The sequence below is a fragment of the Rhea americana genome, unplaced genomic scaffold, assembly GCF_003343005.1.
Source record: "Rhea americana isolate MKP2758 unplaced genomic scaffold, rheAme1 scaffold_7, whole genome shotgun sequence".
Lineage (NCBI taxonomy): Eukaryota > Metazoa > Chordata > Aves > Rheiformes > Rheidae > Rhea > Rhea americana.
Window position 1 is genome coordinate 9126993 of NW_028186867.1, and position 72089 is coordinate 9199081.

At 38.0% G+C, this 72089-nt stretch overlaps 1 protein-coding gene across 1 annotated transcript; it reads left to right on the top strand.

The window, feature by feature from the left end:
• Window positions 1-20714: 20714 nt before the first annotated feature.
• On the top strand, window positions 20715-51531 carry GABRB3 (gamma-aminobutyric acid type A receptor subunit beta3). The gene is made up of 7 exons (XM_085321603.1): window positions 20715-20729; window positions 20914-21134; window positions 26654-26736; window positions 27842-27979; window positions 34437-34589; window positions 39093-39337; window positions 51157-51531. Exons 1-7 carry the CDS (start codon window positions 20715-20717, stop codon window positions 51505-51507), a joined length of 1206 nt encoding a protein of 401 aa, XP_085177729.1. The 3' UTR covers window positions 51508-51531.
• The last annotated feature ends 20558 nt before the right edge of the window (window positions 51532-72089 follow it).

Consider the following 72089-nt stretch of genomic DNA (forward strand, 5'->3'; position numbering starts at 1 on the left):
CCATCTGACAGGAGAAGTCTGCAGCACTGATGCCTGCCACCTCGCTAGGAAACCTAAGCTCCCTTTGTAGACAGAGGAAAGGAGGCGACACTTTTTTCAGGCCGAGGTTTGGTTGTCTACTTCAGGAAGAYGTAGACAAAGAGGTATCGCAGCAAAATGTCCAGCTCTAGGTCTGTGTGTTATTAAAAGGTTCTCCTGGATTATCAAAATCAGACTGTTCCACTTATACATCTAAAAAAAAAGRTTTGGAAAGATTTCCGTTCTTTCACTGGAACTCTGAGCTCTTTGGTGCTCAAATATTGTATCTCCTTTTTATCAAAATACTTGCCAGGCTTCTTAAGGATAGTACTTTATTTTTTTTTTTTCTATTTTTTATTTTTTTAATGTCTGGCGTCAGTGAAGGCAACTGACAGATAAATATTTTCAGTGTCAATCTGTATTTCGTATATGTGTCACTCTGTGTTCCTTTTATTTATACTGGTTTAAAACTTGTCAGCTACTGCCACTGTATCATGTGATGGTGATAGATAATCAAAACAAAGTATTTCTTTCTTTTAATGCCAAACAAGGGAGAGCACAACCCCTAAAGCCACTCTGTCTGACTTCATCACAACAGAACTTTTTCCTAAATAATTTTAATCTCTGCTGTAGGGATTCTTTCTGTAGTTTAGCTGGATCGTGCACATACTTACAAAAAGTTAAAACTCATTTGTAGTATTTTGTGAAAAGCAATTTTCTCTCATGAATTGATAGCTGGAAAAAATGCRTGTGATTTCATTATTGATTAGAGTAACAGCTTAGTAACAACTGCACAGTAATTTGTGAAGGTTTAAATGTTAGGGCTGAAGTTGTATGGGACTAAGGTAGTGTTGCTCTAGTTTGCTTCTGAGGTGGAAAACAACATGGGATTTGGGAAGTTACTCAGTAAAGTGTAAAAATTTTTTTTCAAAAAGACCAGTATTTTAGTTATGCAGGACCAGCATTGCCGAGAATTTTCTGGTAACTGGAGACAATTCAAGTGTTCAGTAAAGGAAAGTTTATACAACCCGGAATGTTCTTAAGTATTGTGGCTAAAGACTGTGCTTTGAGTTAAGAGTATGAATATTTTTTATTATTTACTGTGTACGTAGAGTAAAATGTTCAGCAAAGATGCAATATGCAATATTCTGAGTAAGAATTTCTAAGAACGATTTTTAGACATAAATATTTGGAATTATTTAGAAAGATATAATTGGCTAATCCATCTGTAATGGAGTTTGAACATTCTGAGAAAGTTATGATTTGTACTGTGTATGAGAGAAATAAATAAGAAAGTATAAGGACTATATCAGATTAGTTTGGCTGAAATCTGCCATGATTTGCCCCTTGCTAATGAATATTCCAGTTACTCTCAGCAGTTATTCTGAGGTGATTTTGAGAAACGGATTTGAAACCTATTTAATTTGAAGGAAACTCTCTGAATAACTAAATACCATTTCCTTATATGGTGGGGTGTGGGGTGTGTGTGTGTGTGTGTGTGTGTGTGTGTGTGTATACAGTTATATAGTTATATAGTGTGTGTGTGTATTTATATATGTGTATATATATTCCTTATATAGTATATATAGATATAACTATTCAGGTAGTTACACCTAAATGAGCTGACTCACTCTTGTATGAATATCTTCTTTTCTGTAAATATCTTCTTTTCATTAAAACACACAATATCAGTGGAATTTGACAGAAGGAGGGGAATCTGTGGCTTATAGTCACCTACTTTTTATCTGCRTGTAAATCTTAGGATAAAATATGGAATGCTTTTACCTGAACTGTGTAAGTCTTTTAACTTCTGTCTTTTATTTCTGTGTATTGAATTCATGGCCTGGTAAATTTGAACCTGAGTAGTTCAAACTGTATTTAAAAACCTGTTGATATTGACAAACTAGTCAGTGATTAGGTGGCTTCAGTGACCTACTGTATTYTTTACCAAGGTATTAAGGTACATTTATTACCTATGTGGTTGGGAGAGATTTATATTAATGAGGTTGAAACAGTGAATTATCAAAGCTGGTACACAAAAATATGGCAAAAAACATCAGCAAGGTTCTCCGGATTAGCCCTGCGGAACTGCATAGTTTTGTTGTTCCTCACACTTTGGTAAGGAGRAGAAATGTTTATTAAAACATATTCATGTAAATAAAAATGCTAACCTGCACAAAAATACTAGTTCAAAACCTTAAAATGTTCTGATTCAGTTTCTGCACTGTTACATCTGTGCAAACTTAAACAAACTCCTCAGCAGAGAAAATATGATGAATCCATTGCTCTGGACTGATAATACTGTWACTGTAAGCATGATCTGAAAAGTGGATAGGGACACACATAAGTATGAGGGAATTAATTAAGTGGAGAAATATGATTTCTGAAGATGGAATGAATTTAAAAACACAGATCAAATAAGATAAACTAAGGAACAAAAACACAGAAAAGGGGATAAAGCTCCATGGGATAACCTATGTAACAGCTGACTATGGACGGAATACTAAAAAAGCAAAAATATACTYAGTATACACAATAGATTTTTTCTGAGCACTAACTTGATTTATGGAAGTAGAAAGTAACATCTAGTAGGCAAAAAACAGCAAAAGAACAATGTTTGCTGTGAAAGYGGGGGAGTTTACGTGTTTAATTTTGGGTTGTATACAGTGCTGCATCGTAGTGTTCTACGCATTATTTTATTGTTTACTGGGAGAAAAATACATCTGCTTTACATGAGTGCAACCTCATAAAAATCAGTAGAATTCTAAGAGTAAGCTGAGTCTGACACATTACTGTAAATTATATCTATGAGCTTAGTCCAGAATCTGAAATACATAATAGAAATATTTTAAAATGTGCAATCCCTTTGCTGTGACCTGTTGTAGAGAGTGCTTATCCAGGCATGGATATATCACAGGTCTGGTATATTAAAACCATGAATATGCTGTCATCCTATATAACTGCAGTAGTTACAGCTAAACAGCATGCTATCATTTTTGAAGACATTAATCAACAATATCTTGTCTTTTTAGTGCTTCCTTTCTGACAAAAATAAAGTTGAGATGGAAGCAGTCTGAAAGCAGCAACTGCTTATATYTGGGCTATTGTTTATAATTATGTATTATAAGACCTGGTTTTACCAAGTGTCAGAGATGCCAAAGCAAACTTCTCGAGCAGAGCTTTAGCTCTGCTTTGTGTCTTCTTTCTTCACCAGCCTTTCTCATGATTTTTTCTCGTGCATCAGACTTGTATCTTGATACTGTGAGGCAAAGTAAAACTCTGAGCTCCAGATTCACAAAGGCACAGAAGTCTCAAAATCCTATTTATGAGCCCATCAAGCCATTCACACTGCACTTTCATAGTGGGTTCTTGTCTCACCCTCCTGCACTGCAGGACATTTATGTCACTTTTTGTAGACRCAGCCCATCAGCAGATGGTATCTTGGGAGCACCTCTAGAAGACACATTCCAGAGTTTCAGCTTGGCACCATCATCCCTCTGATACCTTTTGACTCGGTGAATGTGGTTTCACACACTCCAGAAGTCTTGTTTTTCAGCTTCCACGTTCATACTGATGCATATGTGCAATGTGAAGTGTGCACCTAAATAGGAATGAGACATAAGAATAGCTTTGAGGCTTTAGCCTGAAGTGCACTCAGATAACCTAGTAGGACAAATTTATTGTGCTTAGTTCCAATTTTCTCTTTCAATACTAAATCATCTAAAATAAACACTTTGAATCTTACTTGGCTTATGAAACATTGGCTTATTTAGCTCGGTGAAATGAGAAATAAACATAATGTAACTTGAATCTTACTTTAGTAATAATCAATGACAGTGACTAATGAATCAAATCAACATTAAAACTCTTACTTTTAAATAAATTAATACATTTTATTTCCTAAAAGTTTAGAAAAATTCTGATGAATTTATTCTGACTAATTCCCATTAAAACTTGAAAAGCATGTTTGATGAGATCTTGGGTAAGGAGTTCAAGATCCTAATTGGCTTAGGAGCCCACATCCTAACAGCATCTTTGAAAAGAAAAGACCTGTTGCCTGCTTCTTGTATAAATAGGAGTTGATTTCAGGTCTACCTGAGAAAGATTATTGCTAAATGATGGTACAGTGTGGTTAGTGGTTCCTGAGGCAACCACTTCTAAACTCACTTAGATTACTTCTAAACAGAGGGTCTCAGGAATATTTCCTTCCCTAGAATCTGAGTAAACAATTCACACACATCCTGACAGCATGTTATGTGATATGTGATAAGACATAGGTATGCACATTCCCTCCATCTTCTCTTACTCGGTTTGAAAGACATCAGAGTGCGTGTGCAGGGCAGGAGTTGGGATATATTTATTTCTCATTTCACTGAGCTAAACAAGCCAGTGTTTCAAAAGCCAGGCTGTCTCTTCCCTTAGTCTTTTAAGTAGGTCTTCTCTACATGTTTTCCAGTTTTTTTTAAGCAAAGGTGGTCAGAACTTCACAGTGCATTTTCGATGAAATCTTARCTGATATCTCGTGAAGTGGCACTGAAACTTTCATTACCTGATGCCTGCTGGGATTGCAATAGTATCTTTCACATAAGTATATCACTGATAACTCATAGTTCTCTTGCAGCCAACGAAAATACCCAGCTCCATCTTCCACACTTCTTTTCAACTGATTAGCTAATGCTCTCATATTTAGTCACGTGGGGCGTGACTTTCCGCTTTCACGTTACTTAATTTCAACCCACTTCATCCTCAGGAAGTTTATATTTGCTGAAAACAGAGCTTAACTGAATAGAAGTAAGCGGAATATGCCCTGAGCATAAGAGACCTTATGAAAACCTGGCCTTATGAAAGGCAGTGGCTAATTTCCTACTGTTTTCAATATAATAATTATTTGTCATTATGGGAAACACGTAAGTGACATTACATTCCATAGTCATTTGAGAAGTATTCCTGCAAATGAAGGTCAACCAATTCTGAAAACACAAAGTGTATAAATAAACCGTTGTACTCCAAAAAAGCAATATTATCTACTGATATTTTTAAATTAACTCAAGTTAACCTAGAATTCATGGCCCTAGGTAAATATTTTAAAATACCAGCTTCAAACAGTCACACTTCATGTATTTCAGATGGCTTATGAATGACCAGAAGTTACTTTTTTAAATGGTAAAACTAAAACAATAGCTTTGTGATGTCTAGGTAGGTTAGCTATGTTACTGGAAGTGCAAGCTGGTGTAACTTGAAGCCATTGGATATTTTGTTCTTGCACATTAACACAGAACCCTGCTTRCCTGCATATATAAATGCATGTATAATCAGTATTCCTGGTAAGAAAGATAAATTGTTTGTATTTTTATCTAATTATTATGTTATCAGGCATCCACTTTATAAATCCATTTGGAATATTTATACCGTGTCAGGTCATTCTAATAACAACAAATACATCAATAATCCTAGCAAAGGCCTTTTCCAAGCATAAAGTAAATCAGTCTAGCATCTGATTCCAAAGAAAGTCAATTATTTTAAAAGGATAAACACATTCATTACAGTTAGTTGTAAAAGATAACCAAAAAAACAAGTTTTTTGAATGTATCTGATTTCCATCAGTAGGATAAGATTTCCAAGAGCTTTTCTCCTAGTATAGCATGAGATGTTTTACTGTGCTTAACGTCTAGCAGCTTCTATTCTGAAGGCGAGCTGTAGGATTTGGGACAATGCAGAAAAGTTATGTATGAAGGAATTCTTTATAAGATGAACGTGGACAAATGTGAAAGAGATGATGTAAAACTAGTTTATATCCTATATTACAAATCACACATACATTTAGTTTCAGAGTGCAAAATATGTCCTGCTTTTTATTGTTGTTTTATATAATCAAGTGATTTGGTAATTGTGTTTCAGCTAATAGTTGATAATTGTAATTCTAATTAACAAAAATTGCAAACTAATCTTGATCATCACACAAGCAAGTTAATTATGTTCAGAAACTGTTTGCTTGCAAAAAACAGAACAGAATTAAAGTTCACTGTAACACAGTAAACTGCATGAACAATTATTTTCAGCTTGTCCACTGATTTAYACTGGTATGTAATCTGATTTCTGGTACGTCTTTCTCATCTAGCAGAATTTAAACTTATTTATGAATATCATACCATGTAGCAGATTTGATATTTATTTTGGTAATGAACAGAGCCATTTGGTCCACCCGATGTGTAACATCAGATGATGTAATGGTGAAACAAATGTTCTTAAAATTTAAACAATAATAGAATGTATCTGCAGATTGGAATATATACTTTAAAGTGAAATGTTCCCTTTTTCATTGCCATAATCAGTGCTCTTTGTATGAGAGCTGATACCCTAACCAGCTTTGCTCTTGATGTGAGTAACGCAGCTTCTTGATTTGCTTGACATGATGTTGTGGTTCTTGCTAATGAAATAGTCTACAGAGTTCAGTTTTTCCTAATAAAATTGCCCTGGAAACTTGTTTCACCTTCTTCTTACAATGCATTTGATAATCAGGAGGAATCTAGAAACTCTCCAGACTGCTGCAGTCCAGAGCCACAGCATTGCCTGGAACGGAGTGGGCAGTGATCTGCCACAAAGATGGAGCTGAAGCCGGGAGCTTCTCCCTTGCCCAGAAGGAAGACCCTGCAGGTCACGCTAACAGCAGTGACTGCCTGCAGGCCCGTGTGGCAGTCGCATGGCAGCAGCAGCCAGCTGACTGGCAGCAGTTCTTCCCTGTGCAAGGCAACGAGTTCACCAGCTGCTCTGTAGTGCTGCCAAGAACTGACCCCAAATCAGGGGGGATGCACATAGGTGAGAACGGTGGAGTGTGGAAGATGCAAAAGGATGCGAGTTTGCAGAGAGAGAGAGAGAAAACGTTAGGGGCTGTAAGACTGGCACAATTTGAGGAGACGGGTATTTGAGTATAGTATCACAGGGGATTTAAGTTAAACTTTTTCTCCTAAAGCGAGATCAGAAATCTGTTTCTTTGTTGTGTTGTGTTAAAAAAGGGTAACTGCACCATTAACTGGGATTTTTACTGATTTAAAAATATTTTAAAATTTTAAAAGAACATGGTGTTATAGTAGGAAAATAAGTTCAAGAATATTTCCCCTAATGATCAACATAAATTGAGATGGACGGACCTCAAGTTCCAAACTAATTTAAATTCCATATAGAATAAATGTATCTATCATCTTTAARTAATATTTTCACTTTGAATAATATATCTCCTATGTTTATTTGGTAACTTCCGAGCTATAAAGTAGATGTTTTAGTTACCTGATTCATTGCCATGTCATTTGCTTCAACGGCATTTTAACTCTTCTTCATAGAAATCTAATTTTTTCATGTTCTTATTCATGCTATGCATATACAAATATTGAAAGGTAAAAATTAGATGCATCTGTGTTCATTTGCCAGTAGCAGATGTTAGACAAATTAAAATGAACGTAACTATCACTCAACATCATTAAAGAAGCAACTCTATAATAATTTCTAAATTTCGACAAGCAGTTAAATATTCTACATTGGCATATTTATGCTATTTGCAAAAATCTCATGTACAAAATTATCTTCATATGCATTCAAATCAAAAATTAATTGTAAAGTGTTCCAGGTCACAATTTCTACTTCCTTTCCCCTTGGAATAGTAAGTTGTCAGCCATGGCAGCAATGCTTATTAACACCACAGGACAATCCCATCAGCTCATGAGCAACGCAGCAGAGTTGTAAGTGATTCAATAGCACGCTCCAAGAAAATAAGGACGTAAAAATGGCCTTATTAAGTTAAACTAAAAGCCCATCTTTCTCAGCAGCAGGTTTTCAAGTGTGGCTAATGGTGCAGGCTGAGGAGGAATATAAGAATAAGACTGGTTTTTCCCTGGTATTCTCCCAGTGTTAAATCATGAGTCAGCATAGGGACTTTCAGAAACAGAGAAGGTGTCTGATTTTCATCTTTTATTTTGAACCTCTGCAAATTTTTGGTGTTAAACATATTCTGTGGGTAAGAATTGCACAGTTGAAACATGAACATCCATCTACATACGGATGAAAACAAAATATCTTTTCATTTGCTTTGTGCCTGACATCTGATAATTTCTTTGGCTGCTGTTTCTTACAAATGACAAACAGTGAATAATTGTTGGCCTCCTCCACAATATTTTTTTTTATAGATATACTTCTTACTTGCTTAGCCTTTTTCATGCAGAAGAGTCCTTATTTGTTTAGTCTCTCTTTATGTTGGAGATATTCTGTGTCTTCTATAACTCTTACTGCGGTTCTTGGTACTTTTTGTAGTTATACTTGGCCCTGTTAGAGATGGAGACCAGAACTGCATACAATATTTAAGATGGCAGTACACTAAAATGTGTGGTATAATGATTTTTCTTCTGTCTATTTCTTTTCCTAATAATATTAACGTTCTGATTTTTTTTTATTTTGACCTTTACAGAATATTTAACTGATCTCTTCATAAAACTATTGATTAATATCACAATGTTTTTTTTCCCGGACTGATCATAGTTAGATCAGAACCGACCATTATGTGCATAGTAAAGATTGCTTTTTCCTGATGTGCATCACTTTGCACTTACCAACAATGAATTTCATTTCCTATTTTATCATGAGTTATGTAGTATACTGCTGTCCTTCTGCACCTCTCCACAATCACATCTTTCATTTTTAGTATTCTGAGAAACAGTGTAGCAAATATAATCATCTTAGTGTTCATCCCTTTTCTATGGCATTTATGAGTATGATGAACAGAATGGAGTCCTGCTCAGATCCCTGTACAGCTCTGCTAGGGAGCTCCTGCAGCTGTGAAAATTATTCTGCTATTAGTTTCTTGTCTTTTACCTGTCATTAATCCACAACAGGAACTGCTCATTCTATGAGAGTTTCTAGAAGACCATTTWATGATTTATAACAGGTGTTTATGTCTTTAGCAAGTTTTCAATTAAGTGTTTTTGGCTTGTTTTTCTGTGTTTCTCTTCTTATCTTCTTTTCTTCAGATATGACTTCATATTTTTGAAGCAGGTCTTTTTACATGTAATAAATARTTTACCCTAAATTATAAGCATTCAAGGTTTTCTGTTTGTTTTTAACTCTACAGTTATCTTTGGTAAGATACTGATGATAGATAGAAACTGATGATAACTACAAACAATCTTTTTTACCACTTGGGAACAAGCTTCTTCATTTGTGTAGTTTACTTTTTGAAATTAAACACTATTGCAATGGAATTTTAGTCTTTTTTGGTTTTAAAGGTGTTTACATAATTCCATTAGGGTCACAGTTACAACTGCATTTTGAACCATGGCTTATGCATTGCTCAAGTCAAGAATGTCTTGTCTTGTTTCAGGTTTCACCACAGGCTCTTCCATGAGTCAGTCATTTGTGGTGTCATTTAATCTCTGCATTACACCTCAACCTGACGTTTATCTGTCAAGTGGGGGTGATTGGTYTGTGTGGGGGTGATTGAAGTTTCTGATTACTGTATGTTTTTTTGCTGTCTCTTAGATCTTTTTTGGCACCTCCCTGGCACCATTGTCATCCTGATTAGACAGCGATAATTTATTTCGAATGCCTATGTACGCCTGGAGTTTTAATCCTTAGAGATTTTGTGTTACATTCAATACAGTTCATTCTGTGGTGCAAAGCTTTCTTTAATATACAGTACAGCCTTCTCTTTCTTGTCTRTGTAGTCTGTTTTGTATATTAAGGTTTCCCACTGACTGCTTTCTTCCATCAAGTGTCTGATACTCCTATTAGGTCAATATTCTTGCTTAAAACTAGATAGTCTAGTTCCTCCATCTTTTTTTTAGACTTCTGATGTTTGAGTAGTAGCATGTATACATTTGATCTGGTTGCTTATTTTTCTATGCTTCTATGCTTTCTATGTTTAAATGGTGTTTTTGAATGCAGAATGAGCTTAACTTGTGTCCTAAATGAGTTTCACCAGCTTCTCACTTACCTTTTTCTCAAAGACGCAGAGCTTTTATGATTTCACTCCTCTGTGATTCTTCACCCCGGGTCAGATTTTCGTCTGTACCTATTGGCTTTCCTATATTCTCAAATTTAGACCCTTTCTGTGGTAACTTTTGTATGCTTGAGTCCCAGCAACTTTTGCTGAATCCTATTTTTGCTGTACAGGCTTTGTCTATTCCACAAGTTTGTCCAGTTCATGATGAATCCAAACTCTCCATCACTACATTGTTTTTTAAAACATCCATTCTACAGATAGCTTGAAAAAGCACTGCTGAAACAAGTGCTGAGAAAGGTGGAGGATAACATTTTTGTGTTTGAGGAGGCCATATGGTTATTGTAATTGTAATGATCTGTAGAATACTAATCTCTGACTGAAATCACTGTTATATAATGTACCTTTTTAACACTCCTTTACTCAGCCACATTTTGTTGAAGCAAAGGCTTAGTAGAGAATGAGGGAAAATGATTTTGTACTTCCTAARTAGGCTTTACTGTATCTGAGGTATATGACAATAGTAGCTGAATTGGTAATTTAACAGTGGTTATAAGACTGTACCTGTGTTAGGGAAGAATTCTGTCCTTAAATACGTAGTCTGTGTGTTTTGAACTTGAGTAGCCCCACTGAAGTTGGTGAGTCCAGCTAACATGGATGTATGTGAGTAATTTTGCTGTAGAAGMAGCATTCAGATACAACAGAGTAAGCATTAAATAAAGGGAAAACACTTCACAGAATCACAGAACAGCTGAGATTGGAAGGAACCTCTGGAGATCATCTACTCCACTCCCCCAACYCCCCCCCCCCGCCCCCGCTCAGAGTTACCTGAAGCAGGTTGCCCAGGACCCTATCCAGGTGGCTTTTGAATATCTCCAAGGTTGTGAGAAATAAATCACAACCTTTTAGGGCAACCTTTTCCAGTGCTCAGCCACTGTCACAGTAAGGAAGTTTTTCCTGATATTCAAACAGAACTTCCCATGTTTCAGTTTGTGCCTGTTGCCTCTCATCCTGTCACTGGGCACCACTGAACATCGTCTTTGCACCCTCCCTTCAGATATTTATACACATTGATGAGATCCTCCTGCAGCCTTCTCTCCAGGCTGAAGAGTCCCAGCTCTTTCAGCCTTTCCTCATGTAAGAGCTGCTCTAATCCCTTAATCATTTTAGTGGCCTTTCACTGGTCTCACTCCCAGAGCTCCGTGTCTCTTGTATTTGGAGCCCAGAGCTAGATACATCACTCCAGATGCGGCTTAACCAGGTCTGAGTAGAAGGGACCACCATCAGCAAGGTGGTGAAAGTCCTGAAAATGCTCCAGACCTACTGCAAGAAGAGCGGCAAGCACCAGTCTCACAAGGTGACCCTGTACAAGAAGGGCAAAGACTTGCTCTACGCCCAAGGGAAAAGACACTACGATAGGAAGCAAAGTGGCTGTGGAGGCCAGATGAAGAAGGCTAAGATCACAGAGAAGATGATAGTTTGTATAAGGGAGATGGATACACCTAGTGTTAAGCTCTTATTGTTTTAGCCAGCTTACTGAAGAAATAGAAGAATTTTCCTCTGTTCTTTTAATCAGTACTAAATTAGGAGGAATGTCACAGTACACAATTAGCTCTTTCTACATTCAGTTATTTGAAGTGAACATACTGCAGAATATATTCACAACAACTTTTCCTTGTTACATGTGTCCTGTGTTGGACAGTTGTGCTGATGTTGCAGAATAGAATTAATATTAAAAAATAATATTGCACATAGAGAAAAGGAGGGAGAATAGCCAACACATTATCCACTACAGAACCAGTTATATTCTAAATATGCAGCATAGATACAAGTCCATGAGAGTGTCAGCTATCAYCAGTGAATTCTGTTTAAAAAAAATTCAGCTATTAAAACTGTAAGTTTTGAAAACTTGTAATTAAATATGTATTTCATATTGATCATTTAGACCATCCTGTTTGCTGCTTCAGAAGTCAGAGAACATAACAGTTTGAAACTGTCCCTATCTTTGTTTATATAGCGATACACTCTGATTCTGTAATTACTGAAGCTAGCAAGAAGTTTCTGCAGTGTTCAAATCACATGCAAAAGAAAAACATTCCCTTAGCAAGCCATGTTCCTTTAAACTCACTCATAGCTAAATTTATTGAAGGGCACTGGCAGGGTAAGATTCCACTTCTTGRCAAACTTTCGTGCATGAAGAAGGGGGTTTGAGTATATTGTATATTTGTAATACTTCTTTTTGGATGCAGTGTTTGGCTTTTTTACCCRTTTATTTATTCTGTTTTTTACTGAGCTTTATGAGCAAAACTGGCACCTGATCAGTTTATCCTATGTGAGGTAATGAGCTTGTACTGAATACATTGTTTTCTTTTTGACTTACCACAGGCCCAAATTTTGTTACTGCAAGATAGAAAATTGAATTTAACAGTACTGATAGGCAGAGTGAGAGAAAGAAATAAAGGAAGCTGGAAACAYAAGTAACTTGTTCAGAGGAAGGGAAATGGGCTGAAGTTACCTAATTAGCTTTGCAACTCTCTTCTATGTTAGCGAAACTAACCCGCAGCCCGCAGCGTTGCGGGGCGGTGGCTGACGGCCCCGGGCTGCGCTGCGATGGCGCCAGGGCTGGGAAGCCCGGGAGGGGGGCAAGGAGGGGAGCCAGGGCCGGGGAGGGCTGCTGGAGTCCCCTGGGAACACCCACACAGCAGTGCGTGCTGCAGCTCTGACACGTACATACGTAATGTTTTAGGTTRCGCATTTTAAAACTGTCTGATGCACAGAATGTTCTTACTCTTTCCTTCAAATAGAATTTGGTTCATACCGACCTTTTTTTGCACAGAATTTAGTTTAAGAATATTTGGGGGTTCAAATAACCACAGACAACAAGTAAAAATTTGGGCCTCAACCRTGATATTCTAATATCAACAAGAGTTTACGGTCCCAAAGTGAGCACAATGGACAAGTTTGGGTATGAAATTTAAAAAGTTCTTTCCACAGTGGAGTAGATATTCTTTTTTTTTTTTTTCAACCAAGAGTATGGCCATGAACAGACAAGTATTTCAGGTCTTTTTAAAGGGTGTATTTTCCTTAGCTCTCTATACTTAAATATAGTCTTATTTGTTAACTCTTAAGTAAGAAAAAAGTGTCATATGAGTTCTGAAGTRCCTTTTAAAAGGTCCTTGGAAATTACATAGTGACAAAAAGCCTTATGGACTTCTGAAGAAGAAAAATACTGTTTTTACTGAAAACTGTTCTGGGTGGTTTTCGCGTGCAGTGTTAGCAAATAATAGGTGTATGAAGTTGTGTGTTTATGGTCACAATATTTAAAACACATCTGTATCTCCACAGCYGTGTAGATTCTTAGTACCTCCAGCCACTGCTGTCCTGGAACATCTTGGAGACACTGAAGAAATTATATGTGCAATAGCCTATGAAATAGCTAAGTACTGAATGTATATGCCAAATAATATCAACTTACAAAGCTCTGAGTTTTATTTCTCCTTCCCAGTGTTTACTGATAATTCAAGTAATGCCAAAGAGAGATATAACATACATTTCTGAAAAGAACAAGTAAAAGTATGAGAAATCCTTCCTTTTCTGAAAMAGATACATAGTAGATCCCTAACTCATAACTAGCAAAAAATCCCTTAGCTTCACGAGTTTAGGGCACCACTCAGGTCTCTGACTAGCTGGTGGCACATCCCCCTGCTGTGTAGGAGGCACAGAAGCCATTAGCTGTCAGTTCCCGTTTCACTAAGGTCAGCTGCTTCAGTCGTGAGAACCAGCTGACAGCTGATAAAGGTTGATTTTTTTCCCCTGTAGGTTCTTAGCAGGATTTCAATTAGTGCYATTAAATATACCTGTTTCCTTGAGGATCTGACAGCTCTAAAATAAATAAATTTGTGTTGCATGAAACAAATTCCATGCCTCGCTGAGCCTAGGATTATTTTTCTTTTTGATGAGTAGTTTTGGGGATATTTGGTGGGTTTCTTTTTTTTTTGAACTTCTAGAGTTTTATTCTGAGCACGGTATCTAAATATTTGACATTTCTGTTTTCCTCTTTTTAATGTATTTTTTTTAAGGAGAGGCTCCATTAGAAGTGAATTTTTTGACATATCTGCCCATCATCTRGTGGATTTTCATTGCAACCTATCACACAATCTTTGGATAGATCTTTAGGGATGTAGCACAAGACCATACTTCTGTCTTCTAGCTAGTTTCCTGTCACCAGATCAATGAGGGTATTATGCCCCTGACATGTAAACATATATATTAGATTTTCTTTGATTGGTAACTGGGTTTAGAAACCCGTGATTACTGGGATGTCTATGGTGTTGTAATACYAATGACACTCTGAGTTAGAGAACGAATATTCAGTATTCTGCCCCCACTCCCATCTGTCAGGAATTAAATAGCCCAGATTGACTTATTTTGTCCCAAGTTATGTCCCAAAACTAAAGTATTTACAGGACTTTTTTCTCCCTCTTTGTGCATCCACCTACCATAGTACAGCCAAGCACCTCTCTCTTGCCACGTGTCCTGTGCCGTTTGGATGAGAGCGTACCCCGAGACAGGGGAGGCATTCCCATGACTTTAGGCAGAGGAGCACACGCAGAGAAAAGCCGCGATCCCGCTTCCAGAGGGCGAACGCTCTTGCGTGGGCTCCGGTGGCAGGAACAAGCCGCGCTGCCCAGCGCCCGCTGCAGCCGGCCCCGCTGCTCTCATCCTTTCCAGACAGCAGCTCCTTTCCTCGCTGGCCACCACCTTCCTTCCCCGGCAAGCTGGAGGGAAGGCTGCTTTGGCCCGTTGCTATGCCAACCGCGCTCCCSGTGCTGCAGAAAGCCCGGCGCTGGTTGGTATGGCAACCCTCCCTCCGCTCCAGGCAGGGGACCGGCACCTTGGAGAAGGCACTTCGGTTGGGCTTTCAGAAATGGAAACTCCCCTGCCACTAAAGGTGGACCCTCCCCGCCAGGAATCATATTTTTATTTGGGAAACTTTTCTTTTGTAGCATCAAGTGGGTTCTTGGTGGCTGAGTATTTTTTTATAGCTATTTATAACTCCACCTCTGTGTGCTTCAGTGGAAGATGAACAAAAATCATGGTAATTTGGTAGAAAAGATACCAAGACAACATAGATGTATGAAAGATCCCAGTGAAATCAGTGTAACTGAGATGCTTTAGCATTGCATTTTCTTAACAGAACAGTATTTTAACCACAGCCAAAACAGTACTTCTGCTAGGGAGGATGTGTGCCATGCTTGCAGCCTGTCACTGCGGAAGGGTTCTTGATTGGTGTCGAGGAGACGCCTGAGGCAAGATCTTAAAGGTAAAATGAATCTTTAAAATAAAAACAAGTAGATCAAGAAACATTAGAGGCTTTGGTGGGGCAGGGGKGATCTGTGTGCAAATGTCTCCTTCACTCAGGCTGCTCATGAACTACATCTCACAGAGGTCTCACAGTGGGAGATTCTAATCAGGCAATTTTCTTGTAAAAGGCTTTACTGAACAATAGGCTTTGCTGATTTTTTTTCCTTTCACTGACTATTAACAATACTGACTGATGTATATTTTAGACGTATTGGGCAAATTGAAATGTCAGCAGATAAACATAATGAATAATGTTTGTCTTTAATAGGAAAGATATTAAGCTTTTCCGAACATTTTGAACACTCAGAAAAATAGGTACTTGCTCATCTCAGACAACTGAATAGTGCTGCTGGTAAATTCTGACTTCTTAAGGTTGACCTCTTGARTAAGGCATATGTGTGTATGAATCTTATTTCTCACCTTTTTTCTGTGTATAGTAGGAGGAAAGACCTCCAGATACGTTGACAAAGCACAGGATTCATAAGTTTGGCTGTGCAACTCACTGTGTTGATGGGGATGAACATAACTCAGTCATAYCGGTGCTTCAAGAATAACTCCTCATTCTACAGCAGCCTTATGTAATTTTGATGTGGAAGRCAAGGGAAGGAACYTTGAAGTTATATGGAGACTAGGGGTTGGATTTTCAATATATCTTTTTATCCATTGATATCACATTGAAATAGTGGTTTGGTGATTTTTAATAGTTCATCAAAAATAAATCATCCCAAAGTTGATGGAAATACTTTTTCGGTAGGTCAAGAAAGGGTATGAATTTACATCCAAATAAAAAGCTAAGACAGTAGCCTGCATTCTAAGCAGCTTCCAAGACTGTCCTCCAAAGCACTGGAATAGCTATTTTTTTGCATAACTTATTTCCAGTAATTTCCAATATATTTATTTATTTTGCATTAACAATTGCTTATTATTATATTTAAATATAATATTATAATTAAATATTGCTTATGACCAGCTGTAATATCAACATTATTCCATCATAATTATTAATTATAATATTCTCTTTATCAGTCATTTTGAAGAAACATAATGTTTTTTGTAGCTAATAGATAATGTTAACATCCTTGATATATAACACACTAAGACTGTAAGCACTGATAGTCCATTTTAGAGGATTATTGCTCCTGTAATGCTGTTAATTTTATTTTGATGAGCAAACACTATTTTTAAAAATTTCTTTCCTTTTATTGAGTGCAGGAGAGAAAAGATAAAAATAGCTAACTCCATAAAAGAAAACAAATTATTGTTTGCTTCTAATATTACAGCRTATTAGTATTTGTAGATCATTAGTCCTATAGTTAGTGCATTAGGTACTGTGGAATACTGTAATATAATACATTATGATTGTCTGAAATGACTTTGTAGTTAATTTATAGTTATGTTTCTTACAGGTATGTTCAGTCTATGAAGAGAGAGTACCATGTAGAAAATGCTAATTTCTTCATACACAGTTGGCACACATAATGGTATTTTTGAGTCTGTATCATTCTTCCTTAATATTTGCTGAAATCACAGATAATACACATGAAGAGGACAGATGTACTGTGTTCTTTTGAAGTTGTGATACTTCTTTAGCATTGTATCTTGGTGATTTCCCAAATATTATTTGCTGTTTATCTTTTGGTTTCTTTTCTTCTTTTTTTTTTTCCCTAGGGAAAATTATGTTTAAGAAACAACATCAAAACTGCATGTGTGCATTTCCTTAAATTGGTAGCAGCACACTCAGAGATGCATCTCTTGCAGTGATAGAAAAAGTCAGTGACATTTGTCATGRTTCTTTATCTCTGTGGGATGAAGTTCTGTGGTCTTTGAACAGCCCATGGGAAAAAACTCTTGTTGCATGTGCAGTCAAGCTTTTCCGATTTCGAGGGTGTTTGTCCTGTACTCCAGAAGTGCTGTGTTCGTCCTTCTGTTGGGGCTTTGAGGTATTTTGTTAGCATTTTAGCCCCAAAGCACCTAATACTGTGAGGAACTGAGGAGAAGGGATGGGGAAAGTGGGATCTTGAATACGGTATGGTATTGTATTAAAAATAAATAYCATGATTTATGGAAGTCTTTGCTGCTGAGGAAATTGTCTGCTGCTCTATGCAGTAGTTAGAATTTCCTGAAGCTGGCAACTCTGTGTCCTCTTTGACAGCACCCTGATACGGTAGCTGCTGGGGGGATTAATTTCKCTCAGCTTTAGACATCTACCCTCTTGACCTCTATATCTGAGCTAGTCGTCTTAAGCTCCCCTGGAGGAAGGTGGTGCTTGATAAACTTCTAGGCTACTTACCTAGGAGTAGAAGTGCATTTTCTCATCTTACTCACCAAATACCTTGTGAATTTTTTCCAGTCCACACTGAAAGCCACTTTAGCATTTCCTCTGGCACGTAGAAAAGGAGAAGACTTCCTTTGTGGGTACAGAGCCTAGCGAATAAGCTAATCAGATAATTAATACTGACACTGTTTGGGGGGTTTAATAAGCTTTGTTGCCAGTGGTGACTTTGGTTGAACTACTCTAAGGAGCTGGCTTTTGCTGTTCCTTCCTTTATCAGTCCTTGCACAACCAAGCAGTTTTAAGCATGAGTCTATTAGGAGAGTTTGCCATTTCTTTTGATTTGAGCTGATCAGAAAAAGTGTGATAGTGAGCAAACATGGTTCGTGTTCATTCTTCCTATCGCATCGTTTTCAGAGCAGGTCAGACTGGCAGAGCACAAACATGCAATCACCCTTCAAGGTGTACGGGAGCACGCGTGCTTTYTGGGGCATAAGAGATCTGACAGATATTCTGCCTCTGCTGTGTCTGTTGTTCAAAGTCCAGGGAGTGGGGTTAGGCAGACATKTCAGTGCATCTGGATAGTATGTAGGCATTACAGAAGATATCACTTAAGCATTTAAGAACTGGGAAGGAGCTGATATTTCGCATGTGGTACTATACTATTACCAAGTAACTAGATGGAGTATCACTATTTACCTTACATAAAAATAGTCATATACATTAGTATGCATATAGAGAGATGTTTTTATTTAAGTTAAGATGAAATAAGAAGTGAAGGATATTTGAGAAACTGTTGATGAAATTTGTACCTTAGAAAGTATTTTGGAAGGGTTTTTTTCAGTCAAGATGCTGAAAATTCCTGATGTTTGTTGTATGTTGCTGTTTCTGCATGTGGTTTTTAAAGTCCTTTCTCTGTTGTTCCCTGACACAGTAAACTTTAGTTGAATAAACAAATATAATGACAGAGTATTACTGCTTGTATTGTTACATATGTTTCACTTAGCTAGTTAATTACTCCATTCATTAGCTGTTAGCATGTATTTTATTTCATGCCAAAGGAAAAAGGAACCTAGCCTAAAGCTCTTTTCTTTTCAGATGTACTGCCTCCATTGTATTTTAGCGCTAGCAGGTTCCACTTATTTCAGTGCAATACAGTGACACTCTACTACTTTATTTCAATTTTGATTATTTTAATATACATTGTGCATTTCTATGTAGTGAACTTTTGGTCTATTGCATTTGTGTCTGCTGCTTTTATAATCCCCAGTCTCTTGACATTGATGTGCAAAGCATTTAAAAAGCCAAGCACATAGCAAATTTTAAATGTTAATAGAAACAAGCTTTAATTAAGCCAAAACTGAACTGGTGAAAGATATTCATTCCAGTGCATCAATGTCAGAAAATTAGTTGCACAGATCATGTGGAGAGATGTGGTCTTCCTGATGTGCTAATGGGAGCGAGGGATGTGCTCTGAGTGTAACACATACCTTGTTCATGATGAGCGGTGATGATTAGTCCTACAGATGAAAGCTTTCAACAAAAAGATTGGAGCAAATTCTTCTGAGCAGTCGTGTCAGATCTGGGTTTTAAAGAAGGAGCTTACATTCAGCCAGTTCCACAAGACCTCCTTTTCTCCCGTTAGTGGGTCCTTCGTTTTCAAAGGTCTCTTAATAYTTTCTTAAAAAGGGAGCAGCTTGTCCTTGATACTTATAATGATTTATTTTCTAAGCAATTAAAATTGATTTTTTAAAGCTACAGCAGCTACCTCATTAAAGAAAATGAATCACTAAATAAAAACCCAGAAAGGCTCTGCATGTGAAAGGCATTCTGAAATTTCATTTGATTTCAAAGAAAGGCTTTAGGGGTTGAGAGGAGCGCAGGCAGGATCGATGCCTGAAATTGGGTTGTCTCCACGTGAAACCCATTACAGGAATGGACCATTCCCAACAGTCGTACTTAGAACCACTGAGCATCCTTTTCCCAAACAAGCAGCAAGCCTAAAGGGTTTTGTGTCGCCAGCTTGTAGAAGCAGATGCAAATGCAGGTATCCTGTGGCTTGCACACCTGCTGCTAAATATTTAAATGGGTTTGGAGATCACATAAATTTCTCAGTGTTTCATGAAGGGTTTTATTGTTTAAAGCACTTCTATAATTTGAAAATCAGGGTTTTAATGACCTGTACTTAACAGCCTCCTTTTTTTTCACTATAAAACATGGCATTATCAGACTAAAAGCAATGTTTTCTTTAATTTGGAACATTCATTTTCATATGTAAGAAAGTAATATTTTCAGATGTTAACCTGTTTTGTCTTATGCAAYATAAATAAGTTTTCTAAAAGTGAAAATGTCCTTCCACAAAGGAACATAAAGATTTCTCTATTCTGACAGGAAATTTTGCTATCAAATTCACATTTTTTTTTCAATTTGCTGATGCTTAACTTTGATATGTTCCAATACATTTTTATACTCTTTTTTAATACCATGCTGCTAACAAATGAGGCATATTGTCTTACGACTTTCCAGAGTGTTTCAATGTAGCTTTATTAACATATGACCAAGTCAAATTAGTAAATTCTGAAATTCAGGAAATATTTTTAAAATACACGAATAAAATTAAGCTTCTAGATCTATCTGTAGGCTCTTAAGTTAGTTATCAGAGCCCTTAGCAGACAACATAGACCTTTATTTACAAAATTATGAAAACCAAGCCTTTACTCTTGTAGGACCTGTGCTACAGTTTACTGCTTGTCTAACTCCTGGTGTAGCCAGATGAGAAAATCTTTATGCCACTGCAAGATGCAGTTTCAGAAAAGGCACACATATAAACAGCATCTATCCAGCTTATTTTCCAGGTGTGATTTTGAATACCGCTTTAAATTATTTGAAATGTTTTTCAGTTCATCTATCGGTTTTAAACATGGGAAAGATGACAACATTTACTGAATATCTAGTTTAGCATTCCAYAAACATATAATTTCAGGTAATCTTCAGGGATGTAGGTACATGGAAAAAAAGGACAAAAGATAACAATAGTAGCTGAATTTCTTAAGATCTTGAAATACTGCTTAGACCAGGATGGCTCTTGAAATGGTAAAATTATTTTAAAACTGTTAGAAATATTGAATATTTTGATTAATCATTATTTTTGCAAGAAAATATTAAAAATACATTAAACCAAACCAGCAAAATTGACTAGCAACAGAAAAAAATGATTATTTTTCAAGTTATGCAAAATATGATTGACTATTGTGATTCTTTCTTTTTCCCTCTCTAGGATTATACTTTGACTATGTATTTTCAACAGTACTGGAGAGATAAGAGACTGGCTTATGCTGGCATACCTCTCAACCTCACGCTTGATAATCGAGTGGCAGATCAACTCTGGGTGCCTGACACTTACTTCTTAAATGACAAGAAATCATTTGTGCATGGCGTTACTGTGAAAAATCGAATGATTCGCCTTCACCCAGATGGAACGGTGCTTTACGGCCTCAGGTCTGTACTTTTATGATGAAGATTTCATACCCATTGTTATGTATTGTTGATATTTGTTTCCTGGTACAAGGTTATTACAAACATTGTGTAGCATATTATGTAACCTTCCCTGCAACTCTGAAAGATGCCCGTAGAAAATAAATGACACACTCAATGTTTCTTAATTTTGCCAGGAGCGTCTTCAGTCAGGTTTTATCTGTTTATGTAGAGTCACCATATCTGGAAAGCCCAGTGGCAGTAGAAAGCAGAAAGGCAAGCATTCATTGCAAACCTGAAAATTTCATTCAAAACACAGGCGGTAAGACTGAATGTGAGTGCTTATGTCGTCTTTTGATGTGTCTGTAGTCTATGAAGAAAAAGAAAATCACAAATAACCCCGGTTAATTGAAAACAACTAGTTAAACATGGCTGGTTTTACTTCAACAGTTCCTTCAAACAAGGACCAGCATTGCAATGTTTTATATTTTAACACAGAGGTATAAAGTGACCTTGCACTATCCTTCTCTTTACCTATTTTAGCCTTGACCTATGCTTTTATTTATTCTTTTTTTTTCTCATAGCTTTTGTGGTTAGGAATGACACAAAATCATTCACTTAAACATTATTACACTAGCAAGAGACTCAATAGTATCAAAACGTCCTTCTGTTTGGACGGGTTATTCTGTTTGATTCAGTGGTTCGAAGTATACCAACAAAACAAGTCTCCATTTCCATCATAGGAAGTTTCTTGTATTTTTAAGCACAGATAATACTCAGGGCTGCTGCACATGGCAGTGTGGGGCAAAGAATGCCCAGTACAAAAGTGAATCAGATCTGAAAAGTGGGGCAGATGGGTTGTGTTTCTTGCATCATTATTTTATCTGCTTTTGTTTTTTATCAGTGGTTCAATCTTTTACCTGACTTGGGTTTTGACCCCTCACCTCTTTAACTCCTATTATATGCTATATATGGGTGATAGTTAGGTGAGACTCTCTAGAGAAAACATACTCAACCTACTATGAAGCCTTGAAGAAACCCAGCATGTTCAGGAAATGATGTTTTCAGAATTAACTGTTTTAGCAAATTTAAGCTTTCATCTTGTATACTTTGTACCCAGTATTGAATGCTGCAGATACTTAAACGTTAAAAAAAGAAGTAAGATCTTTTTGTTCCCTTTACTCTGTCTCAAGAACCATCCCCACAAGCAAAGAGATAAAGAAGTTACAGAGATTAGAGCTCTTGTGATCATAACATTGTACAAAAATCTTYCTGTCTCACTCTAAAAATATTTAAAGTCTTTCAGGTGAAGATTATTTGTCATAAAATAGTGTATTTGAATAAATTAGACTCTTCTTCTGCAAAATGTGAATGTCCATAAGCAGATTGCACTCACTTGATGCAGCAATCTTTTTCCCATTTTCTTTGTTCTGGACACAAGCAATATTCATGATCAGATTTTGCTGCATGTGAGAGCAAGCGGCTGCTTAATGAAGGACAACTGTCTGAAATTAAATCTTGGCAAAATACAAGATACTATTACAAGAAGGAAGAAAATATCTGTGAACATTAGCTCCCTTGATCTAAAGACTTTAAGACTTTGCATTGCTCTACTGCTAGACTAACTTCTTGTGGCTTATGAATAGCYAAATGACATTGGCCTCAAGCCACTGTCTGGAGACAATGATTCATACTATGGACTGGGAACCGGAACCTGGAGTTTTTCATATGTGCCACAAAACACAGGGTCAGTGAGAATAGAAAGGCAAATTTTAGGGGTAAAAAGGTATTATAAAATATCCACTGAGCAAAGCAGATCCTCAAAAAATATGTAATAAAAGTGATAGCTGGGCTACGCTGTTTCCGTGTTCTATTCTGAATAATTTAGATTTTTTCATAGTTTTGAAAGACTTAACCTTCAGTTATCTCAGGTTTCTCCCTACTTCAGAAAAAACAGTTTGCTGCAACAGCAAAAGGCTGTGAACATGGGGGAATGGATCTGTAGCTTTTTGAAGTTCAACCCATTACTGGGCAATTTTTTGCTTTGGGCATTATACTGATTTTATCCCACCTTGTTCATAGCAATATACAAAGCATATGACTATAGAACAGGTTTGTTCATAATAGAATAAAACACACATAATGACATTTATATGCTGGGATCAAAAATAGAGTCTTTCTGACTGCCTGCGAGCTTGCTGTGTATAGATCTGTTGTTCTCAGGCACTACAAAGTTGAATGTTATAAATAGAGAGAGTGGAGGAATATATTTTTTTTTGTCTGAAAGGATTATTCATGTAGTTGTCACCCATACATAAAACATGATGGATACTTGCAAAGTGAGGCAATTAGTTGTGTTTGGTCAGACAATGCAACTGGCCTTGGTTCTGTTCATTATTGGAAGAATGCATTTCTGCATCAAGATGAAAAGAGGGTCAAATAAGCAATCAGAACTGTGACCCTGTCACAAAATAGTATTTATGTTGCTTAAACTAATTTAAATTGTAAACATAGCTTTCTGTTATTGTTTATGTAACATCACCTAGCATTTCAGCGATGGGCGTCTCTATGCAATATATCAATATAAACTAAGTATAATCAGTCCAGCAATAAAGTAGCAGAAAAAAATAAGAGAAACCATATACAGAAAACAGATATCTGGACTGGGGAATTTTAAACAATCAAAAATGTTTCTTCTGTGTGTTGTTTTCACCCAAATGCATGCGTATCTGTGTACAGCTTTCTTTGTCTGGCTCATGTAGTTGTTTCCCTGTCAATGCTGTGATGATGAGTTCTTGAAACCTTATTGTCCTCCTGGGCCAGGGATCATCCCATCCCATAAGAAATAAACCTGTTCTTTTCAGGAGCATGCACAAATCTGAGCAATTAACATTTGCTTTCAGTGAGCATTTGTGCAAGTTAATTTTTTTTACTTGAAATTTCATTCAGAAGGGAACTGTAATAACTTTGAGTAAATATAGTAAATCTATTTCTACTCATATCTATCTGTATCTTCTTTTTTTAGTAGATCTCTGTGAAATTAAAAATACACATTTTGCAGTTGTGTAAGCCAGTCCTTGGAAAGAATGTGCAACTTATGGTACTGGAACTTGTCAAACAGAACCACTGTGGTACATGGACAAACTAAAATCAAAACACATTCCTTAAAAAGTCATAAGGCAATTAATATGTTGAATGAAAGTTTGCAAGCTGCATAATTTTTAATAAATTTGACATATTAATCATTTATAAATGCATATTTCTATATGGGTGGCATTTAAAACTAATTATACAACATAACAGTTGGAATTCCTTGTATCACCCTCACACTTGTATCCATTTAGCTCATTTATTTTCTATTGCAGGATCTTAAATGAGCCCTCGTTCAATATAGCTGAATGTACTAAAACATGGGATAGAAACCTCATAGTTACATTGCCCAAGTGTGCCTGATAGCTTTGCTTGCAGCACAATTATCAGTTGACTCAGAGGCAAGATCATTTGATTGCATAATCAGTATGGCTTTGTAAAGATAATAACTGCTAAGTTTGTTATTTAATATGTTCATCAGTGATTACAGATTTAAGGTTAACTTTTCTCCTCTAAGATCCTAGGCTTAGCTAGAGCTACTAATACTGGAGAGACATTCATCTCCATAACTAATAGCCCTGTCTCTAGCGCCATGCTTGAGGGTTCAGAAAGGCACTTGCAATCATTCAGTGTAGAGAAAACAACCTGCTAAACCACAGAGCAGCTGAGAAATTGCTGTTTGCAAACTATTCTAGCCCACAGGGACATGTGTCAACAGAGGAACCAGAGCATCTGCCAACAGGTAGCTGGAGGACCAGGTAGAAGGGCTGACCTAAAGTATCCTCCTATGATACAATACTTGGTACCTAAAAACTTTGGGGGGCTAACATAGAGGGCATGCAGAGGACAGCTCAGAGTGGACAGCAGTAATGAAGTCATGACCATGCCATAAGTATATCTAGGAAGGACAAAGACCGGGTATAGACCTTTCTCACTGACTACCAGTAGGAATGCAAATGAGAAGATATGCTGAATATATGCTCAGATCCTCGAGATTTTCTTTCTCCTGGCCCATCCATTGCTTTTGTGGCCCTGTGCAAAGAAATTAAAATATTTTATTGCAAAAGGACCTTCTAGTCTATCTTCTGTTGTCCTACAAATCAGTTCTAATGATCTCACTCCTTTCCTTTGGGTGTTAGGTGAACCTATCCACCTGAAATAACTTACATGCAAAATATAAGCATACTTTCATTTCTATTCCAGGAGAATTAGGTAAGGTATTCATAATAACAGCAGAGTTTTTTAGTGTGAAAGAAATGAAAAAACACACCTAAAAGATTTTCCTGCTCCTGAATTTCAATCTAGTCTACCAAATTACGAGCCTGTCAGTTAGGAAGTTAAAGGGATTAAATAGTAAGTTTCAAAATTGAGAAAACACATGGACAAAACCTTAACACTGATGGTTCCAGCTTTTAGAGGTATATTTAAAGGATTTCTCCCCTTGTGTTATTAGCATAAATTTTTGCTAATGGAATTTGTTTAGGAATTAACTGCGTACGGAGTCCATGCCTTGTTAAAGATCAGTGAGGAATGGGCCTAGTCAAACACAGAAGACAATTTAAATGTGAAATTAACCTGAAGGCATTATAAAGAAAATGATGCACAGTGATGTACATACTCTTGAGGAAGGCTATGATTCAGCAGAACACTGAAATATACTGAAGATGAATCATGAGCTAGTTTGCGTGGTTATAGCTGTCTAAAAGTTAGTACAAATATATAAAGCCATTAATTAAAAAAATGCAAATGCTATGTGCAGCTGTTAATGTACTTGTTTTCATTGTGTATGTGTATTGCTGGCTCTTACTTTGGACACAAAAGAGCTGGATAAAAAATGTAGATTCATCAATATTGAGATGTTTCACAAATTCATCTTGATTTTGCTATATTGCCTACACTGGAAATAAAAAAAGCAAAATTATATTCTGACTTTGGGGAAAAATATAAAATTCAGTATGACTCTTTATTGTAAAATCTCTTTCAATTAAATTTTGAAAAGAAGAGAAACATACTTGTCTTTGAAACAAAACATCTTGTTGGACTTAACAACATCTTTTCAGCATTGCAGTTTACCTTTTTTTTCTACAAATACCACACAAAAATCAGTTGCTCACRCTGCTTGAATCATTTTGCCATTTGTAGCAGACTTTTATCATTTCACATTTTCTTGTATAAAGTCATGTTGTTTAATCTCAGCAATTGTTTTGTATGTATTTACACATGCAGATAGGTCTATTGAACCCCAAAGGGACTGGTCAATAAATGTGAGTTACAGCGAGTTGTTCCATTTAAATCAATGTAACCACTCTTGTAGTAAGCTACTACTCAATGTTTTTACACATTCACAAAAATGTGGACCAGATTCTCAATTATTGTAAGCCATTATTCAAACCGTTCTCACTTGACAAAAACACCTGGATGGGTGGTAATTTTATTTGATGCTCTTATTTCAGAATCACAACCACTGCAGCTTGTATGATGGACTTGAGAAGATACCCATTAGATGAACAGAACTGTACTYTGGAAATAGAAAGCTGTATGTATATCAGAAGATGCATGCAAAACATAGTTCAGATGTGGGGCATTTTTCCTTTAAAACATCTTTAGAATAGTTACATTGCTGTCTTTAACCATTAAGTAATTGTTTAATTAGCACTTTGTATTTTTTTTTTTTTACTTTTTGCTTATTTGGCGGTTTTTAATATATAAGGGGTCATTCATTTCTGTTTTGCAAATGTGATAGAGAAAAATGGATGTAGGACAGAATGAAACGGTTTATTATTCCAGAGGCGGTGCCTGGATGCTTTTCTTCAACACAAGAGAATGAATGTTCATATTTTAATCAGATTCATTTTAAAGAGAGCAAACACTGTGGTACAATTTTCCTTCAATGTGCTTTATTATGCATGGATGGTCTTGCTGCAGGACCCCCTGGGCCTTCAGATAGGCTCCATTTATGRTTTGGAATTCTGTTCTACACAGAAATAGATTCTCTCTTCAACCTAGTCATGTCCTATAACTGGAATATTCAGATGTATGCTTGAGCTTCAGGAGCTCCTGCTCCTTTTCTGCTGCTGACTGAAGGTTGTGTGCCTTATACAGAAAATACTGCAGTCCTCTGCTGCAGAAGCTAATGAAAATGGTGCCACTCACACTCTTTAGTATGAGTGGGAAATACCTGTGCAACTATGTTTGTCTGCATTCATAGAATAATCCTTCTTTTTCTGATAATTATTGGTGTGGGAGTGCACTTGATTTTGGTTCTAGATACATAGGATGTCTTAATTCACACTATTCTGCGATCTTGGAGATTACCCTGGAACTGGTAATGCGTAGTATTTTCTGGCTCATAGGCACCATTCATCCTTTGTAGATTTCATGAGACTGATACTGAAAAAGAAGAAATCGGAGTAGTTTGCCTCAGATTTCTGTGTAGATTGTAATGGAACAGCTCTTCAGGAGAGCTTCTCTGAATGCTAGCATACATACCAAAAGACACAGACATACATACCAAAATACCATACACCGTTCCAGCTGTTCTAATTCTTTAATTGTCTCAAATGACAAGCCACCTATACTATGCCTGAAGCTCCATTAGACTCTRCTGTTTCTTCCACCTTGTCCTCATACTTTGTCTGCAGATGGCTACACAACCGATGACATTGAGTTCTATTGGCGAGGTGGAGATAATGCTGTCACTGGTGTAGAAAGGATTGAACTTCCTCAGTTCTCTATTGTGGAATACAGACTGGTGTCAAAGAATGTTGTCTTTGCCACAGGCAAGTATCATCATTTGTCTATTCAGTGCTTAACTTCTTTGTGTACAATTACTACTTTATTAATCATTATCAACATAGTCTTAGCAGTGTGTTCAGTGATTGGCTAAGGAGATGATTTACTTCATAAAGTTTTTATGCAGATATCCATGAAATAGTTTTTCTTGCTGCATTTTTCTGTTTGTGTGTGCGTGTGTGTGTGTGTGCGTGGTATTTAACCAGGCACCTAAATATCTATGATTTAAATAAGTACAAAGTCGTTCACCTCTGAATCATCATTTTAACTGTAGCCTGCAGGGTTGCTGATCATACAGAGTATGCTATGGCGTACTAGGTCAAAAAGCCACATATTTTTGAACACCTCCCTACAGCTTTTCAGGGCATGTTTGTTTTGTTGTTGCACAGTGAATATAATACCTTTTATATCTTGATTTGTACTGATGTTACTAAATAGTATTGTATGCATAGCCAATGCATTTTGTCATCATTGTTAAGATGCCAAAGAATGAACTCCCTGSGTTGCCTCCTTCTTGTTCCCTTGAAAAAGTAACAAGAAATTCCAGTACCTTACAGCACTGGACCTCTTCTGACAAAGCACAGCATGGATTTACGTGCTTAACATTAGACATCAGCATATTAAAATGTTGCTATGTGTGACAAGACCAAAGCAACACAGAAAGTCATCACCAGTGGGGGCCRTTGTTTGGGACCTCTGCATTTTCAGTCCAAGACAGACATTGGAATTGTGCTGTTCCTTCTATCCCAGAGCACTAGAACAAATGAAGCACAGCTTTGTTATGTTTATAAGCATCACTTCACCCACTCTTTGGACGCAGCATCTGTTTCAAAGTACACAGAAACACTAGCTGCATTTCAGAACAAAATATATATAGTGATGGGAGTGAAATTAATATGAGGGGTATTGTCAACTGCTGCCATCTTTGGTTGTCATTGCAAATGAAGCTTTTTTTTTTTTAATCGTTTTTAGCAGAAAGAAAAAAAGGTACTTCAATCCTGTATCTCTCCCTTCTGCAGCTAGTGTCACCTTTGGCAGTCAGGACCCTCCACAAGACTGGATRTACTTTTGTAGAGCAGCTTTTTGGACAACAATGACAATACAGAGAACTTCATATAAGGGATGTTTTGATGACAGTCCAAAACCACTTTTTCGTTCAGTTTGAAGTATTTCAGTAAAAAAATGGTTTAATAATTTAGACATGAGAGAGATCTGTTAAATTTAAGAAAAAAAAGAAATCCAAAAAGCTATGAGACAAATCTGAAAGAGAATGAAGAAAAAATAAAAACTAAGGGTAGACATTTATATGGCTAATGGAATACTGAGAATCATAACAGTTCTTTCCAATAAATTTTCAGAAGGAATGTAAAATCTCATGTGTCAGGGTGTAAGACACTAGTAAGTTTCTAAGTTTGAGAGTAGGGACTAGGATGAGATTGTCATGGAGAACAAACCACTCTGTGTTTCTTCTACCATTTTCTGAAGCATATATTTTTTGTCACTGTTCAAGAAAGGATACTACATCTACTGTTGTTTTGGTATAAGATCTAAAAAATTTTGAATTTTTATGACAAATATTTCTATGCAAGGGAATTAGCACATTTATTTCTCAAAACAGCACATCTAATGCTAAGCCTGAAACATACTAGTCAATCTGGTGGATAAAGCCAGCAGAGTCCCTTCCCATTTCTTCTCAAGACCCTCATTTTTTATGTTCCTGAWAATAATTAGGGCCAGTTTCTATATTTTTGTGGAAAATAAGTCTAGCATATTTTTTTTTGGCTTTGAGGCTATTAGCGTCTCAAGGCAAGATACTAATTCTTTGAGTACAATATCTAGTGAACATTTCAGAGATTTCAATACAGTTGCACTTTGTATAAAACTAAAAGCAGACTTCAGAGTCATGCCATAAACAGCTTTTGGAGTTGTTATTTCTCCTATCCTCCATGAAGGAGCAGTACTGTATAATCTCATGTAACTTATTCAAATGGAGAAATCTGTTCCCATAGTTACAACTAGGCAGAAACAGTAAGCATGAAAAAGAATATAGCTAATGACATAAAGCTGGGAGGGATGGTAAAAGTATTGGAGGAACTGCAAGCATATTGAAGCYTAGCATTGGAGTTAAAAATGATCTTGTCAAATGGGCAAAATGGATCTGAAGAAAACCTATAAAAGTCAGTGTGGACAAGTAAAGATACAACTATACAGCTAATTATACCTATCCAAATTCAGGAGGAGGCATAACTGGTGAGGCAAGATTTTTGTGTCTAGAGATGTGGCAATTATTGTTGATCACAGAGTGAACATGAGCTAGTAACATCTTGTTTGCAAAGAARCAAACATCCTACAAGGAGTCTGACTTGCACTGCTAAGGCCTCAACTGAGTAACATTCTTTAAGAAAATTGTGGACCAACAGAAGACAGTCTAGGAAAAAGTGGCAAGAATGAATGGAAGTCTAGCAGATTTAATCCATGGGGAAAAAAGAGAACCATTTGTATTTGTGCAGAGAATATCACAAGAATAACCTATTCTATTTATCCATGAAGAATAGAGCAGAAAGTAACTGCTGTGAAACTACTGTGAAAAAAAATTCTGGTTTGACTATCCTTCTAATGGCARTTGAAGGTCATACAGCCTACCTTAAGACRTCTCAAATGGCACTGTATGTCTATGTGTCAGTCAAACCCTTAGTCAAATCAGTGCTGTCAGTGGAGTCTAAAGTGCTATTCAACTCTTAAACACCTCTATTTTATAAACTGAATATATCCTAGGACACTCTTCAGTTAGTACCTTTGTATAGGTATCTGGTACCSCTTGAGATTCTGTGGAGCATCCTGCTTAGCAATTAGGCAGCCCTTCCAAAGAATCTTAAGAGTCCTGTGTCTTATGTGCCAGCCCATTACATCAGTATTAATTATTTAATTAATATTCTCTAAATCCTAGTATTCAGCATCCTAAGGCATGTCAAATGGCATTAGGCACCTGATAACTGAATCACACCCTTAGAATCAGCTAGTTGTAAATCTAGGTCTCCGTGATTTATTCTGAGAGCATAGGCACCTTYCATATGTAAATACCTCTATGCAAACACCTGAAATTAAATGCCTAAGTTTGTGAGGTGAATCCCCCTCCTAAATGATAGGAATCCTAAGAACCTCCGCAGGGATGGGGAAATATAACACACAGGCTAGAAACGTTAAGATTCATAGCAGTTTGAGCCAAATTAACAACCTGTTTTTAAGAGGAAGGTAGTCCTGAAAGGTTTGAAAATTAATTATTTAGCATATTCTGAAAGATCAAKCTGTAAAGTACATTTCCAATTAGCTGAAGAAGTTTCCTGGAAGAAAACCTTAATACAAAAATTCTGTAACTGACCAACTCTGTTATCTTGGTTCATACTTGGATAAAACAGCAAGAGACTAATTTAGCCTTGGAGCTAGATATTTCAGCTTGCTAGCTTTTAATGAAATTGAAACAGGAACAAGTAATTACTTTTTACCAATTGCTTCAATATATGAAGGAGGAATGTTTTCAGCTCAGTTATTGATTAAGTATTTGTTTTCGTGTCTGCATTCTCAATCCTGTGGTTAGATTTAAATATTGAAGGCCAAATTCTGCTATTCCTGTACTATTTAAATGATCTCAGAGACATCCACATGTTTTGTGATGTGAGAGGAAAGGTAACAAATCTGATCTTTGGACARCACCGCTGTTCGTTAGGCAAAAAGCATATTTTGATGAAATGTTAACAGCTAGAATTTTCTGGTAATTAATCTCTAAATGCATGGAGCTTTAACTGACAAATCGTTATCCAAGCATAATAAGGCAAGTAACAGTGTAATTGTTACGCTCATCAAGAAATCCATTTTTATTAAAGAAATTATGTATGATGATTCCTTCTTAGGTAAATAAAGATCTGGGCTTACAATCTTTGATTCATGCAGGTGAAAGCCCACCCCATTCACTTRGCTTTAGTCATCCACATAAAGAGGGGAAATAAGCTGCATTCACAGGAGTGTTCCTTCTTTTAGGTCTTTTTTCTACAGAGCCCTGTGTTTGTTGGAAATGAGAAAGGACAGCAGGGAAGCCAGGCTGGAGGCAGGACCCATAAACCATCTGTGAATGCATAAAAGTAAAACAGATGAAAGTAATACAAACTTCTATAATCTCAGGGACAGCTACATAATGGAAAAGCATGGCAGTGTGGTATTTGTGCTGTGTGGAAGTGGCAGGAGGTAGAACAGTCTGAAAAAACAAGACTACTACTTCATGTTTCAGTTTCAGGCTGTACTACACAAAGACCAAATTATTCTGAAATCTACTGAGAACCAGACTTCCCAATTTGCTGTTAGCAAAATGATCTCTTTCTTCACTCTCTGAGATTCTCCAGTGCTTTCAGGGTGCTTGGTACTGGAACAGCCCAAGAAGAGGCATTGATTCCGTGATAGTCCATTGAACCTCACATATTCTTGAATGAATCCTTTAGACTGTTGAAGAAGCAGTATTGTATGGAAGACTTTCTAATTATCACCTCTATCAAACCCCAGACACTCAGACTTGGGTAGGGCTTTTGAATGGAAGAGATTTGTAGAGAATCCTTTCCATGGGTGGTATATTTTATGAAGTAATTTTCCTCAACAGTGCTTTATAAAGATTTCTGTCTGATGCACTACTCCTCTTACTGCAAAAAGGTGATCATGCCTACTAAATTTTTAGTGTATTTAATGGCAGGAGATGTTCCTGTTTCATTTACACAGTCTGCAGGCATAAGRTGATAGAAACTGTTTCATGAGAAAACTCAGTGAAAAAGTTAAGCTCTGTTAGCAAAAAACCTAGCGTGATTTAAAGGAGAAAGTTTGTCACTGAAAATGAAACGATACAATTGGAAAATGAAGGTGTTAAGCAAACTAAAGTCTGCATGATTCTTTGCTGAGAACTATGTAGAATGCTTTAGACAATAGAAAATGTTGGTCTGGGTTCCGTAATGAAATAAATTGCTTTTGCTCTACCAATATTTATCTATTTGTGAAACTACAAGACAATTCTACTTCATTCTGGAAAAAATAGTATTGATTGAAGCAATGACAACAATCAAGTGCATCTACCAGCTACTTCCTTTTTTTAGTGATAGTTCTGCTGAGATGTGTTTGATAACACAATCAAGTATTGTTGCATAAGATTTTAAGCTCCCTAGATGCTCCTGTTGCTTGAAAACTGTATAGCATTTTTCTGTCACATGACCCAAAGTATACCTAACTATCAGGAACATGATGAAGAGAAATMTGCAGTTTTCTATTCCTTCTTTCTCTTCAAGGACATCCGTCTTTCTTGTATATACAGACATATATAATTTCTTGTGCTCGTATGCAAAAATRTAAATGTAATAATTTTAAGCAAAGTTTGTAAATTTTTAGTTGTTTACAGATCTAATCTTTTGTACTTTATATATGTTTGTATTAGAATGGATAGGAAATGATCWACTGTCTAAAACTACCTACGTCATSATGTTCAGAAATATTTTTTAGAATACTGACTATAAATAGAGATTTTTGAAGAGCCATTAGAAGTATCATAGCTAAGACTAGTAATGCAAACACTGAAATCAAGGAACTAATGTTATGTGAAATACTAACTTTTCCTCRTACAACTATAAAACCAAGCATACTCAGATTTAATCCTTTTTACATTTTTTAAGGAAGTCACAYTTTTTTATATTTGAGCATTCTTACTGTTTAAAATATATTCAGTAAAGTTGATACTAATTCTGAAATATACCAWTTTGAAGTTAAAACAATGAAATGTTTTGTTTGAAAAAATTGACATTGATGTTATTCATTTTTTCGTTAATTATTTGCTCCAGTTGCAACAATTCATGAATTATATATAGCTGRAAATATTTCATGTACCCTTTTCTTCATTTTTGCTAAAACAGTTCTGAAAGAAAAATGCTGTCCAGCTCTAATTGATGTTATGGACTTTGAATCAGGACTGAAGGCTTTTTCTCACTGTAATTCAATACAATTTACTTTTGACACTTCAGGTAGCATGTTTCTCATAGTTCAGATGTAATTAAAAAGCACCATGTCAAGAACAACTGTTTCATGTAAATAGCAAACAATGTACATTTAATATTTGGAACTCTACTAATCCTCTAAATAAAAACACTATACATAAAAATGACCTAGGCATCTGTTTCTAAAAATTAACCAGTGCTCACTCATCTCTTCAGTAATTTAGAATGACTTTCTCTATTCTTCCCAAATTCAAATTGCTTGAATATCACTATATTCTCTGCAAGGTTTCTTTTAATACCAACCAGCAATATAGTGAAGGCACCAATAAAATGTGCATGTTTTAGTTTCTACGGAAACTGAAGACAAATATCTGTAAATGTCTTGTCTCTAGTATAAGTAACATTGATTTTCCCTCCCTTTCCTTAGGTGCCTATCCAAGACTCTCACTGAGCTTCAGGTTGAAGAGAAATATTGGATACTTTATTCTTCAAACCTACATGCCCTCCATACTGATTACCATTTTATCATGGGTGTCATTCTGGATCAATTATGATGCATCAGCAGCAAGAGTTGCCCTTGGTATGTGATAAGGATGAGTGGGATGTTAAAATGTCAGACTGAGTATGACTTTTGGAGGTTTTTAAACCCTGCAACATGATGTCAGTATTTTGATATTCCAGAATCATTTACATCAAAATCATGTCATTCAATATTGCCTCAGAAGTGATGAATTCTTCCCACATACAAAAACTTAACTACTACTAAATCTCTGACATGAGACATTCATACAGGTCCCAGCCTTGTTTTCAACAAAGTTAATGTTGTCGTCAGTAACTTCAATGAGGGACCAGTTCCAGAGACATACTCCAAGAGTTTGAGCATGGACTTTTAGTGCAGCTCAGTGTAGGAGGAAGAATGTGGCTCAAAGCCTCCACCTGGGGTTCTGGGTCAAGTTACTGGGGCTGCTGTAACTTACAGAGGCAGAAACAGACCTCAAGGTCTTCTATGCTAACTAGGAATATCAGAATGCAGGAGCACTTCAGCTACAGCCCATGACGTCCCATCTCACGCTCAGAATGCTCAGTATGCTGTGCATTTTTGTGACAGCTTTAAGTGCCTTTTACCCCATGGCAGAAAAACATAGATTTTATACAAGTTGGTGAACAATCCCAGACTTTTTCAGGTCAAAGTGTCCTTTAGGTAAGGGAAGTTAGCTTCAGGATATCCCATAGGAGATACTTCATTTGTTACAAAAGTATACTCTGAGGTAGCGATAGACAAGGAAGATTAAATGGATCCATAAATAATCCTTATGACTCCTGCTGCCTTTCATCTAATCCCAAATCYTATCTCCAGCCGGTGCTTCCCAGTACACCATACCTTCCCACCCAAAACTTGACACTAAACCCATACTATGTAATTTCTGACTCTACTCTCTTCTCTTTTTAAAGAGAAGCATATCCTTTAGTTCCCTTATTTTTCTGATATGTACCACAGCAAACAAAGACTCCAAGCCATGCCCATCTTCTTACCTGTCTCTGTACCMCTTACCTCCATAGGTACCACATACCAAAGCAGACTGGACAGCCAAAACTATACCTAGGTGCAATATCATACTATGCGTTAGTATCTGAACTGGAGTAGCTGAAAATATTGSAGATTAAGTGCAGTTTTTGTACAGTAATTTTTCAGATACTGTGGATTAGCTGGTACTTATGTGCATAGTACAGGTCATACAATACGGCATTACTACACAACAGCTAATGTATTTTCAGCAGGTTACAGATATGTAGTACCTTAGYGGAAGGTGAGACATAGAGTCCAAGCAGCTCTGTTATATTCATAGATGAACTACTGATACCGAAGATCCACTCAGAAACATTATGGCCTCTTATAGGATGTAGTGGGGAGGAGAACACTTCAGAATCATCTACTAGCATCTAGATTTTGAATACTGGCCAGAACTGCAGTAAACAGAGGTGGTTAGACAGAAATTACCAAACCTGGTGACACTCCACAGCCTCCTAGTATGGACTCACAAATTTTTCAAATTTGTTCCTTGTTTAAGAAACAGGACTGTCTCATGTGACCTATTTCTGTGTTGCACAAGGGRTCCTGGTTCATAAAGTGCCATACTGTGATAACACAGATACTAGAACAAAAGTCAGTCAGTATATTCAAAGGAATCTCAAGATCCCCRATGTTCTCTTTCCAGTTGATAGAAAGTCCTTTGGAGGGGATGAAAATCCATGTGCTAGGTTCTTCTGAGAAAGCAATYAGTGCCTTGGTGATAATGGCTTGTATCACTTCATATTTGTATAATAAAGTTCTGTACCACAGGTCTAATCCTGTGTTCCTTTGTATAGCCAGTTTTATGAGTCTGAAGCTGATAGGAAATTGTATCAAAGCTTAAAGGCAGTGTTGCATCTTTGAACATACCTGACTCTGGAAAGCTCAGCACAGAGGAGAGTAAGGCTAGCTGTCCTATGTATTTGTTAGAGGAAAGATTCCTGGTGCAATCCTTATAGACATAGAGACAAGCTCTTACTCAACCYCTGCAGGAAGCCTGTATTCTCTGAAAGCCTGATTCTAATTCATTCARTCCCTTGTTTTACTCCAACCTTTGGTCCCTCAGTGTATACATTATCTGTGCTTCAGCCTGGAGTGAACCAAATAGTTCCRTCAACCAAGAAACCCAGACACAGAACAAAGGACAGTTCATTTCAGTGCTTTGTGCTACAAATGGATGCTGATGTCAAGAAAAGTATTCAGACCCTTYAATTGTGGGGCACCAGTGCTCAGAACTGTGAGCTTTTGCTACTTAGCCCTTGAGGTTCCTGAATGCAGTCCTTTGAGTAAGGAGAAAAATAATATTGGGGTTCTCAGTCCTTGGGAAGGGCTGTTATGCTATTTTTATATGATGGGTAAATGACAGCTGCTTGTCCTCCAGCTGTGCTTTAAAAGAAGTTCATGGTCTTCAGAAGGGAGTTATTGATCCTAAATGAGTGTGGCATGTGTCTGCAGTGTTTAACTCAGGATCTCCCAGGGAACATCTTTCCTTTTGGTTAGTGGTAAGCACCCTGTATTCCGTGTGCTTACTGTTCTGGATCACCAGAAGAGTCACTGGACTATCCCAAGGTAGTRTGTAGGGACTTACCTTCAGAATACAGGTTCCATCCCGGGATCCAGCACCAAAAATGTGGCTTTACAGTACCAGCTGGGCGGGCTGCTAAGCCCCCTAGTGGATCTAAGCTTTGGTAGCTCCTGTGGGATGATAATGAGATGCCAAAGGTGTGTTAAAAGATGAATCTGTGKGTTCTGATACAGGAGTCAATTTTATCTTTCTTGGAATCCCTTATAGAAAGCAACAACAGGAAGTCCTACAAGGAAAGACGCTAATTCAGGCTAGAGAAATCGCCTGGGATGAAAATGTGTGTTACTGTTTGCTACTGTCCTCCAGCCTTCTCGCACCTTTTTCCTGTCCTGGCAATGAGGTTTTCTAGAGAGCTTGTCACAGTTTCTTTAGGTAAAAATAACTCTAACGTGACTCTAACATGTCAATTATACTCCTAATTTGGCTGGAAAGTTGAGTGTTTTATACACAAAACAGTTTTTTAAATAAGCTTGTGCTGTATATGACTGCTGTATTTCCAACTGTGAAACACTGGACATCAGCACGCACTTGTTTCACAGTTTAGAGGAAAGCATTGAAAACCACATGACCCTGACCTACTAACTATACAAAATATCTCTTACAGACAATCGTAGGCTACTACTGTTGTTCCCTAGAGTGACACTGTTTACACAAACAGCTTGATTTTGAGTTACATTGTCTTTATTTCTGTCTGCAGGTAAAAGAAGCTGTGATTTCTAATATGCCACAATTTTTCTTTTGTTCTTAATTTTCGTTCTGCCTGCATTTTAGTGTCTACTTACAAACTGATGGTGTAATTATGGAATCAAAGAAAATAGTAGTGGAGGGGGATCTGTTAGAATGGCTTGCCATTTTTACCAATGCAGAATTATTCTACAAATCAGTGTTTTCAGCCTTCTGGGATTTGTGATTCCCATAAAATTTCCAGCAGAGGTACAGACCCTGCAGTTTATTGTGAGTTCAAATACACTGTCAATAAATATGCTTTTTTACTGACTTCTCAAAAATAGAGCTCTGTAATATATTTTTAAATGCTATGTCCATCCTTAGGTAAATAAATGAGGGTTTCACATACCTAGAAGATCTTCTGGGTACTTTATTAGCATCCAGTGGATCACTTTAAAAATACTACTCAGCCCCTTTTGGCCTCCTTGGCTTTTTCTTTCCTCAAGTATGCATAGCAATCTGCTTATCRCTGTTCATCTCATCTCTTTCTAACTATCTAAAAATCAGGCAACTAATCTAAACTAGTCATCTCAACCTCTTTCATGAAGATACATTGTCTTATCCTGAAACTGGTGTTTAAAATGGATGGCATGAACGGCTCAAGAGAAGTGCCTATCTCTCTCCATCTTCTATAAGGAATCTGACTTCAGCCAGCTGTTAAATTGTTAGAAATTTAAAATGAGGAATCTCTTGCCAAGGCAGCGGGCTATGCAAGCACTCTCACTTAATATGTTCATGTGGCTTTATCTGTGCAGACCCCTAATTAGTTTTGTTTCTTCCTAACAATTTCTCTCTGCTGTGTGATGCTAGCATGGTGCTGAAAGAGCACATCTTTTAGTATTTTACAGACTGTTTGCCTTCCTATGTCGGATCACTTTGGTTTTAATGGAGCAGATGCTCAGGACTGCTACACTGGCTTCRATAAAGCTATGTTAACTCACTGAAGTGATGCTATGCCGCCTGGTTTGCTAATCTCCCAGATAATGTGTAGAAAATATTGTAAGAGAATAATAATGCATCAAGCTTTAATTTTGCTTTCATTTGTGGTGAGACTCACTTGAGAGACTTCTTTCACAAATTTTTAAGCTTCTGCACACTGACAAGGGAAATTTGCCAAAAAGGAGAACAAAAACTGARGCATTATGTGATTCTGTGTTCTGCTTAGGTTTGTAAGATACACGTTCTTTTATTTCTTTGTCTAGGAATTACAACTGTGCTGACTATGACAACAATCAACACTCACCTGAGAGAGACTTTGCCTAAAATTCCATATGTTAAAGCCATTGACATGTATCTTATGGGCTGCTTTGTATTTGTCTTCTTGGCCTTACTTGAATACGCCTTTGTCAACTATATTTTCTTCGGAAAAGGCCCTCAAAGGCAGAAGAAACTTGCAGAAAAAACAGCAAAGGCAAACAACGATCGCTCAAAATTTGAAGGCAACCGGGTAGGATTCTTTAACCTATATATGGTCTTTCTTTTCCTCCTATTACAAAAACTAATTATATGAAATAAACAGAAATATCATACTTAAAAACAATGCAAACTATRTCTACATTTGTAGGCAAACTTTGGCATTTTTATATCCAAGAATCTAAATAGAAGAATGTGTTTAGATATATAGAAAACTAAATGAGTATGATTTGCATGACAAGAAACTAATAAGAAGGAAATGGAGTACAGCTAGCTTAAAAATAAAAGCACAGATTTACAAAGTCATTTATTTGACTAAATCAAATCTAATTTTRTTGTGATTTGGTCTCAGTACCTACATGAGGGAATCCTGGATCTGAGCACACTTGTTTTCCCTTCTCTTAGAGCAAATATATTTGTAATGGGAGAAAACAGATARAGGATTAGTTGTAGCATGCTAATTAGTTGGCCTGCATAGCTGAACCACWGTATGTGGCATTATCATCTGCTGGTGTTGAAGACCAGCAGAAAATTACAATACCTAGAGAAACTTTCAGATTGATTTCTGAAACAAAATGTTGATGARGCCAGTGCCAATTACATACCAGCATATTTCTTTGCCTTGAGTATTAGTTAATGCAATGCATTTTTTCTCCTTTGAAAAAAACAAAACAAAACAAAACAGGGTAATCAACACAATATGATATTAGCAAATATCAATTTCAACTGAAAGTCTTTTTTTKGGCTAAAATGATTCCAGTGAGGCCTTTCCATTCAGTTCTGTGGTGTAAGACTGTTTTTTCTATCATTTATAAATTAAAAGAGTTCACAGTGACAAAACTACTGCCTGTTTATTAAATAGAAATATCATAGGAGTAATTGCAGACTGTATTTTACGATTCTAATGGCACTGGCTGCTATACAGAAAATGCAATACAGAACTACGCCTGATTGTCAAAAGCTCATCTCTGTGAAATATATTTTGAACCAATAAACTCATTTTTGTCCACTGTATTATAGAAACAGAATCTCATCACAGTTGGCAGCACTGCTTAGGACTAAGCTAGCAAGAAGAATGAATTCTCTTTCTTTGAAAATAGATAATTATAATAATAAAAAAACAGATGGAAAAGAGTATTACAACTGAAAGCAATAGAGAATTTTGCTGCAAGCAGGTAATGCAGATGTATGCACTAAGGTTCAGTTCTCCCAGTGAGAACCATCTGGCAGATCTCATTCATTTAAATGATTTAYGTAATTCAGTATAAGTCTTGTTAATGGGACCAGTATCTCCCCATGTCTGAATTTTCTTCTGTATTGAGATCAATGGATCTATGTTGTTAAAAGAAGCATGAACACCTTAACTAATGAAAACAAGGGGTTGTCATACCGAGATCATGTCATGTGTATATCCCATATCTGATCATACCATTTTTCAACATTTTATCTCACTTTTGACTTACGACCTTTTCTTTTCTTTCTGGACCATCCTAAGCAAATACTGTGGGTTGTTCTGAATTTTCTTCTGGTTTAATATTGACCATGCATGGACTGAACTTAGGATACAGATTCAGCACACCAGAGGTAAATGAGTGTGCTCCTTTGTTCCTTAGGGATCCTAGCTGCAAAATAAAACTCTGTATACTTGGTTGAAACACATATACTAATAATGAATGTGAATATTTACTGTTCAAATACATTTAGGATAAATCACATGATACGTTCCCATTCTGTGAGTTAAACATTTTGTCTGCAGGGGGTGAAGTCAACAGAGCTTCATTGCAGTCATTAAAATCAATGCCTTCAGAGGATCGTTGCCAGAATGCAATAAAGACAATGCCATTGGTAGAGCTGAATATAAATCATAGAATGATAGAATCAGTGAGGTTGGAAGGGACCTCTGGAGATCATCTAGTCCAACCTCCCTCCTCTGTAGGGTCACCTAGAGCATGGTAGACAGGGTTGCATCCAGGCGGGCCTTGAAGATCTCCAGAGAAGGAGACTCCACAACCTCCCTGGGCAACCTGGTCCAGTGCTCCATCACTCTCACAGGGAAGAAATTCCCCCTCACCTTCAGTCGGAACTTCCTGCACTTCAGTTTCTGACCATTGCCTCTTGTCCTGTCACATGGGACAACTGAAAAGAGTTTGTCTCCATCCCCTTGACACCCTCCCTTCAGGTACTAATAAGATCCCCCCCCCCTTTTCCTCCATATGTTTGGAGATGACATCCAGAATGAGCTGTTCCATCCSCTTTCCAGGGATGGAGGTGAGGCTGACTGGCCTCTAGTTGCCTGGGTCCTCCTCCTTGCCCTTCTTGAAGACTGGAGTGACCTTGGCTTTCTTCTAGTCCTCAGGCACCTCCCCAGTTCTCCAGGACCTTTCAAAAATGATGGAGAGTGGCTTGGCAACAACATCCACCAGCTCCCTCAGTACCCATGGGTGCGTCCCATCAGGGCCCATGGATTTGTGAATGTCTAGCATGCCCAGAAGGTCTCTAATCCTATCCTCCTCAACCAAGGAAAGTCTTCCCTTCTGTGGACTTTCTTCCTCACATCCAGGCTACAGGATTCCTGGGGGCTGCCCTCAGCAGTGAAGACTGAAGCAAAGAAGGCATTCAGTAATTCTGCCTTCTCTGTATCCCTTGTCACCAGGRCCCCCRCMYCATTCARTAGCGGGCCCACATTTCCCTAGTCCTCCTCTTGCTGCTGATATACATACATATATGTATATATACACATACATACATACATATATATTTATATATTGTTCTGCTGGAACAAAAAATAGGCAGAAGGTGCAGATTCAGTGGGTGTAGGATGTCTAATCTGAATTTCTTATTTGGGAAACACTAACCAAATCTCCAGAGGAGATTGCTCAGAGCAGATCAATCCCATGGTTTTCAGTACTGGCAGTTCAAGGGAAATCCATCTAGCAGAACCACTTTGGACAAAGTGCTCCAGAGCACTCAGTTACCAGGCCTTCCAAAGACCTCAGCTCTGAAGCAGTAAAACTGTTTCCACAGTCCTGGGCCATGCCCACCATGTGCTGTGCTATACAGGCATCCATGGATATAGCAGGACAGGTGGTCATTCCAGAGTTTTAACGTATTTGCCATGAATGTACATGAAAGATRTACAGCATTGGCTCTGACCTCTTCAGGAAGAGTAAAGAGGCATCAGATTCCAACCTTTTCTTCAGTGGGTCTTGAAGATCGTTGAATCTGATGGAAGTAATGGCTTCTTGGCTGTTGCTGGCTTCTTACTGTAGAGTTGTGACCAAGGAGCTGGATGTCCTGGGAGAGGGTCACGAACTGAGAGGCATAGTGCATGGTAAGGGAGACTTAGAGGCATAGATTTAGACTATCTTGCATGAACTCAATGAAATTAYAGCTTTTGTCATTTCACCGAGGCTTTGGGCTTCCGTGGAGCCTATTTCAGTTCAGAAGGGCAAGGTGTCYAATCCTGGGAAATATTTCATATTGGACATGATTTAGGCCTGAGCCACATTTTTTTTAAAAAACAAAATACCTAAAAACTAGAAGCACATTTGCAGTTATCTCCACTATTTGGTGACTGTGAAAATGTGCACTGAGATGGAAAGAAGATTAAAAAGAATTYAAATATAAAACTGAAAAAGGCATTATTTTTAGTTTGTTTCTGAGACTACTATTTTTGGCTGATTTTTGTTGCTGTTTTGTTTTAGTAATTGACTTTGTTTGCTTATGAACCGTGTGCATGAACTCCCTGTCATGGATTTAGAGTCCTAGCTCAGAGCACCAGAAAAAAAAAACGAACAAACACATAAACAACATTCCRCTTATTGTCCACATCAGGAGCTGTAACCTGTGGGTGTAGTGACAAAACAGCTCTGTGCTATATCAGGTCCAGAAATTGAGCTTGAGTCAGTGCTCAGATAGGAGGGGCTATGGCGCTGTGGAAATCCCTTGTTTATTTTTGAAGGCAGAACTTACAGAGCACAATGGATTGCCTGGAGTTCAGGCCCTGAGTTTGACCATTRCTCTGGARGTGGCTGAGGCTGGGAGTGCTACTGGTGCAGCACATTTCTCTCTCAGGCAAAGGGAACAGGAGAAGGACAAGGGAAAATGTCATGATATTTTCACTCAGGAACATTCTAGCCCAAGGAAACCTGTAAAACCAGCAGGGAAGCTGATACTGCAGTTCATTTTTTATGTATCGGAGGAYTGAAGTCTGGCATGCAAGCTACCAGGTTTGGTTGTAAACACTCCTCTTACATGTGCAATAAAAGGGCTTTGCATGCTTTCCTGGTCTTACTTGATTATAGAGCAAGAGACTTTTAAGAACAAMAATGTTCAAGGCCACAGAATCCGTAGATTTGGGTATGATTCTATTTTATCTGATAATTGCTTCATAAAGTGGCCACTGTTGACACTCTGAAACACTGTTTCCTGATGAATTTGTTCACACCGTACTGTGTTGGAGGGGTGAGAGGTCTGGATTCAAAAAATTGGCATTGTGGTACAAATAACTGTATTTCCCGTCATGTTGGTAGTACTGCTACAGACACRTCAAGCTTTTAGGCACGCTTCTCTCCTGCGCTGCTGACAGGCTGTTGCTGAGACCTGCTGTGCTGTGGAGGACTCTGCCAGCTGCTGCCGAGCTGCCTGCCGGCGTCCCTGCCGCCCCGTCCGGCTTCGTGTCCGGCTCTGTCTCTGTGTYGAAGCCAACAAGCACAATAGCTCCAGGCGTAAGAGCCCCTGTAGCAAGCGAACGGCACAGCCAGCGTTCTCACATTGCAGAGGCGGCAAAGAAAAGCAAGAGGGAAAGGAAAACTGTGCCCTATTTTCTCCTGCGTAGCACTATTTGCAGGTAGAATGGTGACTGAGGCGTGTCTGAGTAACTCGAATTTCGGCAAATGGTTTCAGAAGATTCAAAGCTGGTGAGGATGTGAAACCCGAGAGAACCTTTGCAAGTGGCTCGTATATGGATCAGTGGTTGMCTACAAAGAAAATTTCACGCATAGCCATTTCTTCTTTTGACTCCTTTTTCATCCTATTTTATTTTGGATAACACACTTTAAATAGTATTCCTTTCTGAGCTTTTTCAGCCTATCCCTGTAAACCCTGGTTGCTGGAGATAATCATAGGATACTCTTTCTTTGCATGAACTTTCTACTGGTTTCAGTTTAGGATTGAAAACCTTGATACACTGGGTTATGTATGGGGACAAGCTCTAGGAAGAACTGAATCCTGATTTTTCATAAAATAGTCTGCCTGTGGTATTGGTGCCTGAAGTSCTGTGTTTATGGAAGAATTTCACACAAAACAATGAATAGCCCKTAAAAATGTTTTCCTTGAAAACTGATCACCTGTTTCTCGAATCAGTTCTGTTTCTCCTGTTTGTGTTGGCAGTTTCAGGTTTCATTTGTAGCTTGCAGCACTTCAGTTTTGTTATATAAATTGTTGCTTTTAAATAAGGCTCAGATACAGCCTAATTTACAACYAAATCAGCATGAGAGAGCTCTAAGGCAATCCTGTTTTCACTTGTTGTTCACTCTTGTGGTAGAGGCTTCTGGCAAATCAGCTGCTGAGCATGTGTTTTGGGTATTGCTCCTTCTGGGCCAGTCCACAGAGGTTATGATTTGTTACAGTCCCCTGCTAAAAATATTGCTTCTTAGTTCAAGCTGTGGCAATTTACGTTTTCCGTTTGGTGGGACTGAGAGTTCAGCCCCAGGGTATCAATCAGGAGGGTAACTATCACACAGGCTCATTCAAGCTTCAAACCCCTGTGGCTGCCAGACATGTGGGAAGAGCTTCGTTTGAACAGAAATAATACATAACCCTTTGTAAAAAGGCCCTTCTAGTTCAGTAGTATTACTTTTTTTTTTTTTTTTTTTCCCCTGCTGTGGAGATCCCTAGTTCAAACTCCTACTGTTGGCCAAGGCAGCGGCTTCCCATCAGGCGTTATTTAGATTAGAGGTCCAGGCTGCTTTTGTCTACTTAGCGCTTTTAAAGAATTGATAATTTTAGAGCTGATTCTCACAAGTGGGATTTTATTCTGAGAATGAGTGTCTTGGCTGCCGTGGTAGAATTATCATTCAAATTAAATTAAGAAATATGAGAATAGCAAAGCTGGCAGTATTCTGTGCATCTTCATTTTTTCTGGRTACTTTTCTTGGTGCTATTTTGAATAGTGGGATATTTTTGAAACATGAGTGTGATGAGTAGGTGCCAAATTTTGAAAAATATCTCTCAGGGCAACGAACACAATTCCTGTGGGAAGAAGTCTAGTTCCGTAGCATTTATGATAGAGGCACTCAACGTACACTGGGAGAGTCACACGTGTACTTACTTTGTTCTACAATAGCTTTGCACAAGTATGAATGGTGCCAATGCACACGCCATAAGAAAGATTGTATGTACAATCCATAGTACAATCTACAGATTGTATGAATCTACAGATGATAGGAAACGTAGGACTAGGGCTGACCATACATTTATTTCCTTTTCTTCATCAGTTCAAATTCATCAAGGTTAATATCAGTGATATTAATATGCAGCTTCCTATGCCTTTTTATTTTCATACTTGCCTTTATTTTCAATATTTTTCCATCTTTCCAGTTCTGCTGGCTGCCCTAGGTTCTACTGGGCTAGTAGTAACATAATTTTCTCTTTCATTCGTTTATGCTTATAAACAGTTATAAACTGTTTGCATATGGCAGTTATAACTGCCATAAACAGTTAGATTAAAATGAAATTTAGAGAAACACCAATTTTTAGACTCAATAGTGAGAATATTCAACAATATCATTTTTTTGTGTGCCTGCAGTTCTAGATTGTTTAAAAATATCAACAGTCTAATATGGTCAATGAATTTTGCTCTAGGCATAGATAACACTTAGTTCCTGATAGCTTACTATTCTATATGTTGGAAAGCCGTTTACTCATAAGAAGATCAAAACTGCTGGCAGGTAGTTTACCCCTTGCATAACTACATATGCACCAGGGCAGATCAGGTAAGAATCAGGTAGCTGGAGTCTAGATCAGAATTTCCACCCAAAATAATTTCCATTTTATAATAATTTTAAGAGATACCTATTTTTCATGATAATGTAGTTGCATAATAATTTTGGTGTAAAATATTGCAAGACTAACTACAGAGACAGCTTTTCATGCTGTTCTTGAAAGCCGGCATTTGTATTTATATTATTTCATATGACRGAAAGTGTTTACATGGTATTCACAAGTTTGGGATTGATGAACTCCTGAATATACCTATTGGATTTGAGCAAAATATTTCCTTTTTCTTGTGGAACAGAGTGAAGAACTTACCAGGAAAAAGAAATTTAATTGTAAAGTACTCCTTAAAATTTATGAAGTATTAAACAGAGAACTAAATGAACCTTAAATAATTCAGATACTATTTACTATTTACTACTAATAGTAAATCAAGCTTCATGGTAGGTTTCTGACCATAATAAAGTGTTTTCAAATTGGAATTAAAATGGAAGTTTTCCAAGAATCTTGATTAGAGAATAGTATTCAATAGCAGCTTTTTTTCTTTTATTTCTATAAAAATACAATACTTAGCATCTTAAGAAGACCATATCTTATTATCTATAATTAAGGAGTAGATTTGAGGCTCTCCAGGAGTAAAAAGAATGTTGAGRTTCAGATCTATAATATAAACTCCAAACAGAGCAGAACTTACTGTTCTGCACACGATTGAGCATATTGGTGAAGTCATGTTCCTCCAAGAGTAAGGCCCAGGGTTTCTTTATGAAACTCTTGGTAATCCTCTTTTTAGTGTCAGTTAGATAAGCTATGACCATTTTTCTGTGATGACGTTAGGCAACTAGAGTCTTCATTTTTTTTTTTTTTTTTTTTTTTAATGTGACATGTCTGGTTTAGAAATGGCGAACCTTCTGAAAGGAGCGTGTTTATATATGTGCAGAATGCCTCAAAGTGTTTCATATTTCTCAGCTTCTAACTGGAATTATGTGAGAACTAATCATTTCACCCTTGTGCAGGAACTGTAATTGTGCAGAGGTGGGAGGAATGGGGTTTGATTAAAATTGATTCTGAAATAAGAGCATCAGTTTTGCATATTTAGGTCCATGCTGATTCAGCAGGGAATTAATTAATGATTTGGTGCTCAGCTGTTTCCATCTGCTCTGATGAGCTTGCTGGGAAGCACTCCATGGAAACAACCAACTCTGGATTATGTCAGGAAAGCAATGGGAGTATGGGCAGCGGAGCCCAGCTGCAGGGAAAAGGGTAATGAATGGGTTCACTTTGAGCCACATTCAGAGAAGCAGAAAGAAGATCGTATGGAGGTCCAGGGAGAGAAGACARGATAGGAAAATCTTTAAGTTAAAGTAGGATCATTACTAGGGGAATGAGGGGAAGGCAGCTAAATACAGAGTAACTTCCAGTTTTTAGCAGAGTTTAAAAACAAAGCTTAGCATTAATATTTTGGGGAGAATTTCCAGTGCACAATGATATTTGTGAGCCAGATAATAAGACTGTATTCTAAGGCTCATAGGGAGTAAAACTAAGTTTTGTCAAAGATACTGGTCAGGTTCTTAATCATAGGATGGATCATGTATCTCTGCAGCCATGACCATCTGTAATCAGCTCAGTGAGTTTTCTTAATCTTAGTATGTACCTGAAGTAACTGCATGGCTTKCCTGAAGCCCCTGAGGTGCCCTCATGTTCACTCATGGAGGGTTTTGCCTGTACCTTCAGGCAAACATGAATCAACTTGCACAGGACACCCTGCCATTATCAGTTTGCYTCTTTTACTCATCAAAAGAGCTGATGTCTGTTTTTCAAAAAGTCACTTAAATCACTCAGAAGTCATGCTTATGTACAAATACTTTTTAACATGTTGCATATATTAACTATTCATACTTCACAATATCACCTTAAGACTGCCACAAAGCATTACTGTATATTGCTCTCATTCTGTTGGGAATTTAGGTGGTTTGTCCAAAACCTCAGAGGGAATTATTATAATTTGCAGAACAGGTCTCAAGAATATCTGTGGACCAGAAGAGTGATTTCAGTTTCTGCAGAGATCATCTTCTCTCCATCTGCTTCTTCTTTGAATTTGCCATGCCAGTCTCTCAGTCTATTAACCAGGGCATACATTTTCAAATATGTATTTCCAAGTATGTTTCATTTTTCATTTTGAGAAAATATATGCTGTAATGCAACCTCATAGGACATAATGTTTTGTTCAAACAGGACATTTACATAAACATTATAACAATCTTGGCCACCTTTCAGGCTTGATTTATAGATGCAGTGACTAACAATGAAAATTGGTGGTATCGCTTGTGGAATGGAAGATCAGAGGCAGAAGTTACAGTAGGGTGGCATGTAATGTTGGCAGATGAATCAGGCTATAAAGCGTGATCAAATAAGTGAAATCAAAGTAATACTTTTGTGGGACAGGAGAACCTTGACTGCATAGGTTCTCTTGCCCTCACCCTCTAAGAGTGCAGGTTGACACCTCACAAAAATCCAGTACTCAGTATGGAAGGAGAAAGTACCCAAGGACAGGCTAATGTCTTTGTGTGTGTGTGTGTGTGTGTACTGGTGGCAGACAGAATCAGGAGAGATCAGGAAGTCCCGAGGAAATAAGCAAATGAAATGACATCTGTAGGGATGGAAGGACAGGGAGCAGAGACCACCAAAGAGCAKCCGATACTGTCAGAGCAATAGGATCACGTGGTCTTTGCCAGCCTTTTGAATAAGTTAAAGGAAAATGATATAACCGTTCTCAAAGCTTAAGAGGAGAAAGGAAAGGATATAACATGTGATGTAGTGGAGGCCTGGATGAGATACTTAGTTTTATACTTCCTAAAAAACCCCACGGATCTTAGAGATGTTTTACACCATGATGTTACAAAACCTAATCATAATTTGTACCAATTAAAAAGAACCACAACAGAACAGACTAAATAAATTATTTTCAGAGACCACTGTAGGCAGTGATGGTACCCAAGGCTGTATTTTACAGCTGTGTATATTCCCTCATTACAGATCCTGCTCAAAAGCATGAACTCGTTTTTACAAACCTCAAGCCCACACTTCTGTACCCAGTGGGTTTCTAGCATGGGGAAAATAAATTCTCCTTAATGACCCCTGAGGTTTCTTCACCCCATTATTTTGGTTCACATTGTTTATTTTTATTGATAGGCACTCATCAGCATAACATATGGCTGCCTACAACATCTTAGGTTATTTTTTCTCTACTTGCTTGTTTCTCATTCGTAGCCTTATATATACTTATGCCTTTTATATGCATCTTGGCAAAGCTTTAGTGATATACTATCATAATTGTTTTCACTGAGAAAAAAATAAACTATAGTATCTATATTTGATGAAAGAAATATCAGTTTTAAAGTATTTTAGCAGGACTGAAAAAAGTTGGATGCCTATTCACAGAGACACATAGGTTTGTATACTCCCAATGCATCACACAAAGCTTGCAAAGGAACTGCTGTCAGATGACTATAYCAACTAAAGGCCATGGTAAAAGTCTGTTTTTCAACCACTTTTATACAGATGTTTCTAGGATGAGATGTTTAACTGCACACAGCTAGATCACATAGCAGATTTGAGTTAAAGAACAAAAGTGCAGAATGAATTATAGATGAATAAATTGTATAAGCAGAATTGGAAATTATCCTGTATGCCACAGTTCACAGTCTATTTCTGACAGGGGGACTGAGTTCATTTGAACAGAGTCAACATTCATTAACTGGTTGAAAATACCCAGCCAAACAGTTATTGTAAAAAAAAACATAAACATAAAATAAATTTAGGAGTCATTTTCATTTCCTAAATGCTGGCGGGAAGGTTGGAGCTGCTCCCCGCACCAGCTTTGTCCTCTGCCTCTCTTCCAGTGGGGAGTGAAGAGGATACAAAGGCATGTGGGACCCCACCACTGAAGTTACCCAATATTGATTGACACAGCCTCATTTGGATGTTCTGTCAGTGCCACTCACTGGAACTGGAACAACTTTTGAATTGAAGGAGCCATGCCTGACTCTTAGCTGCTCCTTCTCTACTGGCACAGAAGGGGAACAGAGAGTCTACCCTGAATTTCTTAAGGAGTCCCATTGACCAGGACCTTCCTTGTGTTTGCTCAAAATGCTAGAACATCGCCCTTCAGCTCTGTGCTCACCCACRGTTGGATACAAAGGTTGAAGGGAAGAGTACCATCATCTCTTCAGTTCAGCAGCTTTCTTCGTCGACTTACTTCGTTGCTCTTTATGGTCACTCATTCAAGTGCAGTTATGCATTACTGTGATTACAAAACTGAGCAACTGACTCCAGAATGAAAAGTTTAAGCTCAGTGGATTCCCAAATTCAAAATGTTAAGCAAGCCAGAACTATTCTTGTAATTTTATCAAACTTCATATGCCCTTTGTTCATCTGACTTTAAATCCTGGATAGAAAAAAAATGTTCTAGTTAACTTTAATTTCCTACTGTAGAAGAGCGGTCAGTGACATTCCATCACTTAGCCTCACTCTCCCCCACCAACTGTTTAGAGATTTCACTGATTTATACCATCCTTTAAAACACAGCTGGTTTAGAGGGAGATAAAAGTGTGTGGTTATGCCTAATGTGTTTTTGTACTGTATGCTGGTAATACGATTGTAATCCTGTCTGTAAAAGTATTCAAATACTTGCTTGTTTTCMAGCAGCTGAGTAGTCCCATTTTTATAAGATTGTCATGTGCTTAAAGTGAATAYATACTTTCTTAAAATATGTTTTTATGAAATTTTAATGAGCTCAAATTTWGCTAGTGCATGTCAAATCTTCTAAAATAGTATCTTTTTTCTGTTTTTGCCCCCTAGGTGGACACTCATGGAAACATTTTGTTAACATCACTTGAAATCCACAATGAGGTGGCGAGCAATGAGGTCACAACTAGTGTTACTGATGCCAGAAATTCAACAATATCCTTTGACAGCTCAGGAATCCAGTACAGAAAACAAAGCTCACATCGTGAAAGCCTTGGAAGGCGTTCGTCAGAAAGAACAGGCCCCCACAGCAAGAGGACCCATTTACGAAGACGGTCTTCACAACTGAAAATAAAAATCCCTGATCTAACAGATGTGAATGCCATCGACAGATGGTCAAGAATGGTGTTTCCATTCACATTTTCTCTTTTCAACTTAATTTACTGGCTATACTATGTTAACTGAGTGACTCAACTTTTTTAAAGGACTTCAATTACAAGTGAAGTACTACTTGCCTGCAGAGTTTATATATATTTATATATAAAAATATATATATATATGAACTTTTACTATGTAGAGAATACCCATGTATGTGTGAATACATATATCATAAAATTGTGTGTATATATAAGCACACACTGGAAAGGAAAAGTATATTTATGCACACATACATGTACACGTTCGCTCTTGAGGTTACGGACAATTTATCATAGAATGCACTTCAAAGGAACTTTTTACGTTGAAAGGCAGGTGTCGTCCCAAGAACAAGCCTTGAGAAAGTAAGTGTTGTATATTATCACTACAAAACTTTGATTGTCATAGAAATTTTCAAACAGCTATAATGGTGTATATAGTCAGTATTTAGTAACATGGTTTGTAAATGCTGCCATACACACTAATCATAAAACAATAGAGATAYGCTGGTGAGTTTAAAATAAGTCATTTATATTGCAGATCCATCGACTGTAATTTCATCAAGCCAAATTTGTTTTTCTTTGCTAAAATTTCCTGGTTTTGTATGTGTTGTAATAGGTTTTTTCCCAGTCATGAATGGGCGTCATTGTTTAGTGATCTCTTGCTTTCTCTTCTGCAGTAAGTAAGCTGATCATAGGAGTGCTGCTCTAGGTCTTTGGAGACATATACGTGTTCATAATATTTCAAACAAGCATTTTAAGTGTCCATCAACAGTGAAAAGAATCTTTTGTAAGTACTGTAAATGTGCAGCACATTTTCCTTCCCTTGGACTGATTCCAGCTGCCATGTCATTTTGAAAGAGAACAGCACATTTTTAGTGTAATTTAGCTGAGAATTCAACTACTGTCAATGTGTTCTACATCTGCTATAGATTTAAAGATTGTTATTCCAGTGAAAGCATAGAAGATGTCTCAGGTTATTTGCTACTTCAACGTGAAACCGCCTAGATGTAGTCTTTTTTAAACATGCATTCACATTATTTAACATTCTTATAACATTGTATGTTAATGTAAAATATGTTTGCATAATATGCATATATGAGTATATTTTTGTCAATATTTTTCTTTTCTGTGCTTGCTATTGTGACCGCATGCTATGTCATATTTTTGTTTCTGTGGTGTTACAACTTTTTATTCTCTAGAATTGAGCAAATAGAGCACTTCTAAAACTTTGATTCAGTAATGGAGCATTTTCATATTTTATTTATATACTTACAGTATGTACACATACACTTATAAATCTAGTGTGCTGCAGTCACAGATCACAAAAGATAGCAAACAGTATGTCTTGTTTCAGCATTAACTGTGTTCAAACATTTTCTTTGTGTCAATGTGGCCAGTTTTGTTTTCATTCCAATTCATTCCCTCATCGGGATTCTAACTTTTTCAGCCTAGTAGATTGTAGTTGTCAAGGTATGCCAGTTTCAAATCTGTAAAACTGAATTTGTTATTTATCAGAACTAAACCTTTCTAAAGAAAAAGAAAATATATTTTTTGTAAACAGCATTTCTACCATGTATGTTCACAAATAACAACAAATACAGTAGCATAAATAGATAAAAAAAATCAGGTGTKGCCCTGCCAGTTCTCTGCATATAGAATTCCTGTGGAAATCAATGGGAATTTTTGGCAGATAGAGAGCTTTGAATGCTAGTTACAGACATCTGTGGAAGAAAAATGTGTAGATATGCATCTACCAAAAAACCTCAAATGGGATGAAACTGAAAAGGCTGCCTTGGCTCTGTGGTGACCTGTGTTCTCAGTACTACCTGATTTGTCTGTGAGTAAGGCAACGATACTTGTGCTGCTGCAGCGTGCAGTCCGTCGTTGTTTCCATCCCCAACTATTTGCAACTGAACTGTGAAACTTTGCTCTGGGCTGAAAGTCAGCATGGAAAATCTTGGGTTGCGAAGTCCGTGGTGTAATCCCAGCCTTGGGGCTGCTCCTTGAACGCAGCACGCTCCATGCTATTTTGCCTTGCAGCAAAACTGCAGTGTGATCCCCAGCTGGGAGCGTTCGCAGTAACCCCAGATGTTAACGCRCGCAGGATCTGCACCGCAGTCCTGCTGCATCGCTGCACTGGTGCAAAGCCCCTGAGACTGCAGTTCTCAAGCACTGCGCCTGTAAACAACTATGCAGTATGAAGAGCGTCAAAGAAAACCGTATAGCTGGAGCAGAAAAAAACAGTTTTTGAAAGCTCCTCAGTATTAGCTCCCATTGGTAAGGCATAATGTATTATAAGCTTGTTAACACCTATTGGAACTGTGAAGGCATTAAAGAGCACATTGTCATCATTATAACCAAAGTAATTAAACAATTATCCTCCTCCCAAAGTACATATTTAGTAGAATTGTTTAAAAGCCTTCCCAAGCTTTTTTTTTTCTGAATATCAAAATATAATTAAAAATTCTGAATTTAAAAAACTTACAACCTGTAGCTTTTTCTGAGAAAAATTACCTTCATAAAACGATCTTCGAGCAAACCTTTCAATAAGTGCTTTGAACAACTGTGCTGAAAAATGGGATTCAAGAAGATGGTGGTCTCATGCTAATGATTTAATCACAGCTTTTGCTTTTTCTTAAAGTCTCAGCTCCTGAATCCTGTGGTCAGGCATGGATCTTTAACAACAAGAAGAAGAGATTATTTTAGTGGTGATAGAAATGTGTATTCTGAATCTTACCGAAATCATCAGTGACTTTAGTCAGGATTTTCAAGTAGGTGGGAAAATTATAGTCCTGCCTGAGTAAAGAAGCACTATGCATTTTCAGGACTTCAGAGTGGGCAGGAAAACAAACAGGGTGTTTGAGGATGCCTCCTTCCCCTTGCACAACTGGAAGGAGGCAGGTTGCTGCACCCCCTTTCTTGAGGTAGTACTTTAGACCACCACCCTCTCCTCTCCTTGCCAAAAGTAGGCAGTTGGACATTTCAGCTTTTTCACAGGATTTCATGATGTTCACAAGTCTAGCCAAGTTCCACRGGGCACAGAGAGCTTGAACCTTGAACAGATTCAGGTATGGATTTGTTTTAAAAAAGCCGGAAATACTCACTTAAGGTTAACACTCCATCCTTAACACACATTTTTGTGCCTTTTTTGCCAATTCCCTTCCTTCGGTCCCTGCACCACTTCTTGCACACAGACGGACACACAACCATGTGTTAAGAATAGTGTTTGCCTTGATCTCTCATTTTCTGGCTATTGTCACTTTATGCTAACTGCAGTGTATGATTTTAACTATAGGTGACTTTAAGACTAAAAATGGTAATTCAAACCAAATTGCACCAGAGTAATGTATTTCATAGCTAATTAACTCATTTCTAACTCACACTACTATAAATAACATTCACATATCATTTGTTTGTAAAAGGCATTAAAAAAAACTGGAATTATCCTATGTTATAGCCCAAAGGTTCGATAAACAGTAGAAATATGATGGTGGTTTAACTCTAAGTTGATTTCATCCCATTGTAAAGATAAACTAAAACCCAGTCTTTTTTGCTTAAGACACATTTCTGTATTTTTTGTATTCTTCAGCAGTGGAAAAAAAAGGATAGTAAAATGGAATGATGAAGAGACGTTTTATGAAAATATTGAATGATTATTCATTTATTAAAAAGATTTAAAGATTAACTGCTTGCTTTTGAGTTTGTTTCTGGGAATGCAGGGGGGATGATGACAGTATGTTTGGCTAAACTTTAATGTTTATTTAGCTTTTTAATGTCATATGATATCATACACAATCTTTAAAAAATTAGATGAAAATATTTTCAAATTGATTCACAAGAGAAATAAGGTTTCTTAAGCCTGAATATACTATATTTCCCAGTGTTTTCTGTCATAAGGAAAGGAAGAGGAAAAAATTACATCCACTGACTTGGCAAGATTCTTACTGGCAAACTAACCCCTCTTTGAGTTGGCACGTTACTTGCAGAAAGTTTGTCTTCTACTTTATATAATCTCCACCAGTCCAGGAGGCAAAAGAGCTTTTGATATCCAAATAAGGCAGTGATGTTCTGTTTATTTCTTTCACTAATAAATGAAACCCCACCCCTTCTTCAACTATGCTCATCATGTCAGGAATGCAAATTCTGCAAATAATGTTTTATTACTACCTATTACAAAGTTATTTTAGAGGAGTCAGGATACTGATATATTCCAGGAGGGTTTTTTAAGTAAATAATATAGCAACCTCCTTCCTCAAAAACAAAAAATACCCTGAAAAACCCTCTAAAACCAAAAGGATATTCAAAAAGAGATGCTGTAAACTCAGCTGCTGTGTTTTGCATTAAAACAAGCTGTCATGCACTTGCTTAAATTTCACAATATCTGATGATACATGACGCAACTTCTAATAGAAAATACTCAGCACAGTAAATTTGATTGCAAGGCCTTTGAAGTCAAAAGAAGACTCCTTCTGACTTTAGCAAGTTTCTGCTTTGTTCTATCAACTTTTCTCAGATCCTAGGCAATATCAATAATCTATTTATTTCAGCCCAGCCCATATCATCAACCAGAAAGAATTACTGATATACCAAGCTTAGTTTTGCGATTAGGAAATCTGGTCAGAGATATATTTCCTTGTATACTTTGAAGCTGAGGTATGGATAAATATTATCAATTAATTGCTTAGACACCTATCATTCCATTAAAATACTTCAAGTTCTGTTAGAAATGATTGGGAGTTTTTCCAACAAAAATATGATTCTTAGTGTGAAAACTATTTCTATAAATGTCAGTTTTATAGTCACAACTGTCACAACAGTCACAACAGCAAACGTAGCCTGCAAAAGATCCCAATGAAAAATGCTAGTTGAAGAAGGAAGGCCTATGGCTGAAAACTGAACTAAAAACAGTGGGAATCCTGCAACTTCTCTGAATTGCTTTGAGCAAAGACACAATCTCTTACAAGCACGTTCAAGCTCTCCTCCAAATACAGGGTCTGAATTTTTCTAAAATGATTTTGGTTTCTGGATGTTTCATTTCTGTGGTTCATATGGCTTATGAGGGCCAAATTTGTGGAGTCACATGTATCTTCTGAAAATCCAACCTTTTGGCAGCTTACCAAACATACAGCATAGCTTGTACTTGAAAGCTAAAGACATAGGGGTGGCATATATAATAGTACAAAAAGAACAACTACTGCCCTTAAAATCTCCCTGAGTTTAAATTCTTCTTGCATTTATTAGCAGAAGTTTAGGTAAGGCAAATACAATATTTATTAAAAGGATATTGGTTTGGTCAATGTACCTTACCTTTGCAATGTGCTACAGCAGTAGGCCTTTGTCCCAGCATTGCAGCCTAATTTAGATTTTGGGGTTTTTCTCCCTTGGAATCCTGAGAAAACACAGAAAATGAGTATTCAGACCAACTTGTCCCCCCCGAGGTACCTTCAGAGAGAAGCAGGACGAGCACCTCCCTGGGTGTGCTCTCCCACCTAGACAGAGATGGACCTAAACAGACCTGCTAAAAGCCGTTCAGGTGYTTGCTCCAAATCACTTTGCTGAGGCACCAATCGCTCTCCTTTGACTACAGAGGGAGCCTTAGGCTAAACTGTGCAAATTATCCCCCAGTTTACCACCAGCAGTTATGGTTTTTCAGATGTTATCGCTCCTGCTGCAAAAACCTGCACTTGGGGCTGTGATACATCATGGCAATCTCCAGGTTATTCATTCTGACGCTGTATTTATTTAATATTTAAAGATTAAAATATATTTCCCTTTATGTTGTAGCTTTTGAGTGTTAGCACAGTTGTCTCCAGGTGCTGATGGTTTTTATATGCACTTGCTTGGGAGTCTGGGGCTGAGCATGGGGAGTTTTCTAATGGCTTTAAATCAGTTCTGTAGGACCACCTTGGCCACCTCGGCTATGTTACATCTGTATCACACGTCAGAGTTTACCTTGCCGTTGTACGAGGTTGAGCCCCAATCTACAGGTAGCACAAGCTCAAGCCTGCAGATGTGCTGCAAAATGTTTGTTTCTCTGAGCCACCCCAGCAGACTTTAAATACTCTGCTTGCTTAGAAAGTGTTTCACAGATTAAAGGCTGCTGTAACTGCTTCTTCACACTTCTTCTATCTAAAATGCCAGTACTGCCACTAGAGACCCTATTTTCCCATCCTTTGAAAATTGCTAGAAAAATGGGGAATTTGCAGGCTGTCAGGCCATTAAGAGTCCCTCCACACACCCATGCTTAAATTTTGCTCCAGGTTAGGTATTCAGTCCACAGGGGCAGAAGTAATTTAGTACAAAATTCTTCCTGCCTAGGGCTTCTCGTAAGTGTTTCCAGTGCCAGAAACCACTGATGTAGGCATAAGCAAAGATATTTAAAATTATTATCAATGAAGTCTTTCTGTCTTCTTTTTTTTTCTTTTTTGTCCCAGAAATATTTAATGTGAAGTGCACAAATTATTGTGGGAGTAGGAACCAGCACTCAGGAAGCTCGCGCTACGCACAGCCAGAAGACGGCACTGGAGTCAAGCATCTGTGCTCCTTGTGGTTTCAAAGAGGGTTTCCTGGCTGAGTAGCCGGACAATTTTGGCAGAAATTCCCAGTTTGACTTCACCAGACAAGAACTCTCCCAGGACATGACCTAGACCATCTGTCTCATAAGCACTCTAGGCATTAGCCTACAGTGTAGGAGTGGGCAAAAGCACTACTGATAACTGCATTTTAAAAACTGAAGCCTCCTGTMATGGAAATGGTTTGGGTTCCAAGTAGCTGTGAGTGCCTTCTAGGCTCTAGATTTCCCCTAAGCTTTCTATTTTGAGTTTTTCCTCTTTGTATTTCTTATTTTTGGACAATTAAAGACTGAACATGCTGCCTGGTTTGGTTTGCCACTCAGAGCTGTTGAATTCTCCTGTCCACTACAGAGGGACACAAGGCCCAAATTTGTTTTATCTCATATTGCACATTTAATTGAGGTGTTCCGGTTAGTTCCTCAGTTATTGTAGACTCTATTTGTCATCAGTGGAAATAAAAATGATGCTCCCTAGGGCTATTTAAAGCCCACACTTTGGAGTTCCAAGCCAACAYTTTTGGTGTTAATTCTTTTAATTTAATTAAGCCGGTTGCAAAACCAGCTTCCAGGGAAACTTGTGCGTGATACAGAGGGAACTGTGTGCACAGCAGTGCTGCTGCACGGTGCTCGGTAGCTGGAGTTGCATCACGTGAAGTTTGCTTGCGGCAGGGATTGCAAGAGAGAAATAAGCAGAACTGTTCTCACAGCAGGCTGAGAAGTCACCTGATCAGCTGCATAAGGAATTTCCCGAGAATCAGTATTGCTACAAGTCCTCCTGGCACGGCATAACTGGGCTGGGTTTTTCCCAGAGAAATGAAGATAATTCCTGCAGTTACCTAGATTTGTAATTTTTAGGACTAAACTCTTTCATCTGTAGCTGACAGGTCTTTCACGGTGACAGTGTGTGATGCAAATGATCCCATATCGTGATCAGTGCTGTCCCACTCACCTCTCCTTTAGTATCTGTGCTAGGCTAAGTGGGGATCAGCTACATGCAGGCTTATAACTTTTACTTGAAACTCAAGGACCAAGTCGGCTGCTGTGAAATAACTTCTGATTGCTTGCTGAGCTCAGAAAACTGTGACATGACCTCATGTGCGAGAGGGAACAATTCCAAGAAATCTTTTCCCATGAACRTAAAGCTTTTGACTTTGCTTGTTCCAAGCTAGAAACTACTGCATCACTAAAACTGTTTTGAAATATCATTAAGTTTTTCATCATTTAATGGGAAGCAGTTGGAGTTTGTGTTGTTTTGATTTACTAAAAATGTAATACTCGTTTTCAGTAGGAAAGTAATTAATCTGTATAATAAATGTGTATACAACTGAACATAATGCATAACATACTGTGAAACAACCTCAGGGAYTGTAGTGAAACAACCTAAGGGATAGTCATAACTTGCTATTACTATTTGAACATTATTCTATCAGCAGCAACATTTGCAAAGTATTCTTAGTTTATAATGACACTGTTTAGGTATTCTATATAGGCATTTAATTTAGCATACATCTCTGTATATCATTTGCTTTGACAAGACAGTTTTTGGTTAAGWTAGTGCTGGAATAATTTCCTAATAACCTCACTGATGCCAGATTTCTCTTGATCATCATTTCTTGCAGACCTGTAACATTCTGAATGCAGATGACAGTTTTGACATTCACAAAGATGTAGGTTTAATTATCGTCTTGATTACTTGAGCTGGAAAGCCAGATGCCTAAATATCATGAAAGGTCGAGTAGAACAAATCCAGATAGTTGGTATCTTTTGGTATTAGAAACATTGCTTGAATTGGAAGATGACTTAAAAATAGTAGCAAGTAATTGGAAAATCAAGAGCTTTTTTTCCTTTACACACCTCTCTTACTGCAAAAAGAGTTTGTTTAAACAAGAATTTTGTCCTAGAGATGCAGGGATTCAAGCCGGAGTACTGAAGACATGTAATTTACCTCAAATAACAGAGAACAGAAAAAAAAGAGAGGTACACAAGATGACTAAGATGCATAAAGAAATGCAGTTTTTCCCAGTGTCCCATGGTAGGTAACACTTTATTGTTGAGAGACTTACATAAAACACAGTAAACTTCCTCTTCTATAGCACAGAACTTGTCAATATCCTTTACTTTTACGTGAATGATTTATAAATCTATTTTCTAAAGCAATTTGAGGGTTGTAAAATCATACCATTATTTAGTATACAACTCCTCATGGATTATGGTTTATCAACTGTTAGGTAAAGAGTACAAAAACCATCYGCTAATCACTCATTAAACTAGAATAGATCCAAACAAAGGACTGCTACTAAGAGTCCTGATCCAAAGCCCATTACAGTCAACAGAAAAGCTCTCAAAGGTTTCAAGAGGCTTTGTGCAAGACCCAAAGTTAATATTAGTCAGGCTGATGGAAAATTTCCATCTTATTTGATTATGYAAAATTCAAAATATAAAAAAGCCAGAATGTAAGGAATCTATGGAAAAGAATTAAATACATTAGAGGATTGAAAATCTGAAATTGCAATAGGCAAAGGGATAGAAATTTGTGCAAGTTTAGTTTGATCGAGTATATTGCTACTGCCAARGTGGCAAATAGACATACTGCATTTTCATTTGCCCACAGTTGTCCACAAAGCCTAGGCTTGTTCCTTAACAGCTAAAAGAAAAATCAATAAACCAAAAAAAAAATAAAAAACCCAACTCCAGAAAAATGGGTGTGGATCATCTCTGGCAGGTTGGACAGCTCTGCCTGCTTCCGGAAGCAGAATGCAACTTTTAGCACTCTGTCATTTAGGACACTGCTGGAATGACCTCTGGAGCTCAATATTAACAACATTATTGCTATTTAATAGCAATGTAAACATATTACATGCTTTGTTGACAAGCCAAGTGCTGACTATTTGAGCCAGGCTGCAGTAGCCCAGGTCTGTGAGGCAACTCTCATCTGGGAAGTGAGGAAGTTTTGACCGGAAATTGCTTTCAGATGTACAAAAGTAAAAATAAGGCCTGATTCTTATTGTACTTGCTGCCCACTGACACCTACCTGGCAGTCAGATYGTGAGCTACTACATAGTTGAACGAGGACTGAGAAATCATGGCAACTGGAAAGGATGAGAGCCTCAAATACAGGCAGATAGGAGGAGCTACCACCATGATGCCTGAAGGCAGCGTATTGGGAAGAACTTCTGTTTAAAATTTAAGTGACCAGATTGGAATTCAATGCTAGCTGACGTGTCAAACGATCTTGAAAAGCATATTTAGCATCTTCAGGTATAATAGTAAAAATGGTTGCTAAATACAGAAGGATTTGACTTTACTGACACACATTTTCTTCCATTGTAAAGTTAGTGTGAAAAATGATGGTAAGAGCTTCAGGGGACTGGCTGGATGAAGGGTCTAATAACTTGCTGTGGAAATTTTTAGTGTACTCAGTCCTATTCCTAGAAGCTAGAGRTTTGTAACAAAAAGGCTACCATCAAATGCTGCACTAATTTCCAATTTTATCGGCTTTTTTTTCAAGAACAAGACCTAGAAATTAGGAATGGAGTCATCCTCCCTTGTCAGATCAGCCATGTCGTTCACTCCTTTTCAGGAAGTGATCAAACTCTTCCTCTGAGGCAGCGAAATTGCCCTGGTGACTCCAGCTGAGAGGATGTTGCAGATTCTCGCTGCTCAGATAGTTAGAAAGCTTTCCACACTGAATGTATTTATGGCTGATTTTTTCCCCCCTTTGTTCTTGTGCCAGAATTGCCCTTTAGCTCAAATAGCACTTCTCTATCTGGCATTTACTCTTTTGATACATGTCTAGAGAGAAATCACATCTTTCTCATCCTTCACTTTGCTGAGCTCAAACAAGTTCAGCTATTTTTAGTCTCATCATGCTCTTCTCTCCTCTGACCATCATATTAGTCTTTCGCTGCATCTATTGCAGAATTTAAAAACAAATTCCTCTTTCAGATCATAAATGACCAMAATCTTATACACCATTGCTATTCTCTTCGTTTTGTCTGAGCAGTTCCTCTCTTTTGTTGCTATTTGAAAACATTCTCCTAATAATCATTGTCAGTCTTTCCCCCTACAGACCCTGATACCTCTTTTGTTATCTCATCGTTTGTTTTCATTCTTTTTTTGTGCCTCTAAGTCTCTTCTCTCTCTACTATCTGCTCGCCTTCTGATGTTAGCACAGGAATTCATATTAATAGCACCTACAGGGGAGMAGAATTTCTGAATTAAAGGTGCAGTAAAAGCCTGCATTTCATCTCAGTGATGAAGAATAGAGTCTTCTGTGTCTTCCATGAAGCCCCACTGGCAAATAAGACAAGAAYAGATTTTGAAGTGCAGAGAAATCCAGACTACAGGTGATGGGTATTTTTCAAGGTGCCATATTTCTTCTGTAAAGTCCTGGGGCTCAGGTTTAACACACTCTGTTACAACGTGAACACTAACACACTGACATGAAATTGTCTGCAGGGGAGACTTTGAACACTGAAGTGTCTCGGGATTTGCAGCTGAAGCCATCATACGTGCGTGAAGCAAAATGCCTGTGTAAACGTGTTCGGGAAGCACAGGACAGTGCCACGGCAGACCGAAGCACCTATTTTCACCAGCTCAGCTAAGCAGAAAAATTGCTCACAAATGTTCTGCTTAATAACCACCATGGGAAAAGCAACAACGACAACAACAAAACATGAAGTGGAGCAGCATGCTTCAGTTATAACAAATCATTGTCATCTCCAGCTGCCCCGAGCAAATAGCGTCCCACGGGTGCAGGCAAAGCCCACCGAAGCAGGCGTATTTCAGAAAGCCAAAGGAGATTTTCTCCTCATACAGAGATATGTTTAAAAACCACCACTGAATACTAGCTGACATTTTCTAAAATGACTAAAACTGCCTGCCCTTTCCTTTTCTTTTTTTGGTGCTGCACTCACAGTGCTGTATGGGGACCTGATTTCTCAAATGTCCCTGCCAAAAATTAGATCCCATTAAAACACCAYAGCAAGCTGTGATCCCCACAGCTCATCGTGCCTGCACAATTCTCATGCAAAATGGGGAGATATTTCATTTAATGGGACGGAAGCAAGCAGAAGAATGAAGGAAAAAGGTTGTGCAGTATAGAAACCGGTTTCTTGAGCAACTGTTGAATGACTAAACTGCTGGTGTCAGTCCTCTCTACGCCAAATATCTGGCGCTTCCCTACGGAAGGGTGCCCTGGGCACAGGGAGCGGTGCCAGCCGAGACACTGTCCCTCCCCTGTGCTGTGGTCTAGGGCAGACCAGGGCACCGGGAAACAGTAGCAGCAAGGGGATCGCAAGGGCAGCAAAGGACCCCATCCCACCCCCCAACATGTGGTGAGAAAGCCTCGCTGTGGCTCCAAGGTGGATATACAGCTGATTCTAACGGCACCCGAAAAGATGCTCTGAAAAGGGTCAAGTGTATTACCAGGAGCAATTTTGATTATTAGACACAAATCTTGTTTGGGTCCTGATTCTTTCCAGCTATCCATTATCAAGGATGGGAGCAGCCCTCAAGAGGCAGAAGTTGAGAGCTATGCAAAAATGCATTCACGTCAGGGCTGTTACTGGGGGACAAGAGGATTGTTTATGGTTTTTCACATAACAGAGTACTTGTCACAGCTGCAGTTGTGGGACTTTTAAATCTAATTGCTGACTCGAAATGCAAATGACTGTAAAATTTCACAGACACATTTTGAAATTGCAAATTGCATGTGATGACAAAGTAATTTTTCCATACTATTTTTTGTTGCTCAAGAGTGCAGCTTTTTGTTTGTCTGGGGGCTTTTTGGAAACTTCCCAGTTTAGAAATCTGGCATTTAAAATTCCTTGCTTAAACTGTGGAGATACATCCTTGTATTGACAAATATAAATGCTTGTTAAAACTAGGGACATACATACTTTAAGCATGCTGAAGAAAAAATACCCTATAGACTAAGTATGCTCTCTGCCACCTTCATTCCCATAAATGCAGTTTGTTGCAGGTTCTAATCTGCACGATTTTTCCCTTTGTGCAGCATCTACGTAAAAGCTTGTGCCAAAATTTTAAAAACTACTTGGCTAAACAGTCTAAATGTTTGGAGCTGGTGGTAGCACTTGAATGCTTAAAAATTTCAGGAAATCAGTCAGGTGTCTTAAAATGTAAATTAGTCATCAGGAGCTAGGAAAGGCTCTGTGACTGCAGGATTGAGTGTGGATATAAGTTTGGACCAGGCAGCTCATCCATGGTTGCCTTCAGCTGTTGGGTCAGATGTAGTGATGCTGGTGGTCCCTCCCTTTCTATTTTTAAAGACCTTGGCCCCTACTCTTGGTGCTAGAGTATATCTGTATACTCACTAAAAAAGTGAGATGGATACCAGTTGTTGGAACAAATTGCTCTTGCTGTGAACAAAGCCAATCACTTATTAATATAACATGCCAGTAGGAGACTTGCCAAAGTTGGGTTAGGCCTCCAGTCAATAATGCTGTGCAAATACCATTAGATTGCAACTAAAAGCTTGAAACTGAGAAAAAAGAGATGTGTAGAGCAGATGTGTAGGAAACAGAAGCAAAAGAGGAGGAAGACATAAGAAAGATCTGTAAGAACATAGAAAGCTTGTGATTTCCYGACACAAAGGCTCTGAAAAACTGAGCTGTTGCTTCAGCGCCATAATTTTTATACTCACATCCTAGGTACTCAATAGGGGCTAACTTATTTTCAGAGATAGCTGCTCTGCAATTTCTCCAGAAACCCAATTACRGCTCAAGCTGGGAGTCTCCATCATGGGCCCCTCAAATTGCTTACCCCTTTAGGTAAGATTGTAAAAAAGCAACCAGAAATATTTTACATACAAATGTAAACTGAAAGTGGATCAAACTACAGTCTTGTTAACGGCAACTTAACATTGAACTTTGCACCCTCAAAATTTCTGCTCCTGCTGATGGACAGGAGTTGATTTTCAGAGATTTTTTWAAAAGTTTTATCCAGTGGGTTCTTCAATATACAGCTTTGCTTARTCAGTGGAATTATATTTTAAAGATATTTTGGGGAGGCTTAAATGAAGACTTTAGCACCTAGTTGCTGAAATCTGATCTCTAATATATTAAAATATATATGTGTATAYGTATGCATATATACTTGCATAGCAGAGTATACATGTAGCAACTCTCAGATGGATTTCTCCAGAAATGTCTGCACTGAGCTGTGTTTGASTGCTCACTGACTTGAGACAGCATTAGATCTGGAACTGAAAGCAAAAAGATCATGTCTCCATAGATCTTCATAGAGTCTAATAAATCCTTCTGAGAGGCAGAGTTTATGAGCTTAGYGTAGCTTCCTTGTAGCTCTGAGACTGAGACCCAGACTGGTGTCTCTAGCTCAGCACAACACTGTGCGATGCCAGCACACAGCTTGGGTCACTGCTGGTTCAGGCACATCTACACCATGCTCCACTGCATCATGTGAACATGTCCCTCGTATCCCTTCTCCTATTCTCTGAATGGTGCAAATGTACAGTATAACCAGCTGCATAGAGGCAGAGGTATAAATAACAACAACTGTTTAGGAGAACACTACAATTAATCACAAGAATGAAGGCTTGATGAACTCTGTTGTCATTTTTTAACAAACCATACATTATAATTAAAGACACCCAAGGGGAATTGCAACTGCTTGGCTGTGGAGGGATGCTGAGTATAAGAATTTACATCAAGAGCTTTTTTTAATGCCATTCATTGGGCTCTCTGAGGTGTCTTCAGGAATGGAGGGTTGGGTCTTGGTTATGGCCAGAGGACTCAGCACAGAAGCAAAAAAAGTGAAAAAAAGAAAGGATGAAAAATAGGTCCAGACTAGTTCTTTATATTCCTGCAGGACTGTGTTGGCATGCCGCAGGGCTGCAAGAAGTGTGGAAACAGTACATAAAAAAATCCCTCTGTTCCAAATTGCAACCAGATCTCAAGGGGTAGGGTAACAGACCAAACATCAGCAATAAAAGTTCATTTCCCTTTAATCTTATGAAACTAATACTGACATATATAGCAATATAGTATAGGATATCAGAGTGAACAATTCTTCATATCCAGCTCTGATGAGAAGCAGTGTCTGAACTACTCAGTCATGTGATTAGTCTTACATACACAACCGATGCTATTAGTTATGGTCAACTTTGATGATTCTTTATGTGATTAATTTATGTGATCCTTTTACAAGGTTAGTTAGTTTTCCCACAGAAGGTCCTGCTTTCTTTAATTTGATAACACATATGTTCTGTGGAGAATCCATTGATGCATACTTTTCCAGACAGCCTGTTCCTCTGTGAACTGTGTATTTTCCCAGATAACCTACTTATCCATGGAACATCCACCAAGGTGTGTTTTTYTTCAGACGCAGATTATTAATATTTTAAGGCATTATATCTTACTAGTGTTTTTCCAAGTGTGATTCAGGATAGCTTTAATATACTCTTGGTCATACATACATCCTTCCTTCAGAATTCCCAGATTTCTCAGGGTGTCTAGAAACTAATGTAACATAGTAGTATAAAAAGATTATATATGCTATAATATTACTTATATAAATATTTATTATCTACRTAATAAAAAGTGTATCTTTTATCTCATGCATATATGTATTATATATACATAAATGATGTATAAACCTTTCTGACTACTTGTTACTAAAATCTATCTAATTAAGGTAATGTTATCAAACTTATTTACCTAAACTCATTTGATTATGTTCAAGCTGCTGCACCTCAGATGGCATTTCTAATAGACTTTCAATCATATTAAAAATGTGTCGGCATTTTGAAGAGTAGAGAAGTAAACGTACCTCAGGAGTTCCCATGAGATAGCTGGTGGTTTGATTTGTTTAGTCAGACAATATCTATAAGTCTCATACATACACTCTAGTGTTCAGAGCAAGGATAATATTTTTGAGAGCCTGAAGTAAGAGCCTGACAGTATGGTTAAGTGCTTTTTTCCCCTTGGAGTTTACAACTTGCATGAAATGTGGCACAGACTAGTCTGAGCTAGGAGGGAAATTCAAGAAGGCTGGAGTACAGAACAACACTTGGAAGAGCATTCCTCAATATTTATTTTGTTTGGGATCTATGTGAGATCATCCTTAGGGTAAAAGACTTTTATTCAACTAATTCAGAAAGTTAAACATGGTTAAGTACWTTTTTCCCTCAGAGATTCCTTTACTTCAATTACGTATCTGAGAAGAACCATCCAGCATGGCCAGGGAGATATTTGTTARCAGATATGAGGAATAGGAACAGCTCAGTAGTAAGTTTTTGTTTGTGACTGAAAGGCAAATAAAGAGCATAGGTGCATACAGTAGTACTTTAGAAACACGATCAAAAAAAGTCACCTACCTTTAATCTCCTTCTCTGAATTTTAAGATCTTTAGGCGCCTGCATCTGCAATCAGATGCACAGCCCCAACTGCTGGGATTCAAGCAGCGGAGTCACAACCTGCCTTAACCTTCTGGCATCAACAGATATTCCAAATTGTAATTAGTTAATTCTTCAACAAAAGAGAGAAATCAAATGTAAAAGAAGGGAGGTGAGGAAGATGGCACATGTTATGAGACTGGTGGTATAGCTAGTTCTCTTGGTCACATGCAGTCATTACACCTAAGCACGCAGTGTCAGGATATACTGTAATCTCTGCTTGACTGTAATAACCAGAAGAATAATTTTGGAGTAGCCTTCTAATCCACGTAAAAGTCATATTAATGAAACAGAACCTGTAGGAGTGGAACTGAAGGGATAGGGAGAAATGGGGATTTTTTCACAAGAAGTTAGAYGCTACTTAAAATGGTGATCACATTGAGATAAACTGTTGATTCCTGGATGACTACCTGTAGATCAAGAGGAAAACAAAAACTAAACTAAAAAAATAAGATTTCAGAACTGAGAGAAAAGATTTTTTATATTTACCTTAAACAAATTGTATTTTTCACCATTTCCAGCTAGTGCACTTTTTTACAAAGGCATTGAAAGAATTCGCCCTCTCTGTGTATCTCTTTCACATACAAGCTAGTTTCCTTACGTAACATGAAAATAAAAAAACTCCCAATGGAAGATCCCAACAACAACTCGAGAATGGTGCAAATATTCTCCTGCACAGCTGAAGTGAGTTATGCTGTTGCTATTTTTGTTTTTATTCCCAAAGTTACTCCTTATTTGTGGTAACCCTAGAGAGGAAGCAAGTAAGGCTATATGCATCCTCATGACCAAGAACCATATGACCATATGACTATGTTTTATAAGTAAACACTAACAATACTGGTCCAGAAAATCACTACCTTTCACTCTTGCTCAATTACAGAAGACTGTGCGACAATGTTAGGAAGCAATGACCAAAGACAGCTTCTGCGCTGAGGAAATGCTGTCTCTATGCCAGCACACCACTGACTTCAGTGGTCTTGCTATTGATTTACACCCCTATAACTGTAAGAAAAATTAGACCTATAAGGGCAAGAAGATGACAGTAAAAACAAAAATGAACAAACAAAAAACATGACAAATCACAAAGGAGATCAAAATGCTCATCACTGATGTAAAACACAGCTGTTGCCCAGGTTATTCTGAAAGTACAGATGGCCTGGGCTTCCTCATCATCTGGATTTGGAAAACAACAGAAAAAAAAATGAATCTACTGCAAAAATGGAAGTGTGAACTCATTGTGCCCTTTCCCAAAAATTTAAAAATTGCCCAACTGTGTTATGCCTTTGTTACACAGCTGCAAAAGAAAGCAACAGTTTTTATTTTAGTTCAGAGTTTTTTTGCTTAGATGGATAATGCACTTTTGATCCACTTGAGCAGTCAGACTGAGCATTTGATCCCCTCACTCTCAATGACACCTTTCGCTGACTTCCGAGGAAACTCAAGACCTTGGTTAGTGCAAGACTTGGGCTGCTTGTGGCAGAGCGTTTGTACTTTTAGTCATTTGTCCTTCTGGAATAAAGACTTTGGTCCCACAGTAAAACCTGTGCCCAAATGAGGGACTGCACAAGACTTTCCTAATGAGACTCTTCTGCTCTCTCTGGAGTGGAGTGTCATAATAGTCACTTTCTTTTTGCTTGCTTATGGTACCAGTGAGCTCCATCCTTTACTTTCACTCTTTTGCTTCTGTTGATGACAAGGAAAGGGRTGTACTCATCTTTTGTTGTGCCCTATCTTCAGCAACCTGAAGAATAATAGAATCAGTAAGGTTGGAAGGGACCTCTGGAGATCATCTAGTCCAACCTCCCTCCTCTGCAGGGTCACCTACAGCATGKTARACAGGGTTGCATCCAGGYGGGCCTTGAAGATCTCCAGAGAAGGAGACTCCACAACMTCTCTGGGCAACCTGSTCCAGKGCTCYGTCACTCTCACAGGGAAGAAATTCCCCCTCACGGTCAGGMGGAACTTCCTGTGCTTCARYTTCTGCCCATTGMCTCTTGTCCTGTCACATGGGACAACTGAAAAGAGTTTGTCCCCRTCCCCTTGACACCCTCCCTTCAGGTACTTAYACACATTGATMAGATCCYCCCTCAGTCTTCTCTTCCCCAGGCTRAACAGGCCCAGCTCTCRCAGCCWTTCCTCATAGSGCAGGTGCTCCAGCCCTCTGRTCATCTTYRTAGCCCTRCGCTGGACTCTCTCCAGTAGCTCCATGTCTCTSTTGTAGTGGGGAGCCCAGAMCTGGATGCAGTACTCGAGATGAGGCCTCASCAGGGCTGAGTAGAGGGGCAGGATCACYTCCCTCSACCTGCTGGCAACACTCTTCCTAATGCACCCCAGGAGACCATTGGCCTTCTTGGCCACAARGGCACATTGCTGGCTCATGGTCAASTTGTCATCCCCCAGTAGTCCCAGGTCCTTCTCTGCAGAGCTGCTCTCCAGAAGGTCAGCCCCCATCTTKTAGAATGGYCCCCAGCTGAAGAATGGCTACATGGCTGCAACAGGTCACCCAAGACTTGCRAAAAAAAGAACTTGCCCTTCTCCTGTGCWTAAGTACACATGTATCAACCCTCACCCACGGGCTGACAGATCTTTTTCCTAAAACACCAGTGTGAGAAAGCAGACACTGCCCTACGTGACAGCTACTGTGGGCGGCAGGTGCAAACAGAGGGAATTAGATACCAGGAGGTGTAGGGGAGGATCTATCTCAGCTGACTTTTGCTGTCAAAAATGTAGTTGTTTTGTGGAGCCAGTCACCTGTGACTTAAAAAGTCCCATGGGAGAGACAGGCAGCTCCAGRAGGGACCATTCCTCCTGAGATCAGAGCCTGAGATGGTGGGGAAGAATCACTTCTCTGCCTTCGTTGACTCTCCAAGGAACTTAAGTAACTAGCTCAGATCAGATCACTAACTCTTKGCCTTCAAGGAGTTTCACTTTGCCTTTCCCACGTTGCTCCAGCTCTTGAAACACAACACAAAATGACCCAGAAGACAGCCAGGCTTTGCCTTATCTTAAGACCGAAGAACCTTCCTGTGGATCCATTTCCACATAGTCTCTTAAAAAGGCTGATTTCCAGTTATATCACAGAATCAGCAGGCAAAAATGGACCCTAAGATCAAGACCCCTGTCCCAAACAAACGTGGGAACATTTTGTCTATCTAGGGTTGCTCTCAGGCCCTAAAAGCACATCAGGGTGTGGCTGGAGACCCTCCAATTCCTGGGGGAGAGCAGGGATACATGGTACAATTTTGCTCTGATCTGTAGGAGAGGACTTTACATCAGTCCTGTGTTACAGGTTACGGAAGAGTGTATGCCAGTCCTGCTTGCTGCTGCCATACAGCCTGCCCAGCTCCTAACACCACTGAGGGAAAGGAAGGCCCCTGAGACAGAGATCATGCAAGTGCCTAGGTGACCCTTAGYGGCCCCAGCTGCAAAAAGGCCAGTCCTGCACAGGGTGCTCAGGACCCCCTTGCGACTGAAGACTCTTTAATCACCAAATCTCTTGCCAAGATAGTCTCTCCTCTGATATGTCCTACTTGCAAGAGAAGAGGGAATGGGGCAGGGCCTGCGTTTGTTAGGCCTCAGACAAAAGTCTCATGATAGTGAAGTACTTTTCCTAAGGACACTATCAAATCTGCAGAGATAGGCTTCTTATCAAAGAACATTTAGAGCACCTTACTGATTTTCCTYCTCTTATCTGCCCTCTGGAAAAAGCCTATCTACCTCCATTTTCTTCATGGGGAAGCTAGGCTTTTGGCTGAGACACCTGAAGGTAGCTCTTTATGTCTCTGAAGATCATTTTGGAAACCTACTGATTAAGCATGTTCTATGAGTTTCGTAAACACACTCCAGTCCCATCTGTATCTATAGCATATCTGTGCTGTTGATGATAGAYGGAAATTCAGTAATTATTTATCTAATAAGTTGTGAGGCCATAAAGGCTGGAATATATCTTACTGGAGAGRAGACAAAAGATTCTATTGAATAAAAGAGCAAGTGCAAAATTTAACTGTGTACAATATTAAAAACATAAAGGATCCATCTGTCTTTCTTCATGGAGAATGATTTTGTGCGCTATGCAGGCATTAATGAYGCATACTGGAAGAGTTTGCTACACTTGTTTGGAGTGGAACTAGCACTGTGCCTAATGGCACACCAGTTAGGTTTCCTAGAAGTCAAAATGCTGTGGAAACAGATGAGTTACCTAGTTACAAAAAACATTACTACATTCATGCATTCCAAGTGTACAGCAACACAAACAGCAGAATGAGAAGACAATGTTTTTTGAGAAAATCTTCAATGCCCACTGCATATGYATGTGCGTAGCATAGGTCCACATATGCCACTCACAAGTACCATATACAAAATGCAAAATAGCAAATAGGTTTCCATTTGTAGTTCACTTGAAGAAGCTGGTGGAATGTTACTGTATTAACCTATGAGAAATTTTCCTGCCATGATGTAAACATTTTYAGTGAGTGTAACAAAAAAAAGCCTCTATTAAGAAGAAAAGCAGAAGCATGCTTATGCAGTTAAGAACTGTCATTTATTCTCAACAGAAATACAGTCTGCCCWTTTGCTTCATGAACACCAAGTCAACTTTGATGCTGCTGAGAAAAAGTATTAGCAGAAT